This window comes from Trichosurus vulpecula, chromosome 7, assembly GCF_011100635.1.
Source record: "Trichosurus vulpecula isolate mTriVul1 chromosome 7, mTriVul1.pri, whole genome shotgun sequence".
In the NCBI taxonomy this organism is placed as follows: domain Eukaryota; kingdom Metazoa; phylum Chordata; class Mammalia; order Diprotodontia; family Phalangeridae; genus Trichosurus; species Trichosurus vulpecula.
In genome coordinates this window covers 164,516,171-164,588,259 of record NC_050579.1, presented here as the reverse complement: position 1 = coordinate 164,588,259, position 72,089 = coordinate 164,516,171, and the positions used below count along the sequence as shown (strand labels likewise).

General features: G+C 35.9%; 1 pseudogene; it reads right to left on the bottom strand.

The window, feature by feature from the left end:
* Positions 1 to 58,671: 58,671 nt before the first annotated feature.
* LOC118857699 lies at positions 58,672 to 71,125 on the bottom strand (annotated as a pseudogene).
* Between the last annotated feature and the right edge of the window lie 964 nt (positions 71,126 to 72,089).

Here is a 72,089-nt window from a genome sequence, read left to right as displayed (position 1 = left end):
ATGACAGCAATAATGTAAAGAAGAAAAAAATTCAGAATTCTGATCACTTCAGTGACCTATTATGACTTGAGAAGACTGATGATGAAAAGCGTTTCCTTTCTCTTAATTGGGTGGTATTCGTCTGTAGGTGTAGAAAGAAGTAAACATTTTTAGTTGTGGTCAAAGTATTGCTTTGATTTTATAAGTGAAATTTGTTTATTACAAAGGTTAGTTCTATTAAGGGTGGAAAATAATCATTGGGAAGTTGCACTCATATTTAAAAGGAAAATATCATAAAATTATAGATGTAGAGCTGAAAGGAATCCTAGAGGCCCTTGAGCCCAACTTTCTCCTTTGACAAAATAAGCAACTGAGGCACAGAAAAGATAAGTTGCTTGTCTAGGATCACACAGCTAATAAATTTTTACGATGGAACTTATTAAAAAAGAAATAAGATTTTTCTTATTCTGTGTCTAGTGACAAAAAAAGGGAAATGGAAAAATGGATGGATGCAGCAGAAAGATAACAATTGAAGTCATCACTGAATAGAGAAAACTGGACTTGCTAAAGGAAAAAGTGGGGCTACAGAGACAGCAAGTTCCCTGACATTTCATATACTTAACTTATTTCTCTTTCTATTCTAATAAAATAACTACACAATTAGTTCCAAAACTAATTGGTATTTAACAGGTTTATATCCAAATAAAAAAATGTGAAAATATTAATAACTCATTTGTACTGTATTTTAAGTTTTACAAAATTATTTCCTCAAAACAACTGTGAAAGGTAGGAAGTTGAAATACTTTTAATCCTTTTTGAAAAGAAGAAACTAATGTTTACAGAGATGGAAATTACTTGCCAGAGTCATAGGAATAATGAGTGTCAGAGCCATCAAAGTGAACTCAGTCATCTAACAGACTCTGAGTATAGTTTTATTTCCACTACTCCAAACTCCTCTGAAAAAACCAACTGCATAAGTCCACAAAAAGATTTTTTTGGCTATGTGAAATTTCTTTTCAAAAGGGCAAAGTATGAAAAAAAAATTACACAGATTTATTAAAAAAGAAGAGCCATTTCTGAACTGATAAATAGTGAAATTTTCAATGGCAATTTTCAGAAGTAAAGCAATATCTAGTCACATGGGAAAATAGTTTTAAATCACTATTGATTTGAAAAATGCAAATTATAGAACTCCAAGATACCACCTCACATCTATCAAAAATGACAAATACTGGAATGAACTGAAGAAAATAGATATACTAATGAACTGTTGGTGGAGATGTTAACTGATCCAACCATTCTGGAGAACGATTTTAAACCATGTCCAAAAGGACATAAAACTGTGCCTACTTTTTGACCCAGCAATACCACTACTAGGTCTATACCTCAAATTTGTCAAAGAAAAATGGAAAAGAAGAAGCAGAGCCAAGATGGCAGAGTAAAGCCAGGGACTCACCTGAACTCTCTCCCAAACTCCTCTAAATACTTTTAAATAGTGACTCTAAACAAATCCTAGAGTGGCAAAATCCACAAAAAGACGGAATGAAACAAATTTCCAGTCCAAGACAATTTAGAAGGTCAGAAGGAAAGGTCTGCTACACCATGATGAGAAAGGAGCACAGTCCAGTGCAGGCCACACCATCCCAGACCAGTTCCCAGTAAACCCAGGGCAGGAATCAGGGTAAATGAATTAGTGGCAGCACTGCTGGTTTCCAGATGTCTCAGCCCACTATAATGTCAAGTAAAGTGAGACTTTTTGTTGTCTTTGGTTTTGGAATGCTTCTCAGCACTAAGGTAATCAAGTGCCTTTGAGTCTCACCTTTGTTTTGATCAAGAGTCTTTGATTGAATCGGGAGTCTTTGATGAACCACTTAAGTCACAGGAAGGCTTAGGTCACATGGGTTTGAGTCTCATGGTTGTGATGCCCTCTGACCCTGAAGAAGTATATATATACTCTGAGGTTAGCATTTTTCTTGGGGCTCACTCACTGGAAGAGCATCATGTGATTTGACCAGATGAGACTCTGGGTAGCTTTTAAGGACCCACCCCCACCCCCTAGGCTTTGAAAAACCCAGATGTAGGTGCATCTCTCTCTGGTAACTATGTATGTAATGTCTTAGTAAAACAGATAGAAGCCTGTCTGTTGATTGGTGTTTATTTGCTCTGTTTGTATAATTTCTGCTTCTAATTCCTGTTTGTATTTTCTCTGAAATTTGTGGTGCTGACTTTTTTCCACTTACTAAGTGAATGATATAGGTATGTTTAATTAAAGTGAGACTGTTAACCCCTTAAAGTTGCTTTCCTTAGAAAAGGAGATCAAAGAAACTGTGCTAACAGCCCTCCTCTATGCTAGTGTTGTTGGCCTTGCACAGCCACAGTAGCTGCAAGTAACACTATTGTTATACCCACAAACACCAAAGACAACTTAGAAGGTGGGAAAGAAAGATCTGTCACACCTGGGTGAGAATGGAGCACAGTCCAGCACAGGCTGCACCAGCACAGCCCTGGCCCCAGCGAACCAAGAGCAGGCCTTGAGGGTGACTGAATCACAGTGGTAGCAGCTGCTTCCAGAGAGCTCAGGCAACAGATGGTAAGTAGGTAGAAGATCACAGGGGTATCCTTGCTAGCACTATGAGGAGGACTCTGTTGTTTTGCCCATGCCCAGATCCAGGTCACAGTCCTGGGTAGCACTCCCAGGGCAAGGAGAAGCACTAACACACCAGAACTTGGGATGACAGTGAAGCAAGGACCCTCATCACAGTTCCGGGGCAGAAAAGAGTGGTTGTGGTCACTGACAGATCAGAGCACAGACAAGGACAGGAGTAAACATACCTCTCCTTAGATCATACCAACTTGGAATAACTGAAAACTTACAAGTCCCTAGACGTATCTCTGAAAACAGTTGCACAAAACCCCTGAAGCTTGGAACAAGGTGCCCTCCACCCTGGAAGTGGAGCTGTACTTTAAAAAAGACTTAAAAGTCAAATAATAGGCTGAGGAAATGAGCAAACAACAGAAAAAAAATTCTGACTGTAGGAAGTTACTATGGTGAAAAGGAAAAGTCAAAACACACTCAGAGGAAGATAAAAAAGTCAAACCTCTGAAATCCAAAGCCTCCAAGAAAAATATGAATTGGTCTCAGGTCATGGAAGAGATTGAAAATGATTTTGAAAATCAAGTGAGAGAGGTAGAGGAAAAATTGGGAAGAGAAATTAGACTGATGCAAGAAAAATATGAAAAACACATCAATAGCTTAGTAAAGGAGACACTAAAAAACACTGAAGAAAATAACATCTTAACAAAACAGACCAAATGGTAAAAGAGGACCAAAAAGCAAATGAGGAAAAGAATGCTTTAAAAAGTAGAATTGGCCAAATGGAAAAGGAGGCCCCAAAGCTCACTGAAGAAAATAATTACTTAAAAAGTAGAATGGTGCAAATGGAAGCAAATGACTTTATGAGAAATCAATAAACAAAACAAAAACAAAAGAATGAAAAATAGAAAACAATGTGAAACAACTCATTGACCCAGAAAACAGATGCAGGAAAGATAATTTAAAAATTATTGGACTACCTGAAAGGCACAATGAAAAAAAGAGCCTAGACATCATCTTTCAAGAAATTATCAAGGAAAGCTGCCCTGATATTCTAGAACCATGCAGTAAAAAAGAAATGAAAAGAAGAATCCACCAATCACCTCCTGAAAGAGATACCCGGAATATTGTAGCCAAATTCCAGAGGTCCCAGGTCAAGGAGAAATTACTGCAAGCAGCCAGAAAGAAACAATTCAAATACAGTGGAACCACAATCAGGATAACACAAGATTTAGCAGCTTCTACATTAAAGAATCAGAGGGCTAGAAATATGATATTCCAGAGGGCAATGAAACTAGGATTACAATCAAGAATCACCTAGACAACAAAACTGAAAATATTCCTTTAGGGGAAAAAATGGATATTCAATGAAATAGAGGACTTTCAAGCATTCTTGATGGAAAGAACAGAGCTGAATAGAAAATTTAACTTTCAAATATAAGACTCAAGAGAAGCATAAAAAGGTAAACAGTAAATGAAAATTATGTGAGACTTAGTAAGGTTAAACAGTTTGTATTTCTACGTGAGAAGATAATACTTTTATCTCATAAGATCTTGTTGTTGTTGTTTGTACTTTATTCTTGAAGAGGACCATTACATCAGGGAGGTGATGCCATGACATGCAAGTAAATTGGATTTAAGTGAGGGAGAGGCTGTGTAAAATCACCAGCGGCACTTTCTCCACTGGAGCCATTTGGGTCCAGTGGCCAGATACATATCAGGACTGACTGACCAGCAATAGGTCCCAGGCCAAACCCTACTTGGTCATTTTATCAGCCCTGATTCACTCAGAGTGAATATAAATAGGAATTGTTTCTGTTTGGGCCAGAAACCCTGGGGGTCTTCCCCTCCCAGTTAATTTTTTTTTTTGGACAAGGTTAGAAAAGCGTCACACGATTATTAAGTGTCTGAGACCAGATTTGAAGTCAGGTAGATGGACCTTCCTGACTCCAGGCCTGATAATCTCTATCCACTGTGCCACATAGGTTCCTGGAATAAATAAACAACTAAATGAATGAATGAATAAGTAAATAAATAAGTAATTTTAGTGAATAAAAATAAATAAAATGATTAAATAAATTAATTGTAAATAAATTTTATGGATAAATAAATGATGATTTTTTTTTAACTAGCATCTGTACCAAGAATATTTTTTGCCCCTGCATATAGGACTAAAGTATTTAGATAGTTTGTATCCCCTCATTTTATGTTTTATATTTTCCATCCTGCACCTGCTTTGCGTTTGTTCTCTAGGACTTTTCCTGTATTTCCTCATTTTGTTGCTTTAGAATTTCTCTCTATAATTTCTCTGGGACCTCAACCACTCTTATGAGTTTAATTACCATCTCTGTGCACATAAGATATATATAGACATATAGGTATATATACACATATAAAATGCTATATCACACATGTACACACACATATACGTGCACGTATATAATATATACTATATATGTACATATGTGTATATATCTAGATCTAAATATCTCACAATTCTCCAATGTGTTAGTGAAGTTTTAAGCCATTAAAGACTATAATCTGCACTAAAAATTTATATACACACATGCATGCATACACACATATTTTTGTTTATGTGTATACGTAATACATAACAAAACACGCACATGTGTGGATTTTGTACACATACATGTTAGTATAATTTGCATGCATATGTGCATCTTACATATATAATACATATATTTTCCTTAAGTATGTATGAATGTACTTGAATATATGCTGTGTATTGTACACATATTCATTTATGTGTACATATATGTACAGAAACACAAGAATGCAATATACATATACATGTTTGTGTATGAATATATAATATTCGTTATATGTATATGCATGTATCTCCCTTGAAGTGTTGGGGCTATTCACAGGCTCAATCCTGTTATTAAGTATATGGGAATTTTGGCCTGCTTTGTTTCCTACTTGGACAGGATTATAGGTATGTGCCACCACTCCAGGCAAAACAGACTGATTTGTCATTTTCTATATCCTATAATCAGATCATGGAGCATGATGAGCTGTATATTATAAAAATATTTTTGTGGCATATTGCACTATATACATACATACATACACACATACATATATGTAATCAAAGTTCAAATCTTGCCTTTGTTGTTATGTGATTCTGAGAGAGCCCCTTAAAATGTCTAGGCCTCAGACTTCCATTCTATTAAATGAGGAGGTTTGACTCAATGGCCTCTAAGCATCCTTGTAGTTCCAAATTCACTATCCTATGAACTAGTGAGAGTTCATTAATAATCACCATAATTTTCTTTTTGGCAGACATTATTGCCATCAGCTTCGGGACCTATTTCCTCTATTCTGCTTTATTATTTTGTAGTTATTTAAGACGATACTACTCATGGTCATACAGATTTATTAGTTCAAACATATTAATGAGGCTGTTTTTTCATCATCCTTGTGAAAGAATGTGCTAGGTCAATCAAAATGATAGTTGACGTGTTTCTTCTGGTGATTCTTTCTTTTAAATAAAGACAAGTCACCTACTCTGTACATTCTTGATTAGGAGGTTTGGAATATTTAGAGAGAGTTGCTCAGAAGGTACCTCATTGGCCAGCGTGTGCTAGTTCAGGTTCATTATCAATTAGATAAGCTAAGTAGCACTCTTGGAGCATGCTTCTAAGGCAAATAAGAGTAATGAAAGAATAATTATATTGAGTAACCCCTATGAACTGACACCAGTAGCGTGTCTCTGAATCATCTCTGAGCAGCCTACTCCAATTTAATTTTCAATTACAGAGCTACTGGAAAGAGAAACGGAAATTTCAGTGTACGTTATTATATTATTTATGAGCCTTGGAGTACCTGGAAGACATGAGGACATCTACTGTCGTCTAAAAACAGCTCCCCCATATGCAAGCCTGTCAACAAGCAAGCAAAAACGCAAACATGTCTTTCCAAACTTCCTTGAAGAAATAGCAAGACTTTGTCACTGGCAATAAAAGTTTCAAAATATATTTTCTCCATCCTGTTCAACATATATCTTCATGGAGATAGTAGAAAATATCTTCACTTATTTGATAATATAGCAACCAATCATCTCATTCCAAATCTCCAGTACTAGCTTGGGCCACTTGAAGCTAGAGTAGACTATACAGAGCAGTGCTGAATATATATTGGGACTACATGGCTTGATTGAGCATGCTGTCAAAACAAGGGTTTTTAATAGATTTTCAGCAGATTTTTCTTTCTTTGGTAGAGAATATTTTAGCAGTCAAGTTAACAGCCAGAAAGAAAAATCATGGCTGACTTTCAGATCAATAGTTAGATTGATTTTCATCTATTTGCTTGTCAATGTAAGGTAATGACAAAAGATCCCCTTTCTGAATGTCAGTAGACATGTATTTTATAGAAAAATCATAGTAAAGATGTACAATCTATGGGCTATTTTTTAAAAATGATATTATGGACTGAACAGTCTCTGTGACAGATTATTTACATCAATGATAATTATTATATTAATTATTTTATTTATAATTATATTATTTATATCTGTGGACAGATTATTTATATTAATCATTAATCTAACATTCAACATCTCCCTCTAGGTGGCAGAATTAATAAGGTTATAGTCCTGGAGTGAGGAAGACCTGAATTCAAAGGGAACCTCAGACACTTACTAGCTGGGCTACCCTGGGCAAGTCACTTAACTTCTGTTTTGCTGTTTCCTTGACATGCATAATGACAGCATCTACCTCCACTTTGCAATGTGACTTTAAGTAAGTTAACTGAACTTCTCTGTGCTTCTGTTGTTCAGTTATGTCACAAAGGAATGTAACCAATGCCCACCAGTGACTAGCACAACCTTGAACCAATAAAGTGAAATCCCTACCTGTAGCAGAAGAGGCAGGATCTAAATGGAGAGAGAAAAATGTAAACAAATCACATGGGCACTAGACCCTTGCAGTAACTGAAAACTTAATATCCTAATTTGAACAGAATAACTGAGATTGATTTTTAGGGAAGCAGCAGTATTTACTGGAAAGAGCACTAGATTTGGAATAGGGATTCAAATCTTGATCTAGTTTCAAATATCTAGTTTCTACACCTTTACTAATATTGCAATCTGTGTCTCAGTTTGCTTTATTAGATGTAGCTAAGGTGCACAGTGGAGAATGCGCTGCACTTGGAATCAGGAAGACTGAGTTCAAACCTGTTTCATATACTTAGTAGGTGTGTGACCATGAGAAAGTCACTTAACCAGTCTCAGCCTAGATTTCTTTATTTGCAGAATGGGGATAACAAAGCAATTACCTCCTCAGTACTAATGAGGAGCAAATGAAGTAACATGAAAAGTGCTGTGTAAACATTAGTTACTATCATCTGTAAAATGAGGAAGTGTAAAGTACTAAAATGCTGTGGTTCCTATCTCAGGGTTGAATCAGAAAATTGAACACTCAGGACAACTAGTGACTTGAATTTTGTTTATTTGTTTGATTTTTTAAACAAATTCTCCAAAGTTAGTTTTCTTATAGAGTCTGCTTGAATTCCTAAAGCCCAATCAAAGTTAACAAGCCAGTTTTGGAAAAGAGGAGTAAGAAGGCCTTCTCTACCAGAACAACTTCCCAAGGGAAACCCCTGCTCTTGGTTTCAAAAGAGTGCTATTATCAGTGAAGTAGGAGGTGGACCTGCAGAGCAGGCAGTTTACTCATTAAGCCAGCCACTGGGAAGGAAATCTAGCCCTAATCTATGTAAATTTCCAAGAACGAACATCCCTGTGTATCTTCCACTCCTATGGAGAGCCCTGGGAGGTCCTCAACCCATTTAGTCAAATATTTAATTGGTCTAGGTATTATCTAGGGGCAGAGCTGCTGCCTTTAATCACTGCCTAAGGCAGGAGTTTATATTCCTTAGAGCTGCAAATTTGCTTGAGTCCTTTGGGAGGGGTATATAATTTAGCCAGCAGCTTTGCCATCTGAGGCTACAAAATGACTGAAGAGGGAGAGCATTCTAGACTAAGAAATATATGGAGTGGGGATTTGGAAGATTATGTCTGAGGAATAGCATGTAAACCAGTGTAGTTAGATCATAAAATGCATTGAGGGAAATAAAGTGTAAGATTTGGAAGTAAGGAAAAATCCCAATTGTGAAAGGCTTTAAAAGCCAGACATAGTATTTTATATTGGATCAGACAGAGTATTTTATAGTGGATCCTGGAGTTAAGAAGGAAACAATCAAGATTATTGTGTATGTGCTGGGAAGGGTGATAAGATAAATAATAGATTTTTATAAGAGGGAGGTAGCTGGGCCATCTCAAGAGCTGACAGCTTCTTTTGTCCAAAAGACACAGGCAGATTAATAGTTGCTGCTGATTCTTCATTTTTGAAGAGAACCAATGACATCACAAATGATGTCTTGACTTTCAAGAGAATTAGATTTAAATGAAGGGGAGTTGCATAAATTCCTTAGTTTTACTCTTTCTTCCAGTCATCAAAGTTCAGTGGCAGGACAAAAGTAAAGACACCTGGCAATGGTCCATGATGCAGTGGATGACCTTGGTGTCTTTGATGCCTGATCAAATTCTAAGGGTTCCACTGAGCTTGCTTCAATAACCTTCACGGCCTTTGGAACAGAATCCCTATCTGTATCTTGCCAATGGACCCAGATGGCTCTGGAAGAGAGAGTAAGGCTGCATAGCCCTGCCTTACCTAAATCCAATTCACTTGCAAATCAAGACATTACCTTCCTGACAAGGACAAACTAGAAGATCAACAACAATCTCATTTGTCCATTCTGCAGGGGAAAGTGTCTACATGTTTAAGGTAGATATCCCTCTTAAAGATCAGAGGAAAGAAAAATGAGCTATCATGATTGGTGATTCCTTTCTGGAGTGTTCCAGGGTGGCTATTCATCTATCTAACATGTTTTCCCAAGACAACATATCTAGAAGATAAAGGAAAACTTTCTGAGATTTGTCAAACCTGAAGAACACTAACTACTTCATGAGCTTCATATGGGACCAAATGGTATGAGCAGAAGAAAACATTGTTCAGTTATATGAAGTCAGGGGTAAAGAAACTCAAGATTTTAGGAGCACAAGGGGTCTTCTTGTAGCTATTACTAAATGAAAGCAAGGGATTCAGAAAACAAGGCCAAGTTTGGACAGTAACAACTGTCAAGGACAATTACGAGTTTAAACAGGATTTAGATTTCTAGACTATTATTTATAAGAATAATAATATCATCTTAGCCCAAGATATAAAAGAGCTAATGAGAGCCTACAAAAGCAAAATTGCCTGGAGGCTTGGGAATCAAGGTAAGAAAGCATTACACTTTAAATCAAATTAACCAAAGCTTTATCTATTTTTTTCATAAAACCAGCTCTTAGTTTTATGTATTAGTTCAATAATTTTCTTAATTTCAATTTCATTAATCTCTCCTTTGGTTTTCAGTATTTCTAATTTGGTATTTAATTGGGGATTTTTTTTTGTTCTTTTTCTAGCTTTTTTAGTTGCATGCCTAATTCATTGATCTCTTTTTCCATCTTCTTCATGTAAGCACTCAGAGATATAAAACTTCTCCTAAGAACTACTTTCGCTGCATCCGATAAGTTTTGGTATGTTGTCTCATTATCATCTTTCTCTTGAATGAAGTTATTAATTGTTTCTATGATTTATTGTTTGATCCACTTACTCTTTAGAATTAGATTATTTAGTTTCCAATTAATTTTCAGTCTATCATTCCATGGGCCTTTATTACTTATAATTTTTATTGCGTCATGATCTGAAAAGGATGCATTTAATATTTCTGCCTTTCTTCGTTGGATTGTGAGGTTTTTGTGCCCTAGTATATTGTCAGTTTTTGTAAGGTACCATGTGCCACTGAGAAGAGGTATATTTCTTTCTATCCCCACTCAATCTTCTGCAGAGGTCCACCATATCTAATTTTTCTAAAATTCTATTCACCTGCTTTCTTTCTTGTTTATTTTGTGGTTAGATTTAAACAGTTCAGAGAGATGGAGGTGGAGGTTCCCCATTTCTTCCTATAAATCCCTTAACTTCTTCTCCAAGAATTTGGATGTTATACCACTTGGTGCATATATGTTTAGTAATGATATTACTTTATTGTCTATTGTGCCTTTTAGCAGGATATAGTTTCCTTCCTTATTTCTTTTATTTAGATCTATTTTTGCTTTCATTTTGTCTGAGATTAGGATTGCTACCTTTGCCCTTTTTTTTAACTTCAGCTGAAGCATAACATATTCTACTCCAGCCTTTTATGTGTGTCTCCCTGTTTCAAGTATGTTTCTTGTAAACAGCATATTGTAGGATTATGGTTTTTAATCCATTCTGCTATCCACTTCCGTTTTATGGGAGAGTTGATACCATTGACACTCAGAGTTATGATTACCATCTGTGTCTTTTTCTCAATTCTACCCCCCGCTTTATGCTTTTATTTCTCCCATCTCTCATTCCCTCCTCAAAAGAGTTTTGCTTTTGACTACCACCTCCCTCAATCTTCCATCCCTTCTATCAGCCCTCTCTCTCTTTTCTTTTCCTTTTCCCTTACTATTTCTTCCCTCCCTTCTAACCACTCCCACCTTTTTCTTTCCCCTTTCCCCTTTCCCCTCCTACAGCCTGTAGGGCAAGTTAGATTTCTAAACATAACTGAAGATGTTATTCCCTCCTTGAACCAAATCTGATGAGAGTAAAGTTCAATTTTCATCTCCCTCACTTCTTTTCCTTTACTGTAATATGCTTTTGTGCCTCTTCATGTGATGTAATTTACCCTTTTCTGCCTCCTCCTTTCCTCTTCTCCCATTACAGTCCCTTTTCACCCCTTAATTAGGCTTTTTTATCATCACATCAGTTCATTTATACCCACACTCCCTGTCTATGTATATCCCTTCTAAATGTAGTAACAAGATACAGTGCTCAAATTGCAAGTATCATCTTCCTTTGTAGAGATATAAACAGTTTGCCCTTATTAATAACACATTTGATATTTTTTCCTGTTTACCTTTCTATGCCTCTCTTGAGTCTTGTATTTGAAGACCAAATTTTCTGTTGAGCTTTGGTCTTTTCATCAGGAAGGTCTGGAAGTCCCCTATTTCATTGAATATCCATCTCCTTGCCTGAAAGATTATGCTCAGTTTTGCTGGGTAGTTGTAGGTAGTTGTTGGTTTTAATCAAAGCTCCTTTAACTTACAGAATATCAAATGCCAAGCTCTCCAATCTTTTAATGTAGAACCTACAAGGTCCTGCATGATCCTCACTGTGATTCCATGGTATTTGAATTGTGTCTTTCTGGCTACTTGTTATATTCTCTCCTTAACTTGATAATTCTGGAATTTGGATATAATATTCCTTGGCATTTTCAATTTGGGATGTCTTTCAGGAGGTGATTGATGGATTCTTTTGATGACTGGTTCTAGGATCTCAGGACCCTTTGCCTTGAAGATGTGGTCCAGGCTCTTTTTCTCATCATGGCTTTCAGGTAGACCAGTAATTCTTAAATTTTCTCTCCAGAGTCTATTTTTCAGTTCAGTTGTTTTTCCAATGAGGTATTATATGTTTTCTTCAATTTTTTCATTCTTTTGATTTTGTTTTACTGATTCTTGATGTCTCTCAAGGTCATTAACTTCCACTTGCCCAATTCTAATTTTTAGTGAATTGTTTCCTTCAGTTAGCTTTTGTGCTGCTTCTTCCATTTGGCCAGTTCTCCTTTTTAAAGGGGTTGTTCTATTCAGTGTACTTTTTTTTTCCATTTTGTCAACAGTATTTTTAAAGGAATTGTTTGATTTTTCTTCTACCCCTTTAATTTGACTTTTAAAATAATTCTTGAGGTCTTCCAAAGTGTTTTGGGCTTCAGGTCAGTTCATATTCCATTTTGAGGTTTCAGATGTGGGTATCATGACAATGCTGTCCTCTTCTGACTTTGTGTTTTGATCTTCCCTGTCCCCATAGTAAGAATCTATGATCTTTGTTTTTCTGTATTGCTTTTTGCTCATGATGATTGCCCTTTTTTCTGGCTTTTAAAGTTGATCTCTGCTTCTGGGGCACAGGGGGCACTGTCCATACTTGTTGTGCTGAGGTCTCAGGTTCTGGCAGCTAGAGGCTATAGAGGCAGTAGCTTACTCGGTGCTGAGCTGGATCTGGTGATGGTGGCTGGTGTTTACCCATGCCAGGTGGGGTTTTACTGTGTTTCCCCAGGGTTTCACTGTATCTCAAAGGATGAGATGTGGGGGTGGAGGTAGTCTAGCTTCTGGAGGTTGCTTCCTCCCAGGGGCTACACTAGAGAACAGGTAAGCTCAGCCACTGATTTTCACCCATCTGCCATGCAGGTGGTGGTTCTCTGAACTGGTGTCTGCTGGTTTCCATCTGTGTGAAGGCATGCAGGGGATTGTAGTGTTGATGCTTGCCTTCTCCACTGCCCTGGGGCTTATTTTTGTTGGTTTGCTGAGGTGGGGCTTGCTGATAACTTGCCAGGACACCTCCATCCTGTACTGGTCCCTTTCAGCCCCAGCAAGAGAGATCTTTCCTATTAATCCCCCTAGCCTCACAAGCTAAAAATCTGCTGTACCACATCTTTCTGCTGTCTCTGCAGTTCCAGGATTTTTCCTGGGGCAGTATTTTTTTTTGTTTTTTTCAAGGTCAGCAAGGGAGATTGAGAGTGACTTACTTCTTATGCAGCCATCTTGATTTCTGGAAGTCCAGAAAGCATTAAATTGAAAAAAGTAAGGCTAGGAGAGTATTGTACCCATATATTTCTACAATGCCCAATTCCACAGAATTTAGAAGTAGTATAGGAAGAATGGAGCAAAAGGGAGGGTCACTAATTCATGAGAGGCAATAATCTTAGAAGGGCTCTAGCAAGAGAATCCCTGGACAAATATGTTTATAAACACACATAGAAAGTATGGGTAATAAATTGGTTGCTATAGAGATGTTAAGTCTAGGAAGCAAATTTGAAATCAGCAGATGTATTGGAGGACATTCATTACCAGAATATGTCTATAGAGTGGTTAAATCTTATTTAAAAGAAATGGAATAAATCAATGGGGTGGAGGAGTATCACAGGATATTAAGAAATTATGCTTATGTGAAAAAATCCAGAAATAAAATTATGGACAAAGTGTGGAGAACTTTGGAATAAAAGGTCAAGAAAAGAATTAACAAAACAGCTATTGTCATAGGAGCCACTAAAAATCTCCCAGATAGGAAAAGGAATTAGTTGAAAACACCTTTTAGAATTGTGATACTGCAAAAATGGGAATACAGCTTTTCAGATATTTCCTGAATCTCTTTCATCCAAATGGAAAGTAGTTGACAAATTTGCCTTAATCTTTCTTTTGTCCTTCAAAAGGTAAAGAGTATAATGAAGAGAATTACAATTTTGAATCTGATTCTGAACAACAAAGAGGGACAGAGTGCTGAAATAAAATGTAGGGGAACCATAGGGAAAATAGCCATTTTATCATATCTTGGATAGAAAAGTTAAAGCTCAGTACATGTACTTCCTCCTATAAGAAACTTTTCCAAAAACCAAGACAGTGGAGTAAAGGCAGGGATTAGCCTGAGCTCTCCCCCAAACCCCTCCAAATAACTTTTAAAATGACTCTGAAGAACATCTAGAGCAGCCAAAACCACAAAACGACAAGGTGAAACAAATTTACAGACCCCCAGAATTTGGAAGGTCAGCAGGAAAGGTCCTTTGCACCAGGTGAGAGAGAAGTGCAGTCCAGCACAAAATTTATAGGAATCTATAAATTCTAGAGTAGTAGTCATTTTAGTCAGGAGGGTGAGGAAGAGGATGAGGAAGAAAAGGAGGAGGAAGAAGAAAAGGAGGAGGAGAAGGGGGAGTAAGACAACAGACTACAGTGGAAAGAAAGATGTCTTTACCTTAAATTTTGTTTACAGCGAGCCTAAACCACAGATGAGTAGAGAAATAATAAGAGAAACTCTAACTGCCTTTGATGAGTTTAATTCCCCTGAAAAAGACAAAATATCAACAACAGAAGACAATGATGATCTGCTCTCAATAACTGGTAAAAGATAATGGAGAAATTGCAAAATGTTTTAGGACTGGAAAAGGACATACACACACAAACGTGTATATATGTATATACATGTGTGTATATACATGTGTGTATGTTTCTATATGTATAAATGCATGTGTGTATGTATATATGTATGTATAGACACAACATACATATTATATATGTGTGTGTGTATATATATGTGTATATATATGTATGTGTGTGTGTATATATATATTTGAAAAAGGAAGGGGAAGAAAATAGATTTTGCAAAGTCAAGGCCAGTCAACTTGACCTTGGAACTTTGGACAATTCTAAAATTCTTTATTAAAGGGATTTTTGTTTGTTTGCTTTTCAAATTGAGAATGTGAGTACAAAAATCCAGTATGACTTCACCAAGAACAGATATCATGGTTTACATAAAGGTGGAGAAGATACTCTTGTTTAAAATACATATTACATGAAGCTGGTAGAGGTGTCTAACATAAAGTGACAGAATCATGGTTTAAAAAAATCAGCTAGAAATATTAGCTGAACCTAATAAGATGACATTATGTTAGGAAGGCAGAATTTATGATTTCAAAGAGAATCTCATATGTGCCTAAAAGGTCCGGAACCGCAGGATATAAGGAATTCTCTAGGCAGAAGGCAGGAGAACTAAAGCATGTATTTACACTCCACAGTAACAATCCCACAAACCAGCATCCCCATTTTGATATTTTCATCAAAAGCTTCCAGGCCCAATAAGTCCGCCTTACAAGGGTAAATAGGAGGCCACAGAGAAGCGAGATGGTATAAGGCAAAATTGTATACATGCTTCCCCTCTACGGTAAGAAGATTACCCACTAGCCTCTAGTCAGCTCTGCTACCGGCAGCTCAGCTTCAGCTGTAGGCGTCTCTGGCTCCAACCGGAAAAGGAAAAGAGGATCTTCAAGCTGTCCTCTCCCCTCTTATAGAGTTTTTGACATCATCAAGTACCGCCTGAACGACCAGGGCCGATTGGTTCTTGACTTGGCCCCTCCCCCAGCGTAGACCACGTTAACACACCTCCCCTCAGCCAGCGCCACGACTCATCACACAGGAAGCTCTGGTCCTGCCCCGGAAGAGCAAGCCCCAGCGTCCAGGGAAGCTCAACGAGGCGAGCTGAGTCATTCAAAGAAAACAAAGTCCATTCTGGCTACATACATTTAATTTAATTAGTTGAGTTTAAAAATACATTTTCCAAATACAACATGGTAAAGGTGGCTTTAGATAATTAGTTCTACAAAAAAAAAAATCTGAATATTTTAGTGGCTCTTATTTTAGTGGTCCCCTGCTTATTCAATATGCGATTGCTATCCCAGGGATTTCAACAGAAAGTGCACATTCTCTGGTCCTCTGGAGTTCACAAGGCCTTCCTCTCTTTGGTCAAAGGGAGGTGAGGCAGAGGCTAAGACTGAGGCATGGCCTCTTTTCCTCCTACTCAAATTACTCCTTCTCAGGTATTGGGCTGGACATTCCTACCACTAAACTGCCAGTTTTCCAATGTCTTCAATTTTCAGATCCCAACTTGACTTGATCTTTTTTAACATAACCCAAAAGATGTGAAGAAATTTCCTCAGTCAATATAAATGTATTTCTTGTGTAGTATCACCCCTTTCATTGAGTGGTCTTGAATGGTCACCTAAATTGATGGATAATGTTTGCAACTAAGTATATCTCCTTTGATTAATTCAATAGAGATCTTATCCAAACCTATTTATTCATTGACAAAAGGTATCAATTCATAACATCTTGTCACTTTAAGTGTGGTGGATAATTGATTGACAGATTCAATCAACCCCACGTATCATGTATTTATGCTTAACTTGGTACACTTCAAATACTTCTTCACTCAGAAAAAAGAGAAGTGGTTGTGGTGGTAGTAGTCATTTTTGTCAGAAGGAATAGGAAGAGGAGGAGGAAGAAAAGAGGGAGGAAGAAGAAAAAGAAGAGGAGAAGGGGAGAGTAAGACAACAGACTACAGTGGAAAGAAAGATGTCTTTACCTTAAATCTTGTTTACAGAAAGCCTAAACTGCAGATGAGTAAAAATAGTAAGAGAAACTCTAACTGACCTCAATGAGTTTAATTCATCTGAAAAGACAAAATATCAACAACTCTTTCCACTAATCAAGAGATCCATGTCACCAACCCCCTTCAGAACATCTCTGCATTGATGGTCCACTGGCAGTATGACTAAGACATTAAAAATGACATGCATCATCTCCTCTCCCAAACTGTCTCCTCTCAACTTCCCCGTGTAAAACTTAAAGTTACATATAAATGCATCATTATCATTTCTTTTAGTGGCATCTTCATCCTCTCAGTTATTCAGGCTTAAAGCCATGGAATCATCTTTGACTTTTCCCTTTTTCTCATGTACCACAAGTTACTAGCCATGTCCTATCAATTCAACTTTAGTGATATCTCTCATATCCATCCCTTACTTTTCATTCACTCTACGATCATCATAGCCAAAGTCATAGAATCTCAAGGAAAGAGGTGAACTCAAAAGCCATTTATCCAAACCCATTCTTGAATTAAGCATAACTTTTAAAGCATTCTTCAAGAAACATATAACCTCTGAATAGAGTATAGAGGAATCATCACCTACTAAAATATTGTTTCATCTGTGACTACCATCAGAGGCAGAAGGAGGAGGATGACTTACAGACCATTGCATAGTCAGTCAAGAGTTTTATGCAGTCACAAGCTGTGAGCATTATCTACCTGACATAAGTTTAACATTGGTCAGAACACTGAAAAAGTACAACCCTGTCTTTGTCTCTATGTTTCACAGAAATTAGGACCACTTAATCTAATTGACTCTATATCAAAGTCCTATCATTATGAATATATCAACTATTTCAGTAGCCTGCTGGTTGGTGTCCTTGCCACAAGCCTCTCCCTATTCCATTCTTCACTCAATTATCAAAGTGATCTTCCTAAAGCCTTAAGTCTGACCTTACCAGCTCCCCACCCTCCAGGCAAACACACCACTCAATAAACTCCAATGGCTCCAATTACCTCCAGGACAAAATATAAAGTTCTCTGGTAATCAAAGTCTTTAAAAACGTGCCTTGTTCCACTTTAATAGTTTTCTTATACCTTAAGGTTGCCCCCCCACCTACTTTTGAATCCAAATAAAGACTCTCCATCTTTTGATTTCATGTATTTTCCATAACTGTCAGCCATGCCTAGAATAATCTCTCTTCTAATCTCTCCCTCCTTCTTGAATTCCTTTGACTCCTAGCTAAAATCTGACCTTCTACAAGAAGCCTTTCCTGATTCCCCTTAATTCTGGCACCTTTCCTCTGTTGATTATTTCCAACTTATTATCCATATATCTTGCTTTTACATAGCTGTTTGCATGTAATCTCATCATTAAATTGTGAGCTTCTTAAAAGTAAAGACTTTGCCATTCTTTGTATAACCAACTCTTAGTACATAAGAGGTACTTAATAATTGTTTACTGACTGACTGAAGATTCCTAAAATGTGACTCCAAGATAAGAGCATAGAAATTCACATATGGAATTACTGAAATGAAATAGAAGGTGATTACCAGTTCGTACATTCTAGATATTCTGGACTCCTCATTCTGGATAATCAGCATTCCTCCCTTATATGATCTACTCTAACATTTTTTTTTTCATATGGCCTACTTTTTGCTCAAATCTATTTCTTTTTCTCCATACTATAAAATATTCTTTGAAATGAGATTTCTGTGATTTCATGTATTTTTAATTAAAATTTATTGAATTCAGACTGTGATTTGAAACTGTGTAGATCTTTTTGGAACCTTGCCCTTTTCTAATATATGTATTATTCCATCCCCTGTGTCAATTACTTCTTCATTCAAGTGATGGATAAAACTATAAGCAAATGATATGCTTTAAAAATTAGGAGCACTTTATACTCCTTCATTTCAAATATGAGGGAACTGAGGCTCAGAGAGCTTGTGTCTTTTCCATTCATACATGTATAGCATGTAGGAGATCTGGAATTTGGATCTGTATCTTCTCATTTCAATTTTAATATATATTTGTCCTATGCTACACAAACAGCCTTGGTAAGTGTAACTCAATATACAAGTTAATTGCTCTTTTATCATGTGTTTTTAATTTCTGTTCAACACTGTTGGGTTATACTTTCAAACCCAAATATCTCCTTGGTATCAAAAGCAGAAGCAAAATAGCATCTGGATAATTCTGATTTATGTTTTAATCCACAAATATTGTTCCATTAGCTGTCTCATTTTTTCATGGCCCCATACATTATTAATTCCAGGTGATTTGGAGCTTTTCCGTTATAGACACTATACTTATAGGACCACAACTTTATAGTTTAACATTTTGCAGATAGAGGTTCTTATACCACTTTTTTTTTCTTCAAATTTATACTTTTCAATGTCTTTCTATATATGTATCAGTCTATCTATACCTCTCTCTCTTTTTCTCATCAGAATGATTTGTGCTTGAGAGTTTTAAGTGCATTCATACTGCAATATGGACTCAAGCAATGAAACTAGATGTGTGTATGTATGTATGTATATATGTATACACATGTGTGTGTAAAATGTGTGTACGTATACACACATTTTTGCATATTTCTGTGAAAACATCTGTCTATACACAAACATATACGTATATAGTCTTTCACTATTATATATGCATGTATGTATGCATGTGCATTTATACCTATATGTAGAGAGAGAAATTTAGCTAATGCTAGAATAATATACATGCTTATAAATCCACTCTAACACAAATAAGCCTAATACACATACACATATGCACAAATTAATGGTTCTGAATGGGACAAAAAATAGTACAGAGAGATTAATATGGGCATAGTGTGGCTTTGAAAAATATACATATATGTTAATGCATACATGAGGGGTTTTAGGTAGATGTGGTGGCAAGCGGGGTGGGACTTTTTTGATGTTTTTTCTTTTGGAATGGTTCTCAGCACTGGGGTGATCGAGTGCCTTTGATTGAGTCTTGCCTTTGTTTGATTCTACTCTTTGAATCAAGAGTCTTTGGCGCAGCTAGGTGGTGCAGTGAGTAGAGCACCAGCCCTGGAGTCAGGAGGACATGACTTCAAATCTGGCCTCAGAGACTTGACACACTTACTAGCTGTGTGACCTTGGGCAAGTCACTTAACCCCAATTGCCTTGCCCTCACCCATGCAAAAAATAGAAGAAATAATTTTTTTTTAAACTGTTGCTGCTTGGCAGCCTTTCTAACAAAAAAAGTCTTTGATAACCTATTCAAGTCACAAGAAAGCCTAAATCACATGAGTTTCAGTCACATGGTTGTGACGCCCTCTGTGGGTTGACCTTGAAGAAGCATGTATGTATATATAATATATATATTACACACAAACACACACCATATATACACACATATATTCAAATATATACATATATATATATTCTGAGGTCTGCATTTTGCTTTGGGAGCTCTCTCACTGGAAGAGTGTTTGTGTGGAGACTCTGGGTAGCTTTTAAGGAGCCCCCTGACTTTGAAAACCCAAATGTTGGTGCTTCTCTCTCTGGTAACTATGTATGTATTGTTATGGACAGATAGAAGCCCTATCTGCTGATTTCTGTTATTTGTTCTGTTTATATAATTTCTGCTTGTAATTTCTGTTTGTGTTTTCTCTGAAGTTCCAGTTGCTGACTTTTTCTCCTGAACTAAGTGAATGATGTATGTATGTTTAATTAAAGTGAGATTGTAAACTCCTTAGAGTTGCTTTCCTTAGAAAAGCAGATCAAAGAATCTGTGCTAGCAGCCCTCCTGTGTGCTGGTGTTATTAGCCTTACACCTTCACAGCAGCTGCAAGCAGCATTGTTGTTAGTAGGTAAGTATGCATATGTATATATGTATGTTATGAGTGTATATGTGTGCACATGCGCAGTATGTTTATGTTTCTATTACAAATTCTGGGCTTCCTTTCCAAAATTATACTTCAAAGAAAAATATGGATCCAACTACTCTCTCAGATTTCTAGGGGTAACCCTTAGATATCTGGGTTTCTGATATTATCATTCTTGAGCCGTCATTTTGTGTGCACTCTTCTAGTATCATCTGACCAGCCAATAGCTCCTCATTATCAATTGAGCAGTTAATAATTACCTTTTACTACACTAATATTTATGAAGAAATTGTAGTAATGAATAAAGTATAAAAACATCTCCACAGTCTTGAGGAAGAATACTCCTGGCCTTAGCATCCTTTTCCCTCTCACTGTGTTTCCATTATGGTTACGTCTAGATATATCTAGAAGAAATGGATAAATTGTTCCTTTTCTCAGCTGAGCTGGCCCTTTATTTCACTGGATTAAGCAGGTCACTTGTCTGTTTTGTGCTCTTTTCCCAGATGCCTCACTAGGCTGCAGTTTCTGGCATACTTGTTATCTATTCCAGTTGCTAGACTACTCATGGCTTCTCTATCCATTCTTTATAGTTCATAAGTTCTTGACCTGGTCAATTCTACTCCCAGTATTCATTCATTGAAATCAGGAAGGCTGGACAAATACCAGAAAAAAAGAAAAGATGTGCCATTAATTCACAGCCGCATGGGGACCAGGTAGGAAAGGCTTACCCTTACCATACTATTTCATACTATTTAATCTTCCATTCTCAAAGCTTCCAGGAAAGATCATCTTCTCAAAACCTCTCAGCATCTAATTAAGAAGGCTTTTTATCACCATGCAGTAAATCAATACAAAAGAGTCAGAGGATACCTATCAGTGTTCTGAAGTGGGTAGGGAAACATTCCTACCTCATGCATTTCTGGATACTAAACCAGGAATATTGTACATGCTCTAAATGAGTCAACTATGTCTAGTGTCACGATATCTGTAATTTATCTATCTGTCAATCTATCTATCTATCTATCTATCTATCTACCTATCTATCTAATCTATCACATATCTATTCATCTCCTTATATTTATATCTATGTCAATGTCTTTTTTATATTTAGCATCTACATCTAATTTTCAGCCAAATGTTTCTTTCTACTTATTCTTTTAGAATTCTTTGAAATCTCTAATTCTAGAGAATATATCAAACTATACTTCTCTTTCTTCTCTAGACATATCAAGAACTAGGAGTTTGAGTAACCACTTCTTCCCAATGTTCCCATCATTTCTGCTCTAAAAACAAGTTTTTTCCTTCATAATTAGAGTCAAGATCTTATGGGATTGAAAATTGACTGATTATTAGTATTGATTGACCAATAGCATATGGTAAGCTGATTCTCTTAAGAAGGTTTCCACTGTGTTTCATTGGACTTGATTGATCTACTATATATTTGTTAGGCCCCCTCATTGTGTTGAATTAGACCCCCCTTAAGCCTATAAATTCAGTTGCCTACTCCACACTTGTAGCTTGCCACCCATATCCTGCAAGCTGACAACATTCAAAACAGAGTAAAGGAACTCTAAATGCCTTGTTTCTGTTTCTCATTTTCTTGGTGCTTTCTAGACACAAAGGTTCTAAAGCCATCCCTAAGTACTAGCATCCAAAGGACAAGCCTCCTATCCCACCCTAAAAATTGCCAATTATGGGATTTTACAAGGAATATAATCATGGTTATAGGATGTTTGTTTATTCTAGGACTTTCTAGAGGATGTTACTAAGGAGACATTAGACCACCTGGTGAGGAACTGATATAGGATGGCACCAACCAATCAGAAGTGTGATATGTCTATATTTAAAAATAGTAACCGTGCAAATGCTAGAAAAGAGTTGCTCAGCCTGTCAGTTTTGCCCTTGGCTGCTAAGGAGTTTTGGATCTCTTTTGTTGGCTATTATAAGCCTTGCTCATAAATTGATCGTGCTCAGAACTCCATGTCTCAATTTCTCTTTATCACAAATTTTTTATTGCAACAATCTAACGAGTGCTTTTTCATATGGCAAGATGGATCACTTGGAGTAGGGATGATCCAGTTTCAAATCCTGCATTAATATTGACAAACTATAGGTAAATTGGTGATGGTGGTGGTGGTAGTAGTTATATTTATAAAAATAATACTAATAGCATTTACCTCAGGTTTGAGGATCAAAGATAATATATAGAATGCATTTTCAAACTTGACAACATTAAATAAATATCTATTATTATTATTATTATAACATTTGGTTCACCCTAGTTGATGTAATGACAGAAATTAAGAGGTACATAAGAGAGGTCTCTGCATTATTAAACTTTAAATGCAAAGACATGATATCACCCTCTAATCCCTTTATGAAGTACGAAGGAGTTTTCTTTGATAAATTGGAAAGGGTAACACCAATATACTGGACAAGAATTGGCCATGCTCATTCAAGTCCTTAAGCAAGATTTGTTCACTAGCTATTCAGTCAGTCCAGGCAGTCAAGCAAGAACAAAGCCCCTGAGAATGATTTTTCACCTATTGGGAAACAGGAAAATGTCATCATCGTTGTTGTTTTCCCCTCTTCCCGTTTCCATAGGCCATCATGCTTTGAATCAGAGCTATTAAACAAATATATTCCACTATCTTGATCAGGGAGGAGACACACTCTTCAGATAGACACAGATAGAGAGAGTCAAGAGTAATAGAAAGAAGGAATCAGTTGAAGTAGCTTGACCCATTCCATTGGTAGCAAAGAAGTGAGCCAAGACTGAATTCAAATGAGAATTAGTCCTAGGCAATCTAAAGTTGAGCTGAGGAGAAGAACATAACCTGGAGTCCCAGGTGAGTATTCCACTCAATAGAGGCACTTGTCCCACGGGAGAGCTCTGATAAGTAAAGACTTTGAAAGGAAAAATAAGTCATTGTGGTCTTGCTGTCCTCACAGATACCTGTGTGCTGCAGTGGTTACAGAGAAGGATCTAGATTCAGGAAGGCTTGAATTCAAATCTGGCCAGTTGTAAGACTCTGGACAAGTCTCATAAACTCAGTATTCCTCAGTTTTCTCAATTGCAAAATGGTGATGGTAACAGCACCTACCTCCTTGGGATGTTGGGAGTATCAAATAAGATATTTGTAAAGCAATTATTACAGTGCCTGGCCCATAGTAAGTACTTAATCAATACTTAATTCTTTTCTTCTGAGGCAAGAATTACCTTTTAAATATATGTTTCCTACTTGTGAACCTCACTACCATATTGATCTGTGCTTGTGCCCATATTTCCCATAGTTACTACTTTTGGATACTTTTGGATAAGTATGACCCAAGTTTATTGAAGTAATGTGCCATTTTACTGTACCATTTTCATAAATGACTTTGTCAAGAACAAATTGTGCTAATTGGTTAACTGTAAATGAGAAGTCTGCTTGTGTGTGATGGAATCCTAATAAAGCTGCCCCCAGTCCCAATATTCTAATTTCCTTATAGGCCTCACTGAACAATAGGCATGCCCTGGTTTAACAACACAATCTCATTTTATCCATACCTCAGGCCCCCAGACTCAATATGGCCACAGCTCCTAGGTAGCCACTGCCCCCAGATCCAATTCACACATTTAAACAGATGTGTCCTTTGCACTAGACCACAATCACATCATCCATTTTAGCCCAAGACAGGACCACAGTACCTATCTATCTTTACCAGACAGGACCACAATAGTTAGCCAATAAGAACAGCACGACTGGGATGTTTGACCACTGAACTATGGAAGGGACCCTTCCTCCATTATCTAATCCCTAAACAAATCTCTCCTATCTTTTTAACATTCATAATTTTTGTTGTGTAGTCAGCATCATTACACTATAAAATTGCCTGTCTTGTCTTACTAGTTTGCTGGTTCCTCTTGGAACCTAGCCTGCTTCTTAGGGGCATCAATCCTCAGTAAATGCCTATGCTTGGATTAGAGGTGGTCTGACTCTGAATTCTTCGAAATAACCCCCAAAATACATCATGAAACCACAACATGTGGACTCATTAACTATAGCAATGGGAGTATAGGCATACAAGGTATCCTATGAGTTGTCTTCCCGAAAAATCCATCTGCAATCTGTGTCAACCTAGAGAGGTAGCCAGAGGGCATACTAAAAGTATTATTGTTATTATTATTATTGTTGTGATGGTTAACAATATTGTCATTGTCCCCTTTCCTGCTGTTTCAGAAAGGAATTGTTGTCAAAGTAAGTAGAAATGAGACTATTAGTATACTTCTGGGCATTTTAGTTTATCAGCTGTTCTGCTTCTAGTAGTAAAATTTAAAAAATATATACTTTGTTATTAGGGAGGCTCAAGTCGTTGAATTTTAGTTTTCTATATAAATTCTGTTTGCATACTCTGCTTCCACCAAATAGAATGTAAGTTCCTTGAGGTCAGGTATTATTTTTGCCTTTGTATAACAGCTGCCAAGTACTTAATAGAAGATTTAAAAAATACTTATTGAAATGAATTTATTGTTTCTGCTCTTCTTGGATAAAATCTCTTGATTATTAATGGTCTTCTTCCCATTGATATTCTTCATACTTTTAATTACCATGTGTTTGAATTGTCATGGCCTCCCAAGTAGTTTTTTTTTCAAAAAAATTATACAACTATCAAATTTATATTCCTAATTTTTAAGTCTGACTATGTTATTCCTCTCTTACAATAATTTCAGTGGCTATATATCACCTACAGTATAAAAAGCATGCTGCCTATAATTTAAGGTCTTTTAAAATCTGTCTTAAGTATGATTTTCCATCTTAATTTCACAACATTCCCCTTCATATTGTTTACATCCCATCCAGACTGAATTATGAAATATTATTTTAATTCTCCCTGCCCTGCTGTAAACACATTCATTCGGGATCCCTACTCCCATGTTTGAAGCATAATCCCTCAACATCTACATATACTACCACTTTCTCTTAGAATATGAGTACAGGAGGAACATTCTTTCTTTTTCTGTCTATATCCTCAGTGATATGCATAAATATTCAAATATATGATTTTTCATTATTTCACTCATTCTTTTATTTATTCATTCATTTTAGCCTATAGAATATTCAAGACTTTACTTAAGCAATCACAGTATTCTTGAAGTCTTTCATGTTACTCATGGTTGAAAATAATCTCATGTGTTCTTATATCACTTTGACTATATCTCTTCTTACATAACATCATATCAAACTAAGGATCATAGGACCACAATTCTAAAGCTGAGAGGGAATTCAGAAGTCAACCACATTCACTACCTTTTTTAAATGCATTGAACTCCATTATTTTGAAAGTTCTTTTGGGATGTGGAATGAATTATTTTTCATATTTGCAAACCTAATATTAACACACTGATGGTCAAAAGTTAAAAAAAACTATTTGATAAATTAAATTAAAAGGAAATTAAGTATACTCTAGTTGAACCTTTCAGTGCTGCTCTGGCTCCTCCACTGGCGTACCCAATTCACTTTGATAGAAAACAGTTAACCATTAAAGAGAAGATTGACTTGTGTTCCTAGTTTGAAAACAAGGCTGCCCATTGCCCTAATTTCTGTACTCTGAAGGGCTATTAAAGGAAGAAACAGATAGGAATAAAAAGGGAAAAAGGAAATGAGGCAAACATGCTTCAAACTTTCCCTTGGGACTATTTGCAAGTTCATTTCACTCTCTGTAGCTCTAGTCATTCTTCTCTTTCTACTCTCTTAACTAATTCCCCATGTATATCAGAAAGTTTCAATCATTCTTTTCAAACTCTTGGTGGAGACTACCAAGGACTCCTAAAAAGTACTTGAATAGCAAGAAAAATAAACTGGTACCATCCATGTGTCTGCTTTTTCACTCCATTTTGTTTTAAACGCAATATAGAAATATGATAGGAAGAATTGTGTTGGGGTGGAGAGGAACAATTTAGTAAAGGGCTAATAAGGAGGTCACTTGAATACAAATGCCTAATTTAAATCAAGGTAAAATGCTAAGACTCTAAGTAAGTCAAGACTAGGTATTCTACTTCTGAGGCAGCTAGATGGTTCAGCAGACAGAACACTTGGCCTGGAGTCAGCAAGGCCTGAATTTATATCTAGCCTCAAACACTTACTAACTCTGTGACTCTTGGCAAGTTCCTTAGCCTTTCTTTACCTTAATCCACTGGAGAAGAAAATGGCAAACTAATCTAGTATTTTTACCAAGAAAGCCTCGTGGACATTATGTAGTCCATGGGGTCATGAAAAGTTGGACATGACTGAACAAAAACAATTTTATTTCTATCATGGAAAATGTTGGATACTAAGGTACACTTTGAAAGTAATTATATACATATGTAATAACTGGTGCAGAAGATAAAATATTTAAAATAATGACTATATTTAAACCTTTTAATTAAAAAAAATACTCCTTGTATCCTGACTTCGAAGTTCTAGTTTGTATTTGTAACAAAGGAGAGAAACCGAGGTCACTATAGAGTACTGGACAAAGAAATGTTTATACCCAGGAAGAGTGGAGCATGGTTTGGATCATAATATAAGAAGTATAAAGTGATTCCTTAGCCCACATTTCTCTAAGTTTCCTTCAGCTGAGCCTATCTTGCTAGTTTAATAGAGAGCATTTCTTTGCTGACTCATGGTTCAGGACTGGAAAAGCTTAGGTATTTCAAGTGCCAGAAATGAAATAGATGAGCAATGAGAAGGTTGAGCACCAATAGCACATGCCAGAGTTGGCTGAGAGTCAGCAGAGCAGTAGAAAGAAGCACATTATGAAAGCAGGCAGAGCATGCACAAGTTAATGAGATGGAAAAATAATTGTCTAATGTTTAAGATAAATTCATAGAGGCTAAGGAGTCTATAAAAGTGGAGTAAAGAAACAGCAAGTGAAAATACATATCACTATGCTTGAGGCATTTGCCATCCTTCCAATAGGACTTTTCTGTAAGTGCTATGTAGTGGGGGCCAGCACCAAAGTACTTGGTCTGCTCTAAGCCATGCAACCAAGATCAGGCAGTAGATGGTCCCTAACTGAAGTAGGGACTATGCTGGTATAAAGTAGCCATAACTCCAGTTCACGACACCATAACACTTTCAGTTTCTACATGATGAATCCTTTTGAATGTGAGCAGCAGAAGAGCTGAGAAGGGAAAAAATTAAGTGCTTTTTAATTGGGGAAAATATTTCCTTTGCAAACTGAAAAAAAAATAGGGTGAAGAAGAAATCACACTAGCTACTCTTTAAGACTTACCTACCCCAAACCCATCATCTTATGACATAAATATACAGATATCCCACCCAGTTCAAATTATATGCTATTGCCAAGTTTAGAAGAAAAACGATCAAAAATATTGATTTAAATGTAGACTAAATGATGTTTTCCTAAACAATGAGTATATCAAAGTACAAATTGTGGAAACAAATAATTATGCTAAAAAATTTAAATATGTGTCAGCACAGTAAAATTTGTGGGATAAAAGTGAAGCAGTCCTTAGAATAGTGATTTTATCATTAAAAATTTTATGAAAAGAGGAGAAGTAGAAGGCTAGCAAGGAGAAAGAGCTAGAACCTGTTGCCAAACTCTGCTTTGCCTTGCCCTTGAGAGAAGATAGCACAAGATTCACATGTGGTCTTTTTCTTCTCTGACCTTGACACTGGAAAGGGAAGAGGAGACTAGATTATCTTCCTTATTTTTGGTGTTGGTATTGACCTGAAATGACAAAAATTCTCTATCATTTTACTGATGAAGATAGGATAGAGGGAGGATAGATGGCTTTATCAAGTTTCAAAAACAATAACAACCAGTGTCATAATTCTAGTTACTTTGGTCGCCACCCATAATTTGTGCATTTGAGCATAGAGAGAGAAGAAGACCCTCATTGACGAATAGGATTTTTTAAAGACGGTAAGGGGCTAGCTGAAGTGGAGAAAGCACAAGAATTAGAGAATCCATTTTAATCAGGGTGCCTAGGAGAATAGAGATATGACAAACAGAAATTTGAATGTTGCAAAGCAGTGTATTTTCTAATTACAAAGAATGGTAGATAAATATAGTAAATTTATGGCTGCTAGGCTTCACCACCACTTCCAGCTGCCCACCCATGACAATTTATCTCTAAAGTTAAAAAAAAAAACAGCTTCATTGGCAGCTCTAGAGTTGTCTGTTGAACAGTTCTAATGAATTTACTGTAGGAATCATGAGGCAGTTAGTGAAACTAGCCATATTATCAAACAGGCACCCTCATATTTGGACTGCTGCCAAAACATATTTTATTTCTATTTTAATTTTCTTCTGGGATTTTCCAAAAACAAAGAACAGTTATTTCTTTTTCCTAAGCAAAAGAGTTCTGACTCATTTGCTAATCCTACTTCATTGTTTACTTTAAAAGCAGATTTTATTCTTCCCCTAAGTACTCTCTCTACACCTCAGTTTTCTCATTTGTGAAACATGGGGTTTGAGTCGGTGGCCTCTAAGGTCCCTTCAAGCTCCAATTCCATAATGTTATGATAACAAGATGGTACATTTACAGAATAGTCAAAGGTGGCCCCACATAGTGTCATAACCAGTGACATGAATTATTTATAGGCATACAGTATTTAGGTCAATTTAGATATTACTCAACAATACTAAGAGTTATCTAAATGAATTACATTTCCTCCTCTTCCCTAGCACAGGCATCTATGGAACAGGGTGTTAGCTCTAAAATGAGAGGGCCTTGGATTTGAATTCTGGATGTGTCAGATAGATAGATAGATAGATAGATAGATAGATAGATAGATAGATATAGATATATAGATACATATATAGATATAGATAGATAGATACAGATATAGGAATATACATAAAGATACATAGATATTTCTTCAGGTAAGTTGCTTAACCTCACTGGGGTAGTTTCTTCATCTCGTGTTTTTTCTGTTTTTTTTTTAATTGAATTTATTTTTAGTTTTCAATGTTCACTTCCACAAGATCCTGAGTTGCAAATTTTCTCCCTGTCTTTTCTCTCTCCCTCACCCCATGATGGTATCATTCTGATTATCCCTTCCCCAAATCCGCCCTTCCTTCTATCAGCCCCCACTGCTTCCCTTCTATTTTCATGTAGGGCAAGATAGATTTCTATACCCCATTGCCTATGTATCTTACTTCCCAGTTGCATGTAAAAACAATTTTAAATATTCATTTTTAAAACTTTGAGTTCCAAACTCTCTCCCTCCCTCCCTTCCCACCCACCTTCATTGAGAAAGCAAGCAATCCATACAGGTTATAAATGTGTAATCATGCAAATCCATAATAGTCATGTTGTAAAAGAGTAACTATATTTCCATTCATCCTACCCACCCCCCCCATTTATTCTATTCTCCCCTTTGACACTGTCCATCCTCAAAAGTGTTTGCTTCCAATTACCCCTCAACCAATCTGCCTGCAACCTTCTATTATCACCCCCTCTCTTATCCCCTTCCCTCCTATTTTCCTGTAGGATAAGATAGATTTCAATGCCCAGTCAAGTGAGTATGTCATTCCCTCCTTAAGCCAAATCCAATGAGAGTAAGGTTCACTCATTCCCTCTCACCTATATGCTCTTCTCACTCACTGTAAAAGGGTTTTTTGGCCTCTTTTATGTGAGATAATTCACTCCATTACACCTCTTCCTTTCTCATTCTCCCAGTACGTTGCTCTCACCCCTTTTTTTATATCACTGCTTCAAATTCAACTCATCCTTTACCCTCTGTCTATACACACACACATACATATACACACATACATATACATACCTATACCTATATCTATCTATCTATCTATCTATCTATCTATCTATATCTATGTATGTATGTATATATATCTATATCTATATCTATATATATGTATATATATATATATATATGTATATGTATGTATATATATATATATACTCCCTTCAAATCCCCTAATACTGAGAAACGTATCATGAGTTACAAACATCATCTCTCCATGTAGGAATGTAAATAATTCAATTTTAATAAGTCCCTAATGATTTCTCTTTCCTGTTCACCTTTTCAAGTTTCTCTTGAGTATTGTATTTGAAAGTCAAATTTTCTATTCAGCTCTGGTCGTTTCATCAAGAATGCTTGAAAATCTTCTATTTCATTGAATGTCTATTTTTCCCCTGAAGGATTATATTCAGTTATGCTGGGTAGGTGATTCTTGGTTTTAATCTTAGTTTCTTTGACCTCCAGAATATAATATTCCAGGACCTCCAGGATTCCTGATCCCTTAATGTAGAAGCTGCTAAAATCTTGTGCTATCCTGATTGTGGCTCCACTGTATTTAAATTGTTTCTTGCTGGCTGCTTGCAATATTTTCTCCTTGATCTAGGAACTCTGGAATTTGCCTACTTTCCTTTTGGGATCTCCTTCAGGAGGCGATTAGTGGATTCTTTCAATTTCTATTTTACCCTCTGTTTCTAGAATATCAGGGTAGTTTTCCTTGATAATTTCTTGAAAGATGATGTCTAGGATCTTTTTTGATCGTGGCTTTCAGGTAGTCCAATAACTTTTTAATGTTCTCTCCTAGATCTATTTTCCAGGTCAGTTGTTTTTTCTAATGGGATATTTCACATTGTTTTCTATGTTTTGTTTCATTCTTTTGGTTTCGTTTTATACTATCTTGATTTCTCATAGAGTCATGGGTATCCATTTGCTCCATTCTAATTTTTAAGGAATTATTTTCTTCAGTGAGCTTTTGAACCTCCTTTTCCATTTGGCCATTTCTGCTTTTTAAGGTATTCTTCTCCTCATTGACTTTTTGGACATCTTTTGCCATTTGGATTTGTCTATTTTTTAAGGTGTCATTTTCTTCAGTATTTCTGGGTCCCCTTTAGCAAGCTGTTGGCTAGTTTTTCATGATTTTCTTCTATCACTCTCATTTCTTTTCCCAATTTTTCCTCTACTTCTCTTACTTGATTTTCAAAATCCTTTTTGAGCTCTTCCACAGCCTGCAACCAATTCATATTTTTCTTGGAGGCTCTGGATGTAGGAACTTTGACTTTGTTGTCTTCTTCTGGTTTTATGTTTTGATCTTCTTTGTCACCAAAGATTCTATAGTCTGATCTTTTTCCACTGCTTGCTAATTTTACTTTGTTAAGTTAGGACTCTGCTTCTAGTGTGGAGGGTGTACTGTCCCAAGCTTCAAGGGTTTTGTGCATCTGTTTTCAGAGACATTTCTAGGGACCTGTAAATTTTCAGTTCTTCCAAGATGGCATGATCAAAGGAGAGGTGTTTACTGCTCTCCTGGCTTGTGATCTGGTCTGTGAATGACCACAGGCACTCTTTTCTGCCTTGAAACTGTGAGGAGGATTCCTTCTCTCCCACTGTCACATGCTCCACCATGCCAGTGCGCCTCCTCACCCTAGGACTGTGACCCAGATCCAAACACAGAAAAAGCAAGAGAATCCTGCCTCAGTGCCAGCAAAGAGATCCCTGCAAGCCACCTATGACCAGTCACTCAATCTCCTCACTGTCTGTGGGCTGAGAGCTCAGGAAGCAGCCTCTGGTTCCTCTGCCACCTCTACCACCCCACTGGGGCCAGACCACACTCTTCTCACACAGGTCCAATAGACCATTCCTACCGATCTAATCTGTCTTTGGTGTAAGTGTGTTCAGAATTCTGGAATCCTCCACAGCTGCCAGTGATTCAATTCCCTGAGGTGTGCTCCAGGTTTGCTGGGGTCTGTGCTGGCACATTTTGTGCTAGAGTGTGCTCTTCTCTCAGACTGATGTGACAGCCCTTTTCTGTGAACCCTCCAGGTTGTCTTTGGCTGGAAATTTCTTTCACTCTGTCATTTTGTGGATTCTGCATCTCTAGAATTTGCTTAGAGTCATTTTTTACAGGTATTTGGAGGGGTTTTGGGGAGAGAGCTCAAGCAAGTCCTTCCTTTTACTCTGCCATCTTGGCTTCACCCTGCTCTGTTTCTTCATCTCTGAAATGAATATGGTCTCAATTCTTTTTAATAAGAGATAGGTCTAACACACATTTAGATTAGAGTGAGGATATTGCTCTTACCACAAACTGCTACTTACATAAATAATATTTTGAGGTAATAATATTCATGTGCAAGTGAAATACATAGATTATCTCTTTAAGGTAACTGTCGACAACTCTGGTAAATTTTAACCCTGTAGATTATTTTTTTATTTATATTTTTTGTCTTCTGCATTTAATTCACCATCCTTTCTCAATATATCCCCCTTTCCTATCCACCAGAGAGCCATACCTTTTAAAAAAGAATTAAAACAAAAGAACAATAGATCTGAAAAACTAACCAATATATCAACTAATTCTAACTTTATATGTAGTTTTCCACACTTATAATCTTCCAACTCTGCAAAGGGAGGTAGGTACATTTTCTCACCTCTTTTTCAGGAATTAGCCCAGTCATTACATTTACATAGTATTCAGGATATTTTTGTTTGTTGTTTTGTTTGTGTTTACATTTTTGTAGTCATTGTGTATAATCTTGCTGGCTCTGTCTACTTTACTTTTCATCTGTACATTTAAGTCTTCTCATGCTTCTCTGAATTTTTCATATTCATTATTTCTTACAGTATTACAAACTTTTGGGGGGTGATTGGGCTTGAAAGCGCTAGGTGGTGGTCTGGACTTGACTTTTTTTTTTACTCCAATGAGTTTAAGGTATTGAAACTCTCTCCATTGATGCAGATAGAAAAAAATCAACACTCAATTTTTAACTTAAAATCTTAGATATTGGGGGCAATGAGAGTTTAAACGATCTGTTCACAGTCACAAAAATAGTATATATCAGAATTAAGCCTTGACAGAAATGTTCCTAAATTCAAAGCCATCTCTCTATATACTATAAGGCAATGTCTCTGCTAAATTTTTAGCAGAGAAGAATTTAAAAATTCCATCTATTAAAAAAATACACAAGGTCTTTGTCTGTCACATAGAAATGAGATTGGAACTTGGAACTGCAGCTTAGGGACCTATTGCTCAATATTTATTGAGACAAAAGTGTGATTTAAAAGCAAGACAAGTATAGAAAATGTAATTATTATCCTTCTATCTGACATGTCTGTGGAAAGCTATTACATCCCATTTTGTTATACCATCCCATTATTCTCTTTACTATGCTTATTGAAACTCTATGGAATCTTGTGATGTAGAAAAGATACCTTAAGCAGAGCAGGCATCTTGTACTAGGATACTCATTTAGATTATATATTTCAATATTCATATTGATGATATAATATTTTCAGGTGCAGAATTATCCACGAGGACTCAAGCAATAACTAGTAATCACATTTGTACTGTTTTAGGAAACAGGAAAAGATTTCTTGTATACTACTAAGCCAGAATTGACTGAAAAAGCCAGGTACTGCCCTGTAATGCATAGGGGACTGACCTTGGATTTAGGAACACCTATGTCAGATGCTAATTTGGATACATGAATCCCTAGTTGAGTAAGAGGAAATATTGTTAACTAAGTACTTTGAAAAAGATTCAGCAGACATATTTACTCAGTATGTACTATGGTTCAGTGGACAAGGCCCTGAGCTAGAACACCAGATATACAAAAATAAAATGAAAAATTATTTTTGCCCTCAAGAAGTTTATATTCTAGAAGAATGATACAACACGTACACAGATAAGTAAGTAAAAGATAATATGATCAGAGAAACATTGCTAAAATACAGGGGGATAGCCCCCTTTATTCAACTAAAGTACTACATGATAGATGAAGGCCTGAAGTGATCTGTTGATTCATCAATTCCCCAAGCAGAATCCAAATAATACTGAATAAATTTAGCTAAGGCCAATATTATATGTTGGTCAAGTAGGCCACTGACTTTGTAAGTTAATTCTGGACTGATGAAAGGTTACCTTCAACCCGCTCTCACAACCTCTTCTTTACTCCTCCCCTCAAAACAATTACCTCCTATATTTATTTGCTGACCTATTCCAAATCAACATAGCAAGAGACAATATCTTTCATTCCACAATTGTTGATGAAAGCTTTAAAAAGTTAATACCTCTTGGAGGTCACATGGACACTAAGGTGTAAAGACTAGTGATTCTTTTCAGAGACAAAGTTTGGCAGAATAGGTATGAAGAGAGCAGAAGAGCATCAAATACCTAGAAGTTTAGGGAAAGGGGAAGAAAAGATACAGAGAGCAGAAGCTGTAGCCTCTTAATTAAATTTTGACATTGTTCATGCTCTCATTTATGTTTGTCCATGAACAGAAAAAGTCATCTTCTCCTTAACTTCCATTTGTGCTTGTTGGAATGTATCCTTTCCTTCAATGTCAAGCTTAGGTGTCACTGCCTCCATGAAGTCTCCTCTGTTATCATCCCAGTCAAAAGATTTATTTTCCTCCTCTGATGACCAATTGGCAGGAAATTTGTATCAAAGATGGGTACTCAGACATAGATTGGACGAATTGACACTTTAGGTCTCTTGTAACACTAAGATTCCATAAAAAGCAATAAATGCCATGAGATTTTAAACAAAAAAATGTTAGGGAGTAAAACTTAGGAAAAAATCTTCATATATTATTTAAAGGGGTGATGAAAAATGTTTAGATAAACAACTACCTAGATTGCATACAAATGATGCTAATAAAAATATATTTGTTTTAAATTTAAATATTAAGGCAATGAATTTTTTGATAGGTAACTAATTTTTTTTGACAAGCCTGAAATCTCTGGAAATGTTCCCAGATTCATTGCAACAGAAAGATTTTGCATGAATCTTTGGATCCAGACAGTTATAAACATTTGGAAACTGTCATGTTGCACTTTTCTGTCTAATATTTTTAGAAGAGGTCAGCATTTTTACAAAAGGTAGATCAAGAACTTTTGGAACTTAAACTTGCCATTTTTGATAGAACATGTCAGGTACAATTTATGATTTTATTTCTTGTCGAATGATCTTTGATGTTATATAGCATATATTTCTCATTTAAAAATCTCTGCAGTAGGATACTTCTGTAGTTGTCTCACAGTGCATTAGCTAAAATCTAATATCATAATAATTACACACTGGAGATTGTAGGTGTTTTGCCGTTTAAAAAGGTAATTTAATTTCCATAAGAAAGCTAATTCATGTCAGTCACCAATAAAACACTTGCCAATAGAGTTTAATGGTGCATATCTTATTAACATTTCATAACTCTTTAATGGATATTTAACAGCTGTTTAGGTTGCATTTTAAAATTTAAACTGGGTGACATATTTGAGAGTTATTTCACATAAGAGGGAAATAAACATTCAACTGTCAATTTTGAAAACATGCTATATTGGATAATGTTAATGACATAAAATAAAATAGCTATCAGACCTTTAAATATCATTTTAGAAAAATTACACTATTTCCATTCAGCAGCCTCTCCAGGAAAGCAAATTTCCATTTTTTTCATAAACAATTTCAAAGTATTGTTCATTCCTTTAATAAAGAATGTCAAGTCAATAACCGTTTATTATGACATTATATTCTAGGCACTCTGCTGCTTACTGAGAATGGAAACAAAATCAAAAGGCAAGTTCTTGCCCTCAAGGAGCTAAGATTCTAATAGATGAAGAAAACGTATAAAACAGAGGTGGTGGGGTGGAGAAATCCATATGGCACCATGATGATGAAAGAAGTATGGAAATTCAGGAGCAGATTACAGATAGGGTTGATGGAATGAACTTGGCTGATCTGAGCATTTTCTTTAAAGTGGGGGGTATAGCAATAAATGTCCAAACAGAAAGAGGATCTGCAAGAGTGGAGTGATCTTCCAGGATAAGAAAGAAAGGAAATAAGAAAAGTAGAAAGGAAGAAAAGAATGAAGTAAAGAAGAAATAGAGAGGGAGAGAGAAAGGAAGAAAGAAGGAAAGAAGGTAAGAAAGATAGAAAGAAAGAAAGAAAGAAAGAAAGAAAGAAAGAAAGAAAGAAAGAAAGAAAGAAAGAAAGAAGGAAAGAAAGAAGGAGGGAGGCAGGGAGGGAAGGAAGGAAGGAAGGCCTAGCTGACAAAATATTCTGTAGTATAATTCCTGCGCAAGAGTTGTATGTAGATGTAACTGGTTAAATTAACTTAATTCTTGTAAATGCTGACAGTAAGTAATTCTCAGAAGTGGTATTTGTACTAGATTCATTTTCATTTCAAACACTTCCAAGATACTGAATTCTGTCCCTTAAATCATGCCATGAGACCATCTTACACACACACACACACACACACACACGCTCCTTCTGATATGTGTTAGACTATTTAGCCACTGAGATCCCTTCCAGTTCTGAAATACTACATATCAATATTTTTGGCACAAACATATTGACTGTATTCTTAGACCCAGAAGAATTAAGACAAATCCAGCTAGGCACAGCTTATTGAATGAATGGATGGATGGATGAATGAATGAATGGCAATGTCCTAGCAAATTTATATGTACCTAGGTAAAGATGCATAAATGTATATGTATATTTTGTGTATTTACATATTATATATGTATATTTGCACACATTATGAAACAATCTAGTATATATACATATGCACTGGTGTATATACATACATGTATATACATGTATACATACATGCATTATGTGTATATATACACATACAGACTTATATACATACAATACATAGTACTAATAGTGAATTTAGATTAGTTGGAATTCTTGCTGTGTTTGGTCTGTATGAATTCCCTGTGTTTATCTATGTGCTTCATGGCAATATAGACAAAGGAACACATAACTCATAGAAGACATCTGTTTAACTTTCTTTTAATAATGTGTTCTGTTCCAGTGGAAAATACCATAACCAACAAAGTTGAGCATAATCCTGAATGAAAAACATGTACATTTGATCAACTGTCAGGTTCCAGGACTTTATTAAAAAAAACCTGAACTTAATAGAAGATTTGACATAAAAGAGCCACGAGAAACATAAAGTACATACCAAAAACTGATTACAAGGGATTCAATAAGCACAGACCATTTACCTTTTATATATGCAAAATGTACTACATCTAAGATGGTCATTAGTAATTGGGTAGTTTGTAGGAAAGAGTGGGGTAGACCTGAGTATGATATGACTTTAAAAAGTAAAACCGGGGCAGCTAAGTGGCACAGTGAGTAGAACATGGGCCCTGGAGTCAGGAGGACTTGAGTCAAATCCAGCCTCAGACACCTGACACACTAACTGTGTGACCTTGGGTAAGTCACTTAACCCCAATTTCCCTGCCTTCCCCCCTCCAAAAAAAAGAAAAAAGTAAAACCATTTAGGAAAAGCTAAAAAGGGTAATTATTTTATACAAACGGGGTGCAAGAGAAAGAATTAAAAAGGAATTAGGGGAAGAGGGCTGGTAGTTCTGGTAACCTACTTTCATCAGGAATGGCTTTAAGAGGCAACAATGCATATATACCTAGAAGAGTATAAGAATCTTTTAAATTCAGAAGAGAAAAAATTAAGTGGATAAGGAGGAGGGAGAGGATAAGGGAGGGATCTGTAGAGGGGAGGGTGAGGGAATAGGTTATAGGGGGTTATAGAAGGGTGTTTAAATTTCTTAAAAGGGAGGATAGGAGAGGAATCCTCTGGGGTAGGCTAAGTAGTAGGAGGGCAAGGCAGCTGGTAGAAGTAAATTAGAGGAGTCGGGAGGGATAAGAAATAAGAGACAGCACAAACATAAAAACAAAGATCAGCAGAAGAATTTGTTAGGGAAAGTATAAATCTATATATGTACATAGGTATGTATATATGTGTGTACACACACACACACACACACACACACACACACACACACACACACACTTAATTGGAACCTTGAGAGGGGATGGAGAGAACAAAGTAAAAACTGCAGAGCAGAGAACAAAGAAAACTCACAAGAAAGCAAAGATGGACAGTTCTCAACACATGTAGTATTTATCATACAGGTTTTCTTGAAATGGAAATGTATCACTACATATTTTGAATCTTCTCATTCTGCTATGCATATGACATGCTTTTTTTTTTCTTTTCTCACTTTGTATTTGTTTCAATATTTCAGCTTATGTTGTGTGTTTTTTTTCTTTTCTCTATTCTGTGTTAGTGTTCTTGTGTTTGACTCTGAAATTTAAAAAAATAAAAATAGTGTGTTCTAAAGCCAGGCTATATAAGTATTATCCAAAGTTAAGAATATGAATTAAATGAGAGTTTTATTGCATCTTAGCTCCTTTATTTGGCTTTGTCCTACTTCCTATGAGAAGGATGATTTAATTATAAATTTGGGGATTTTATTTAGTTTTTTTTTTAAATAACATATTTTTCAAATGTGTGATTTAGGTGAAGCAAAGGTTAGAGAGAAATATAGCCAAATTACATCAAAACTCATGATAATGCTTGTTAATAAAATGCTTCACTTTTCAAAGGATTCCAAAATTTCAGCAAACAATAATGTTTCTCTATGTGGACCTAAGACTAATAATACTATCACGAATTTAAGAAGTAAGTTTCTTTTAACAATGTTTGATACTTCAAAATGTATTTGAATATATTTCAAAATGAATACTTTCACACAGAACGTGAACATTCATTCTTACATACTCTAAAATAGGTCACTCTAAGTGTTATTCCCAATTTACTCTGTAAATGATGCAGATTAGAATTTTTCTCAGAGGTTATTCAGCATCTTCAGTGTCAGTTGCATATAGTGGTGGAGACAGAAGGAATTATTGGGAAAAACTGGATCTCCTAGTTCTAAGTTAAAACAAAATTTTGGCCCTTAGTTACGATGCATGTCACCCTCAAAAAACCAAATCTTAAGATTACCCAAAGCTCCTGCCTGTCTGTTTACTTTATCATTTTAATATTTATTTGACAAACAGTAGTGTCTGCTCAGGCTCTTTTGCTTACAGGACAATGTTTGGAGGCTATAAAGAATTGGGTTGCCCAAAATATAAGGGTAGTGTAAAAAATCTTCTTCTTTGTCATTTAGATTTCAGTTACATTAGCTGAAGAAGACCCCCTCCTACAGTATAAAGGACTGCATCTATTTCTATGAAATCGTGTACCCTTGAAATATTGAGAAATGAAGCATTATCACATGGAAACCTGCTGTTGCCTTTATACAGAAATATACCTTAGCCTAATATTCTGAGGACAGTTAGTTATAGTAACTTATTGTAACTTTTCTTTGCCTTGACAATCAATTTTCCATGCCATCCTTTGATCTTCTCATATACTGACTCCTTTTATCTACTCTGTGACATTTGCATTTATGATTCTTCATGAGAAACCAGAAAGCGTAATTCTTCAAGGATAATCAAAGCTGAGAGAGCGAGAGCTGTATGTCTTGAGGTCATCCCCCACATTTGGGAGGTTCATTGATGATGAATGTATGGAGAGTGCAAAATTTTTCTTATTCAAATCTGTGTAGTAATTAATGCTTTGAAAATAACCCATGAGGGCTATTCAAAAAATTCAAAATAGTTACTTCAAGCTAGTGAAAAATTAAAGGAAAAATATGTTATGTTGAGGAGAGAAATGTTATTTAGTAAATATTCCAGAATTCAGAAGAGGTCATGGCACAAAGTAGGTGCTTAATTAATGCTCGTTGACTTGACTCAGTGAAGATCATTATAGAAATCCCTCCTTCCCATTTTTTTCCATTAAAGTTACCAGCATGGTTAGTTTTGGAGGCTCTATTCTGGTGACTGAAGATTAGCCTTGCAAAGTATTGAGACTTTTTCCAGATCAGCAGCAGTGTGACAGTATTTTCTCCCATTATATAACCTGCTGAAGACCTACCAAGTCATTTAGGGGTAGAAATTTGTGTCAAGAATGAAATACCCACACTAATGAAAACATGGATCTTTGACCTCTGTACATCAATTCCTTGGGGCAAAGCTCCCTTCATCCTATTCTTACTGTGTCTCTAATAATCACTTCTGTTCAAGTTTTAAACTTACATTTAACTCTACAAAGAAGTATGGGAATAGTGAAAGAGGCTTGGCTCTGCTGAGAAGAAGACCATCAAGTGACAGTCTCCTGGGATGGCCTCTTCCTACCATCAAGGGGTTAGAGAGAAGTTCTTCCTGATAGCAGTACATCAGAAAAAATTTCATTCCGTTGCATGCAGATCCCTAGGCTGGCCTCTTCTCAGTTGGAAGGCCTAGAGGGGTCCTTCCTACAGGGGACAGAGAGATAGTATTCCTTCATGTTCCCTCCACTTATCCCCTGGCTAGACTTACCTATGTAAGAGTAGGAGAGAAATGCTATTCCATCAGCCTTCCACACTTGTCCTTTCGCCTGAGCTTAGTGAGTCAATTCAATGCTACAATTTCCTCTCCTTTTGAGTCACTTGCCACTTTATTATTTTTTTAATCTTTTTAGGCTTGTTCTGCTAAACCTAACCCTTGGATTATTCCCATAATTAACTGTTCCTAGTTATGTGCTGTTGAATAACACTGGAGAAACCATGAAACTGTCCTCACTGGATCTATGTTATATAATGTCAACTGGACACTCACTGCAATAAGACAAACCTTTCATACTTCCCTAATTAAGTCACTTTCTCACTCAACACAGCAGCTTTTTCTTACTTTTACATCCCTACTAAAACCTCCCACAGCTCCCTCTCTTCCCATCCTTTCAACTGAGAACTTAGTGTCGTATTTCACTGAAAAGGGGGCTATTTAGCAAGAGTTTCCTCTGCTCTCTTCTTTTGCATCTCACATCACCCAGATGCCTTGAGTCATTGACTCTGCCTTTACTCTTATTTCACATAATGAAATAGCACTTCTACTTGCAAGTCAAATCTACCTACACAAGTTGTACCATTACAACTTCTCTTCTCAACAATTTTTTTATTCTTTGATTGAGAAATGATGTCTCCTGAGTTCGTGCATTGTCAGTGGATGTCCCTCTTGCCTGTAGTTCTGTGTCTTGTTTGTACATAGTTGTCTGCAGGTGGTCCATATGTCACATCCCCCTGCTCCTTGAGAGCAAATACTGTATTTTAGCTTTCTCTGTATCCTCAGCTCAGCACAATACCTGGTACACAGTGCCTAATAAATGTTTATTGACTGACTGACTGACTTGCTGCGTCCCACCAGTAGTACCATACCCATGAAGGTATGGGCAAGTTAGCTATTTTTGCCCATGTTCCTTGAGCCATGTTTATTCATTTGTAACATTTCTTGATGTTTATTCATCTTGTAACATTCAGGGCAAATAGGTGGCTCAATTCTCTAGATTGCCAAGCCTGGAATCAAGAAAACTGAGTTCAGATCTTGCCTTGGATACTTACTAGCTATGTGACTGTGGACAAGTTACTTAACCTTGTTTGCCTCAGTTTCTTCATCTGTAAAATGAACTGAAGAAGGAAATAGCAAACCATTCCATTAACTTTGCAAAGAAAACCTGAAGTGGGGTCATGAAAAGTTGGATGTGAATGAAAATCACTGAAAAAAACATTCCTGAACCTCACTTTACTCATCCTTAAAATGAGGGAGTTGATTTCTGAAATCCCTTCCAGCTCAACATCTATTAACTTTCAAATATATTTATCTTCAGTGCAACTTTTAAAAATATACATATAGTTATCAGAGAAATCTCTTCTCCATGGAGAGTTTAGAGAAAAAAAAAGATCTTCTAGATTTCTGCAGACAACAATGAAATCACTGGACTTAGTTTCAAATCTAGCTTTGTTACATATTCATTGAGTTAACTTGACACATCACATCTACTCTTTGGTTCCAGTTTTCTATCTAAAATGAAGTTGGACAAAATTATTTCCAAAATCTCTTCCAAATATAAATGTTGTGATCCTATGATATCTATCTTCGAATTTATTTTTTTCCTTTAGCATCACTGGATAAACCATATTTCCTCTCCTCGCAAACTCTAATATATAAAGACTTTGTTTACTTCTTTTTTAGCCTAAGACATCCCATTTTAAAAATTCACACATTTTCTTCTACATTTTTCAGCATTTTTTGTATGTATTTAATCTTATGGTGCTTCCCTATGCTTAACTTCTCCCAGAGTGCTCTCTTTGTTCTTAATTCTGTTTTTAATTCTTTATTTTTTATTCATCTCTAGAAGTAATTTGGCCATGTACTTACAACCAACTGAGTGGGGAAGTTACCAGAAGGATAGAATCAAAAAGTACTCAGTGGTTCTTGGATATCCTACTTCTGTGTTGGTAGTTCTTAGTCTTAGAGATTTAATGTGTGACTTATTAAAGTTATGAGGAAAAAAAAGTCAAAGAGCACGGTTCCTTACTTTTAGCAGGCTTTTAAATGTTTTTTGAATTGAAGGAGTAACTACTGAGACAATCCATTGTAGATACCTCTACATGTCAGCTTCGAGTCATTAATGGATATCTAAGATATTCTGGTTTATTCAGAAACAGCCACAACTTCTCCAAAGTTATGTGATAACCCCAAATAAAGAAATAAGTCACCCATATGTAGGCATTACAGAACTGAAATCTCAGAGGGATTCAGTGAAATAACCACAAGTTGGAATGGATACTTAGTTTATAACATTTTCCCTTTCCAAACTCACCTTGTTCTAGCAGTACAAAATACCATCAAGCAGTACAAAATATCACCGTAAGGAGCCAAACTATCATTCTTGATGAAACATTTGGTCAAAGGGTGAAAATCATCTTCCCTCAGCACTTTTCTCATTTTCTATCACTGATAGTCTAAAGCCTCATTACTACTTATGCAATCACTGCAAAATACTTAAGGAAGATATCTTAATGTAAGGTTATCCTTACCTTTATAGAAGAAGAGACTGAGCCTTCTTTTGAGAAATTGTACAATTAGTCCAGGGTCATAAATTAGGTGTGATACTGAATTTAGAATCAAGGTCTCCCAACATCCAGCAGAGCTTATCATGCTACATTTTTCATAATCATAAAGAAATGATATAGTGGTACCATAACATTTTTTCTCATTAGGACAGTTAGTTGTTCTATACCTATTCTTTTGGGAGTCACTTCAGAAGGAGAGTCAACTCTGCAATTTTTCTTCATTAAAGTGGAGAAAATATAAGTATATAAAAATCACATTGTCCTTATACTGTCAGCTAACTAGATGGGGGCTTTAATATAAACAAAAACTTTATAGCATTGTCCAGGATGTATCATATTACACAATCTGGGCCATTACTACAAATCAATTCATGTCATATCCCGCTGCTATAATATAATATTTCATTCAATAACGAATTAATTATCAAGCATTTGTTAACTACTACGTGCCAAACTAAATTTTCTAAAAAACTGGGGATATAAAAAGATAAAAAAAGCAAACAATCCAGTTCCTGTCCTCAAAACGGTCACAGTCTAAACATTAAAACAACTATGTGATTTATATATATATATATATATATATATATATATATATATATATGTATTTGTATATATATGAGAGAGAGAGAGAGAGATTTACACGGGATAAATTGAAGGCAATCTCAAAAGGAGGGAGCTAAGAGTAAGAAATAATGTGAAAAGCTTCTTGCAGTAGTGTGACTTTTTGATGACATCTGGAGGAAGCCAGAAGTCAAGAGGTAGAGATGAGGAAGTAGGGCATTTCAGTTATTGGGTCCTTCATCTTTCTTTATCTTTTTTCCCCTAATATACTTTGTAGGTATTTAATAAATGTTTGTTAACTTGAATTATTCTCAGAGTCACTTAGGCTGAATCACCTTTGCAGAGTCACCTGCCTGGGCTAAATCCCATTTCAGATATTGGTCTCTAGCCAACAGATGTGAATGGGCAAAAGCAAATGTATTTTGGTGCTTTTAAAATCCATTTACTAGAATCACAGAGACTCAAAATTGGAAGTGCCCAGGTGTCATCTATCATAATCCATGTCTAAACCAGAATCATGTCAACAACATCCATACCAAGTTGTCATTTAATCTCAGTTGAAGACTTCCGCTGAAGGGAAATCCACTACTCCTAAAGTAGCTCATTAAATTTTTAGATACTTCTTTTTACTAGGCATGTTTCTCCTTACCTCAGGCTTAAATCTTCCTCTTCCCAGCTTCCATTATTTTTATCCTCTGTGGCCTAAAAGAAAAAGTCTAATCTTGCTTCCATGAAATAACCAATTAGTTGAAAGAATACTAGATTATGAAGCAAAAAGATATGGTTCAAGTCCGGATTCTATTATTATTATATTTACCACTGTAATTCATGACAAGTCACTTAACTTCTCTGGGCTCATTATAACCAAACATTTCACTTGAACAAAAGTGGGCTATGTCTATGCGTGCAGCATTGTGTCAAGTATTGGGAATACAAAAAATGAGGTGATGCCCTAGACTCACACATTTAGAGCTGCAAGGCACTTCAGAGAACATTGAATCATTCCCCAGTTTAGAGGTGAATAAACTGAGGTAAGCAAATGTTAAATAAGTTGTCTAGGCTCATGCAGTGACCATGGTGGGATTTGGTCTCCATTCTTAACTCCAAGTCATAGAAGATTCTGAAGTTGTGAACCTTGATTAATGGAAGCATTCTGATAATATCACCAAGAAAGTGGGAAAATTTACCTGAAGATTGCATTTGGGGGAGAATAACAGTAGGTGAATGTACTCAGAGTTCATTGGAAAATGACCCAGATCATTAATGGGAGAAATTCAACTCAGGGTAGGTGTCTAGCATGGAGTTCTACAGTTTTTTTTGTGCTATTTAGGGTTTCTTAGCAACAATTTGAATGAAGTCACAGCTGACATGCTCATCATATTTACAAATGATACAAAGCTTGGAGCAAATACTAAGACATTGGATGGAAGTCAGGATAAAAAAAATATTGACAGTCAAGAAAAAGAAGTAATTTAGTAGCATGTTGTTGAATAAGGAGATTGTACCTGGCTTCAAAAAATTAAAACACAACATGTAAAGAATGGCTGGACAACAGTTCATGAAAAAAGTCATTGAAATTTTCATGGGATGCACTATGTTAAAAATATGGCATGAAAATTCCAAAGATGATCCAAATATTAGTTCTTAAGCAACACATTACGCACAGCTTAAAACAGAGAAAAGGTGATATTGTAGGTAGAATTTAAGACCTAGGCTCAGGAAAGCCTGAGTTCAAATGTTATCTCTGACCTTCTGTAGCTATGTGACCATAATAAGGTTACTTCAACTTTCCAAGTCTTGGTTCTCTAATCTGCAAATATGGTAATCATTTTGTCCTAGGTTTGTCCTAAAGTCTAAATAAGATATTTTAGGTGATTAAAGTACTCATCTTCTTTTTGAAGTAATTATTAGTCATGGGTTTCGGAAGATGTGGATTCAAATTAGGCCTCTGACTCTACTGTCAGCAGAGGAAAAGAGAGGCTACTCAATTTATAAAGGTTTTCTTACAATCAATTTTCCTGGTATTTGGTTCTATGATAACTAATGTTATCTTGAATTACATAAAGCTTTGTGGCTACACATTTTTTCCGTCATCTCATCCTTACAGCAATTTTGTAAGATAGCTATCCCTGATTTCACCAAAGAGGAAACTGAGGTTCAGAGAAACTGAGTCTCAAAATGAGCTGTTGACTGCCAGTTTTATGTTGTCTACCCCTTTCTTTATTATCTAAGTGCACAGAGAACATCTATTTAACACACTATTCCATAATTATGTCAAGTTACAAAATGAATGACTTAGGATTTACTGGTCTGTAATTTAGATCATCTCTTCCTTCCTCCCACTTATTCTGGCCCATTTAGACCATATCTGCCTAGCTCTAGTCACTTGATTTCTTAAACATTAATGCATTGCTTCTTTTATCATATTAGTAAGTTCTTCAGGATATTGGAATATAGTTCATCTGGATCTAGAAATTTAAAGTCATCTAAAGAAGCTAAGTAGTTCATTAGTACCTTTATACCAATTTTGGATGCTACTTTCCTCTTAATCATATCTGTTCTCTTTTTGGAAAATATAGGATCAGAATAACTTAGTTGTTCAACATTTTTCTCTCCACTACGTCATCTAACCTAATATTTCCCATTACCACCACCACCACCACCACCACTACCATTATACTACCACTACTCCTGAAAAACAACAGCTACTAATCATAGGGCATGTCATTTCTTTTTTTTCCTTGATCCATCATAACTACAAAAGTCCCTTTTGTTATCCTTTCTTTAAATGTTTGCAGAAGTTTGACTAATTTGGATCATTAGCCTCCCTGGTATTATTCATACACAATCACACCATTCATATCCATAGCTTTGAAGCATCTTGTCCACTCTCCAAGTTGTGGATTTACATACAGCCCTGTAACTTCCTAACATACAACACTACACCCTGATAGGCACTGTGCTAACATCTGGGTAAGGGGTGGGGAGGAGTGGGTTGAGGATGGAGGGAAGCACAAACAAGATTTCTGCCTTCAGGGGACTGACAATCTAATGAGTAGAAAAACAAGAAAATAACTAAGAATATTAAAAATATATGTAGTGTAGTTGGAAAACAATTTCAGAGAGAACACACCTTTATTCTTTTTCTTCCAGGACACCTATTGTCCTCCATAATAGCTAGGATTTTATAAGTTTATTTAAGCTATTTTTTTCCATCTCTGCTATGGCTTTCAAATTTCAGGCCCTAAACCTCTTCATCAAATAAAGTTTCCTGTGAATAAACATATTCTTCTCAGGCTTCTCAAGACATGATCTATTCCTTGCCAGAAGCTCACTAGCTTTTTATCTTAAACCAGAGATGCTAGCACTATGACCACATCCCAATTAGAGACTCTCAAAACACACATAATATTGATAATACATATTCCAAAATATTTAGATAATTTTTTTGCTTATATTGAGTGTCCTAGTCTATGAAAAATTCCTAATTAAAATGAATTAAATTTAATTTCAGGAACTCTGAGACTATTGCCATAACCCAAGAGATGACTAGAGATATCCTCAGAAGACAAAAACTCATCCAGGACCAGATATTCTGACTGCAGAACTACATAGGTATAGTGGCTTTTGTAGCAACAGCTCTATTTCATAGTCACAAATTTTATTTTTGCATGAACACATATATGAATATATAAAAATACATATATTCATATATGTATACATACATTTATGTAGGACTTGTACTTTCTCAAAATGCCTAGTATATTAAGTGTAAGTTCTGACCATTCTCAGCAATGCAAGAATTTAGGCTTATTTGAGATTCTGGAAACATTAAAACAGCTTTTTGCTGATAACACTTCAAGGTAATGAGCTGTCAGCAGCTCAAGATCAGGTATTTGGCAATATGGAATCCTAGGCTCTTAGAAGGACTTTAGAGCTTATCCAAGTCAACCTCCCATTCATTTTAACAATTCTCATGACAGTGCTTCTGACTAAAGATACTCATTTATCCAACCTCATATTAAAAAGTTCCCATCACAGCCAACCCATTGACACCTAAAATATCCTGAATTTTTTTTAAAGTGTTTATTTGTGTATTTTTAATTTTAAACATTCACTTTTATAAGATTTTGAGTACTAAAATTTCCCCCTCCCCAAGATGGCATGCAATCTGATATAGGCTATACATGTACAATCATATTAAACGTATTTCCACATTAGTCATGTTGTGAAAGAAGAATCAAAACAAAAGGAAAATCCATGAGAAAAAAAGAAAGAAAATAGTATGCTTCAATGTGCATTCAGACTCCATAGTACTTTCTTTGTATCTGGATAGCATTTTCCATCATGAGACCTTTGGATTTGTCTTGGATCAATGCATTGCTGAGAAGAGCTAAATAATCAACACTGGTCATTGCACAATGTTGCTATTACTGTGTACAATGTTTTCCTGGTTCTGCTCACTTCACTTAGCATCAATTCAAGTAAATCTTTCCAGGTTGTTTTTTTTTTTTTCTGAAATTCACCTGCTCATCATTTCTTATGGTATAATAGTATTCCATTATATTTATATATCATAATTTTTTCAGCCATTCCCCAACTTATGGGCATCCCCTCAATTTCCAATTCTTTGTCACCTCAAAAATAGCTGATATAATTATTTTTGTACATACTCTATTTCCCCATGTATAAGATGCACCTCAATTTTGGGGCCCAAAATTTGAAAAAAAATGTATTACATAAAGTTATTGAACTCAAGTTTTGTTCATCTGCTTATAGCTTTCAGGCATCTTTTGGGCAAGTCTGGTCCATGTACACATGCTTAGTCCATTCTGTTTCATGAACCTGAAGTACCAACTGTGTCCTCCTTTGAAATTAGTAACTACTTTTTCATCAGCAATTCTTCTTGCCTCATGCTGAACCATCTTTGTGGACACAGTAATTACAATTGCCCTTTGCTCTTCAATCCATATCTTCAATTCCCTCTTTAAATCAGGCTATTTTGATGACTTGCCTCTCGTGGACTTCTTCTGCCATGGTGTCTTCAATAGGGTTTCTTCTTCCCATAGCCAGTCTCAGATTGCTTTCTCAGTTGGAGGAGGACCAAACTTACATTCAGCAGCATGATTGCCATTCAATTTTGCAAACTGGATCACTTTTAACTTGAATTCGGCATTGTACAAAAATCTTTTCTGAGCCATTTCTGGGCAGAACCTGGCAAAACATAACCTAATATACCGGTAACAAATGTGAAACAATGAGCACAAAGACAACAAGTGTGAAAAAGTGGAAAATTCAAGTAAAAAAATCTACAATGACTGTATGAGATGCACCCAGTTTTTAGACCCCAAATTTTCCGAAGAAGGGTGCATCTTATACATCGGAAAATATGGTATAGGTCCTTTTCCTTTTTTTGTGATCTCTTTGTGGTATGGACCTAGAAGTGGTATTGGTGGATCAAAGGGTATGCATGGTTTTATAGCCCTTCAGGCATAGTTCCAAATTGTGCTCCAAAATGGTTGGATCAGTTCACAACTCCACCAACAATGCATGTGTTCTAATATTGCCACATCTTCTCCAACATCTATCATTTTCTTTTTGGGTCATATTAGCCAATCTGATAAGTGTGAGATGGTACCTCAGAGTGATTTAAATTTACATTTCTCTAATCAATAGTGATTTAGAGTATTTTTTCATATGACTCTATACAGCTTTAATTTCTTCATTTGAAAATTGCCTGTTATCCTTTGACCATCTATCAATTGGGGAATGATTTGTATTCTTTAACTTAGTTCTCTATAGGTTTTAGAAATGGTTGCACTGGCTTTGTTTGTACAAAAACTCTTATTCAATGTAAGCAAAATTATCCATTTGGCATTTCATAATGTTCTTGTTTGGTCATCAATTCTTCCATTGTTCATAGATCTTACAGGCAAACTATTCCTTGCTCTCCTAATTTGCTTATAGTATCACTTTTTATGTCTAAATACTGTACTCATTTTGCCCCTATCTTAGCATACAGTGTAAGATGTGGGTGTATGCCTAGTTTCTGCCATACTATTTTCTAAATAATAATACAATTCACACAGAAGAAAAGATCCAGAATATCAGGGGAATTAATGAAAAGAAATGCAAGGGAAGGTGATCTAGCCATACCAGATCTAAAATTGTATTATAAAGCAGCAATCATCAAAACTACTTGGTACTGGCTAAGAAATAGAGTGGTGGATCAGTGGAATAGGTTAGGTACATGAGACACTGACTATAGTAATCTACTGTTTGATAAACCCAAAGACTCCAGATTGTGGGACAAGAACTCACCAGCAATCATCAGGCTATTGCTGGTCTTACAAATATGAACTCATAAAGTGACAGCACAAACCACAGTTATTTGACAAAAATTTCAGATTCTTTTCCAGTTTTCTCAGCAGTTTTTGTCAAATAGTGAGTTCTTGTCCCAACAGTGAATTTTGCACCAACAAAAGAGATGAAGACAATTTTAAAAAAGTATTTATTTATTTTTAGTTTTCAACATTCACTTTTATTAGATTATGAGTTCTAAATTTTTCCCTCTTCCTTCACCTCTCCTCAAGATAGTATGCGATCTGACATAGGCTATACATGTACAATCATATTTAACATACTTCCACATTAATCATGTTGTGAAAAAAAGAATCAGAACAAAAGGGAAAAACCACAAGAAAAAAAAAGGAGTAAATAGTATGCTTCTTTTTGCATTCCAACTCCATATTTCTTTCTCTGCATGTGGATTGAAGTTTTCATCTTTTGTTGGTGCAAAATAGTATTCCATTACGTTCATATACCACAACTTGTTCAGCCATTCCCCAACTGATGGGCATTCCCTCAATTTTGAATTCTTTGTCACCACAAAAAGATCTGCATTAAATATTTTTGTACATGTGGGTCCTTTTCCTTTTTTTCTTTGATCTCTTTGGGATACAGACCTGGTAGTAGTATTGCTAGATCAAAGGGTATGCATTTATCATACTAGCCAATATGATAGGTACCTCAGAATTGTTTTAATTTGCATTTCTCTAATCAATAGTGACTTATAGCATTTTTCCTATGATTATAGATAGATTTAATTTCTTCATCTGACAATTGCCTGTTCATATCCTTTGATGAATTATCAATTGGAGAAAGACTTGTATCCGTATAAATTTGACTTAGTTCTCTATATGTTTTAGAGATGAGGCCTTTATCAGAGACTCTGTCTGTAAAAATTGTTTCCCAGCTTTCTGCTTCCTTTCTAATCTTGGATGCTTTGGTTTTGTTTGTGCAAAAATTCACTGCATCTAATGTCATATTACAGATGAATATACGGAGTCTCATCGAATTTAAATGACTTGCCCAGACTCTCACAGATAATAATAATGTGATATGAGATTTGCATCCAGGCCTTCAAGAGTCTATGTGCACCATGTTATGCCTTCACATTGAAAGGCACAGTACAATGTGTTATGAAAAATCTTAGTAGGAAGAGATTAAGTCTATCTGGTCAGAACCAAGAAAGTCTTTATTGTTAACATGTAACTTAAGTTGAACCTAAAATAAAAGGGGTCATTACAAAAGTTAGAAAGTGAGGTAGGGCTGAGGAGGGTCTAAACACCACCATGAAAAAAAAATGTATAGGAGTGGAAGGAGTGAAGGATAAGATTGGATTTGATGAATGATCTTGTTTGGTGTGAACATAAAGTATGTGAAAGGAAATAATGTGAAATAAAGTTGGAAGAAAATGTTGGAGGCAGATTATGAAGAGCCTTGAATGTTAAACTAAGATTATTATTTTAGTTGCTGAATCAGAGTGAGCACAGAAATCTGAAAAGGGAAATGCTGTTATCTAATTAGTGTGCAGAAAAGAATATGGAGGTAGTAGTGAGCAGAATAGATCAGAAAGGAAAGGAGGCATATCAGTAAGGCAAGATTCATGACCTTGAGCCTGACCATGAACATGCCTGAATGGTTCAGAATCGAAGTATAAGAAGTTCTCCAGGTAGAAAGCAGAGTAAGTATAACATTTATTTAGACACAAGAGAATCCAATCCCAGGACCAGTAATTCCAATTCCATATAGTAGCAATTATATTCCAAAACCAGTAAGCCCACCTCAATGTAGCAACAAGGAAATTATAACAAAGTATTATAGCAAGGAGCCAAGTCATCCTGCAACCTCCCCCTCCCCCATAAGTCCTTCCTGTAAACAATCATTCACAAATCCTAACTTTCAGCTCATCATTCCCTCCTTCAGCCCTGCTGACTCCGAGTTCCTTGATTTCTGCAACTCTCTCTTGCTCTGAAGTCTCTCTCAATGCTGGCTCTCTCCCTCAATGTGTGTTGCCTCAACGTCCTCTCAGTGTCTGCTTCTGAATCTTGCCACTCTCTGTTCTGCTGCTCTCAGTTCTGGGTTCTCTTTTTATACAGTCCTAGCTGGCATCTGATTGACTAGAACTCAGTTCACATACCATTGGCTCTGGTCTTAGCAACTCTCCTTAGAGCCCGGAGGGCTTCAGGCCTCTTGAGGCCTTACTAACAAAAGGGTGTGGTCATGGGGCCTCACACCTGGTTAGTGAAAGGGTGTGGGCCTGCCTCTAATCCAGCCTCCCTTTGTTGGCCCCACCTGAGGCCAATTCAATGGGTGAGAAAGATCTTTCATTTACTGATTGGCTTTACAAGAGAAGGATTAGAGGTGAGACTATCTATTAAGAGTTTAATAAAATAATCCAGATGATAGGTTGTGAAGGCCAAGACTAGGATGCTATCAGTGAAAGTAGAAACATATTACAGGTGCCATATCAATCAAAGTTGGTAATAGATTGAATCTGGGAGGTGGAGGTAAAGTGTATACACTTAAAGATGAGGTTTCATCTTTTTTTCTCCAAAATTTATATATTTCTTAATTAGAAAAAAATAAAATGAGAAAAATTGAAAATTCCATATTGACTAATAGCATTTATGAAAATAATCATTTTACCAATCAAATGTAGATTTTCCCAAGATAATCTATATCATATTATACACTTACACCTCTGTCATGCCAGACTATCCTCATGGATTAGATTGTTGCATGTACATTAGGAAAGAAAAGGGGCTGGCAAGAGAAAGTTGTGCTATTAATATGTGCTGAATATTTAAGGAATTATTTTTATAATCTAAATCTAAATTGAAGTGCTCCATTTTCTTAAGGAGGACAGTGATCCTGAGATAAATGTTAAATATTAGAATAGGAGCGATGCTTCAAGTTGGTAGTTAAAAATAGGTACAGCTATACTTTGTAAAGAGACTCCAGGGGATATATCTTCTTGGATCATTCAATTTAAAAACAAAAATACTGAGTTGGGCCTCAGAGAGCAGAGGAGATCTTCATTCTCTAGGAATGGATCTACAATCTGGGAAGGAATCCCATGCTGGAAACAGAATGGGAAGAAGGGAAGGATAATGGTGGTATAACCATATGGTATTTATTGTAATACCTACTGTCAGACTATTAAGTACACTGATCTTGCAGGGTATTTGGGGCTTAATTCAACTTTCAATCCTAGGCAACAGCTTCCAGAATCTTTAGCATTTGGGTGAGGAAGCTTTATGTGGGAACAAACTTTGATATAAAAAGAACTTTTCTAAATAGAGACAGGATTATTTTTTTAAAAATAGCAAACACATGGATTGTTGCTCTGGAAAATGTTTAGCTCCAGGTAAATATGTGAATCTAACAAAAGGAAAGTATTATTTAAATAGCAAAAACATTTTTAATAATACTCAAAATACAGGTATATATGCACTTATGAAAATTGGGTGCAAGTAGATTGCAAAGTACTTCCTAGACTCTCAGTCTTATATGATACAAGGTGATATGGGATATTACTTGAAACCTCAAACCAAAGGCAAAGAAATAGGAGAGAAGAAGAAAAAAGAAAGTCCTATGTTTCGTGACAGCAAGAGGCATTAATGGTCTGGACAGGGAGAGAAAATGAGGGAAATAGAGACAAAGAAAAACAAAGAGAGGGGTAGAGAGAAACAGACAGACACACAGAAAGAGACTGTGAGATGAAGTGAAAGGGAATTGTGTTTTAGTCTAGTTAATGACCAGGCAGAATGGAAGCTATATCATAAATTAAGATGTGACCAAGTAACTTTCAAAAAAAGTTTTAAAATATCATCATTTGAGTATTAGAAAAATAAAATGATAGAGGAATGTAGTGCCAGGCCACAAGTAGTAGGTGGTAAAGACCAGTCTTATCACTAATTTCCATATAACTTTCCCACTTGTTCTAGTCTTGTTAGGTCATGTGCAAAATCAGAAGGAAAAAAAAAAAAAACAAACATACAGACTTTCATTTCCTCTCACTGATGTATCTATGGAATACTGCTACACAGGTTCCCCCTGAAGTCAAAACAAAATCTTACCATCTACATTCCAAGTTTCATGCCAAATAAGAGTACCAGTGATTTCACAGTAAAAGCAAAGGTTTGGATCCCCAATACAAATATACATATATCCATACACATATGCATGCATATGTGTATGTATGTACACATGAATTTACATATGTGTATATCATTGACTTCATAAGTGTTCTTTGTTTGGTGGATGACTTTTCTTTAAAGGAGGATCCAGAACATAATTGTGGGATTCATACCATGCCAGGTGCTGAAAATTACCTTCTCATCCTAGTCACCTGGGCCAACATTGATGTTCCACATTCCAAAGCTTATTGATTTGGTGGAATCTGGAGAAGTGATCCATTATTATATACCCACTTCCAAATATCTAAAATGAAGTAAGTTAAGAAGAAATAATTATTAGAATTTCCAACATTAGGGCAGTAGGTAGAAAAGGAAATCAATCAACTATTAGTGCTCATAGTCTTACAATGGAGACTAGATTAGGAGGCAGATACAACTGACTTTTCATGCTGCCACCTTGGCATAGTAGTGGGAGTGGAGGGAGGGAATATATGCTACAAGATATCAATCATTTAAAAAAAACTTGTTTAATGTTATAAACATTCATGTCTCTGTAATATTGTGTGTCCAGTCTCTTGATCTTGTCTTGATATCTCAGACTGAACTAGTCGCAATCATTTTTCTGCATTCAACTGAATCTCTTGAATTTTGATATTTCTTGGTATTGACTCTGCCTGGTTTTTAGGTTACTAATTACTTGAACCCTGCTTCTGCCCCCAGGAGATTTCCATCATTATCAGGCCAAACTTTTGTTCTAATTGCTGACTTTTATTGAGATCCTTCCCTAAATCAAATGAGGTACAGAGTACAGAGGTAGACACTAGCCAGGGTATTTAACTCAATTCAACAAACTAGAACCAGAGAGAAGAAATCAGGGAGAGACAAACCATCAGGGAAAAGTATTGAGTCCTCTAGAATTGCATAAAGTATACAACCTAAGGAGAAAGACAGCTTGGGAGATCATATTTCTCTGGAACAAAAAAAGAAAAAGATCTTTTCATTCCTATGTTCAGTAAATTGAGGCTGTCTTGAATTCCAAGAAGTCAAGCTGGAATTAGTGGGGCAAGAGAAAAGGCAGGGAGGGAGTCTAAAACCTATAAATACAATGTTCTTTTATTAAATACTTTCACCTTGTATCTACTTAGATATGAATATGTTGATTCTTTCATTAGAAAGTAAGCTCTTTGAGGTCAGGTGAAGCACTTAGCACAGTACGCAGAAAACAGTAGATACTTAATAAGTGCTTGTTGATTTATTAAATGCCTATTTTATATAGAACTCTGGGCTAGGGACTGGAAATAATGCAAAGTTTAGAATATATGATATATACAGCCCCAGCCCTCAAGGAGCTTATATTTTAATTGCCTTAATCTCCATTCCCCTGTTCCTAAACATGCATACGTGTGCGCGCGCGCAAGCGCACACACACACACACACTTTGAGATGATAAACTAGGGGGAAAAGATCTGAAAATTTAGAAGCCTTGGTATAAACGATTCACCAAATGGAGAAATACAACCAATCTAATGTCGGAAGATAGGATCTGGGAGAAGGTCAACAATAAGTAAGAGAGAGCCATGAAGAGTGAGACCTAGTTTTCGTAACTGTTCCAGAGCAATCACTTATGATCATTGCATGCTGTTGAACTTCCACTTTACTTTTGCATTACCTTCTCCCTACATGCCATTCCTTGCAATGTTTAGTAGTTAAACCTTAAAATAAAAGTAAAGAAGGGTAGAATATCATTTTCAGAGATGATGACAAGGACATAAGGAAAATTGATGGGTCTTTGCTCACAGCATAAGTTGGTAGGGATCCCAGGAAACAGATAAGAGAAGAGAAGGGAAGAAGAGAGAAAAAGAGAGAGAAGAGAAGAGAAAAGAGAAGAGAGGACACAAGGGACAAACCCATGAAGTAAAGAAAAGAGTGGAATCCCAAGATATCAAAGTTTATCTTGAGATTCATGTTGGCATGCCCTCATTATTTTTAATCATATTATCAAGTAATTGATATGTTAAGTGAATCTTGAAAAAATCATCATCGACTATTCCTGAAATTCTTTAAATTTGTTTCAAGACAGAGAGAGAAACAACTGAATAAAGAATCAACTCTTAAGCCAGGAAACCCTGGATTCAAATCCTACCCCTAACATATTGATTGGCTCAACCTGAATAAGAAATTTGGTGTGCTAGGCAACTCTCTCAGACTCTAAGATTCAGAAAAAGTATTTATCTGCTTTCAAAGAAAGTGTTTCTTTACCCAGGAGAACCTAATAGAAATCACAGGTCCTGCTACACTCCTTTTCTTAATGAGAAGAGAAAGGGATCCTCTCTATAGCATGAAGGATGTGAGGGTTAGACATCATTGTTTAATGTGAATACATAATTAAAGATAGATATTGAGGCTATAACTTCAAGATTATTCACACCCATCCTGTAGTGATATTAAAATATTACTTTTTTTAAGGTGACTGAAAGCTTTTCTGACATTTCAAATTGTAGATGGACGCTGCTAAGCTGTACCCTTAAATCCTTGCCCTTGTGAGCTCAGAGATATTTGAACTTGTTTCTCATAGTCAGGGCTTCCAGCTGAATACTGATCAACATCCCTACACTTATTAACATACATGCCTTCTCTTACTTTCACCTTCATTTGCATAAGTTTCAAACAGCTCCTTCTCTCGCTTTGTTCAAACAGCCACTGACCTTTGTAATCAAGGAGAAAATTAGAAGCAGGTGGGAGTATATTTTTAATGATGTTGAGACCAAATTCCTTAACTTAAAAGTTGATCTCTCTCCCCTCCTTCAAATTCCTTTAAAAGCCTGACAAATATTAATTATTTACACTTAGACCAAGACTTTGACTTCTATACTCTCTCTGAGCAAGCTCTGAAAGTAACCTTTTGCTTATTGAGCCAATTAACAGGGTAAAAACATCTCCTCTAGGTCTTTTCTTTCCCCTAGAGCTTCAATATAAACATGATATCATTGGGATTCAGCTAATAGCCTGGCAGTCTTTTCATACTTACCTAGATGATGGTAAGTGAAATGGATGGAGGATATTTCCTTCAGGATTAAGTTATTATTTGTTTTAATGAGTGCATATTAGTGAATCAGAAAATAGTTTCATAGTCAGTGACAGATTTTTTTTTAATTTTGTCTCTTTTGCTTTAGAGTGTTCTTTATCATATTTATTTTTAAACAGTCCCTTTGCCCTGAGGTTGCTAAGATGGTGTGGAAAATAAAACTCAGCCAATATTAGATTTTGCAAGAGCACAGAATCAAACACCAACACAATAGAGGATACTGAGTCACTTCTGAGTTAACGGGGCATGGAATCTTCCCTTTGTAAATTTTCCATGGTGGTTTTAATCCCGGTTCAATCCCACAATATGTAGAATTCAATAGCTTTGTTGTGCAATTTGGGCTGGGGGAATGTCCACTAATTATGAACCTAACCTAAACCAAACAACTTGAAAGGTAAATTCATCTTACTTAGGCAGAACTGATTAGTCTGATCACCCAAATTGGAATTATTGCTCTAGATCTGACTGTTTGATTTTCAGTTAATCACAAATGCTTTGGCTCCCAGTTTTCTTACATAATTAGAGGGGTTGAAGTACATTTTATTCTGGCCTTATAATTTGGTGACTTTATGAATCAGTAAGAAATTTACCGTTCTTAGAGTTAAGAATGCTTGGGTTGAAATCCAATCTCTGGATAAGTATCTTCAAATCTCAGTGCCGCAGCCAATTCTCTAATACTGCATTTGATGTAAATTTCTTCAAAATTATAAGCATCCATCTTCATCAGTGGATGAAATTCTTCACAGTTGGAATTCCAACACATGAATGACAACACAAGTCTAGATCACTCCACCCCCCACCAACTCAAAAAAAAAAAAGTGGCTCAAAGGATGCACAATTTATTCCAAAGTAAAATTGAAATAGGTTTTATATTAGCCATTGTCTATGAGTATCTGCAACAGTAATAAATTTCAGTCTGTGTCAAGTACCATACCTAGAGTGTTTGAATGAAAGCAATAGCATTAGTTCCATATTTCATAACATATTTTTTTAATTTGAATCCTATAACAACTATTTTCTTTTAAAATTATTCCTATTTTAAGTTGTGAGTAGTAAGCAACATTAAACCATTGAGAGCAACAAAAATATTGTATATGACATTGCAAACATTTCATTTATAATTTGTTTTTAAATTCATATTTAATGTTAATATGATAGTAATTATCTGATTTTTTCTTTCGAATTCCTAATGTTTTTCTCTATGGTTAGAGATAGATTACATTTTTTCCCCCACATTTTAATACAGGTGGAACATCGAATGATTCCTTCACTTCAGCTCCTTCACAGCCAAACCAGGAAGCAGGAACTAAGATTCTCTGCCTTCTCTTTGCCTGTGATGACCAATGTGTACAGCTGCCTGCTGCAGCGAACCTTAAGCTTCACATTGTCCTTGTTTTTCTTGATACTGACAGATTTTGCATCCTTTCACTTGGCTTTAAGGAGGAAGTCTTTTATTTCCTGGCAGCAGAGGGATGAGGGGGCAGCATGTGGCCTGAGAGGTCACACCTACAAGAGAGGAGGGGAATATAGCGTCAGTGTTCTAAGTCCCATCCCCGCCCTGCTCTGGGAATGAGGTACCTGGTTATTTCCTAGTTCCCTCCACCACCATCCCCTGGAGAAGCCCTGAGCAGCGGCCTGGAGGATGGCACTCTAATGTTAATATTGTTGTGTTATTATAACTATTTGCATAGTTGTTACTTTCCCCAAGCAAACATACTGTTTTGTTCTGTTTCAAAATCTTGACTTTCTAAGTCACATAACTCCAAACTAACTGACTTGGAATCATAGAATTAAAGGGCTGGCAGATAACCCCCAAAATCATTTAATGTGACAATCTTTATTTCTAGGATGAAGATATTAAAGTCCAAAGCTGTCACATGACTGTCTTAAGGTCACAAATTAATTAGTAACAGTGACACAACCAGAATCCAGGTCTCCTAATTACTTCATCCAGGTCTCTCAACTATTTCTTTCCACCATGTATATGTGTATACATATATGTGCATACATATGTATATATGTATATGTATGCATACACATATGTATGTATATACACACATGCATACATACATGTGTGTATATGTATATACATGAATTTGGCATACATCATTTTTGTTTTATGAAGCAGGGAAATAATTTTTCAGCCCTACCCACAATTGGTAAAAATAGCTTCATCTTTCAATATAAATTAATTATTAATATGTACACATACATTTTGTTTATATCATGTAAAATAATAAGTTTTTATTGTGATAATGCCTTAAAATCTGCTAATGCACTGCCTCACTCTTAAGGAAATTATAAGCAGAAGGGCCATTAGAGTCAGTCTATTAAGAACTCAGCAGGCTTAAAAGAAACTGGGAGAATTATTTTTTTTTCTAACATATTTTGCTGTGAAGGTCCTTCAGAAAAGTCCAGGTTGATGCACCCTTCATGAAGAGTGTATTACTGTACAAACCACAAATGAACGATGGTTAAATTTTACCCCATAACTAGATGTCTATAGCACACTCATATGGTAGGGGAACTTCTAACAGCTAAACATCCAAAGTGATAAGCAAAGACTTACTATTAGTGTTGAATTGCTAATTGAAAGATAAGAAACTGAATGTTTTGCTTGACTATAAAGCCAGAGTACTTCATGAATCAACTCTGGCAAATTAGAGAGATGAGGCCTACTTTTTCCTTCAGACATTCTGATGATGCAACACTGGCTTTGGAGTTAGGAAAGACCTTAATTTAGAATATGTCTCCAATACTATGTCTGTAACCATGGGCCAGTTATTTAATATCTCTCAGGCTCATTTTCCTCACCTGTAAAATAAGGAAAATAATACATTCCTTACAGGATTGAATGTTTTAATAGATGCAAAGAATGTTGCAAAACTGAAAATGTCATATAAAAGTTAGTTATCATCATCATTGTGTGTGTGTGTGTGTGTGTGTGTGTGTATGTGTGTGTAGTATATGGTAAAATAAGGCAATTATCAGGAAGAAACTACAAACTGGGAGAATCAAGAAAGATTATACACAAAGCAGCATTTGAGATTAATTTCGAAAAAAAGTAGAGCTTCTAAGACACAAAAGTGGGAAGGGAGGGCAATTCAGGTATGGGGTTCTGCCTGAGCAAAAAGGCCAGTTTGGCTGGTTTGTAGAAGGCATGAAGGAGTATAATGGATGGTAAGTCTGGAAGAGTCAATTGGAGTCAGGTCATAGAGGGCTTTACATGTAAAACAAAGTAATTTTTATTTTATTCTAGGGATCATAGGGATACAATAGAGTTTGTTGAGCAGAATGGAGATTGGATAAGACATTTGAGGTAAAATGCTATTATAGCTGTGTGGAAAATGAATGGGAGATGGGAAAGACTTGAGACAGGGAAATCAATTGGGAAATTGTTTTCCCAGGTGATTACCTCAGAGATGGGAGTGGGGTTTTATTAAGATTTTTTTTTCTTCTCAAGTTCTTAGCTTGCTTACTTTCTTTTTTTAAAATTTTTTTATTTGTTTTCTGGGGGGGGGGGCGGGGCAAGTGACTTTCCCAAGGTCACACAGCTAGTAAGTGTGTCAAGTGTCTGGGGTCATATATGAACTCAGTTCCTCTTGACTCCAGGGCTGGTGCTCTACTCACTGCACCACGTAGCTGCCCCAGCTTGCTTACTTTCAAAACAATTTCACATGCTAGTAATAGCCTCTGGCCCTGGGATATGTTTTTGGTAGAGCCTGAGGATGTTATCCAATGAGAGAAAGGGAGCTTGATTGTGGTTTCTTGTATTATGGTGTTTGGAGAGTTCCTTAAGTGAACAAAATATAAAGAAGCTTCTAGAGACAGAGAATGGAGCATGGATAAGTTTGAATATGTGTAGAGTCAAAGTGAGGTCGTGATTTCTATGGAATTTAGTGACTTGCGAGCCCCTAAAGTAGTATTTGTGAAGATGTTAAAAAAAATAGTCCGTAAAGCTGGGGCTACTTATGCCTTGTCTTTAGAAACTTTATAGCATTGAGAAATAGTGCCCTCCAACACGGAATTGCTAATGTGCAGACAGTGATGAGACTATACAAATAATAATAACATTAATAATAATATTTTACAAAGCATCATATACATATATAATCTTATTTTATCCCCACAGCAATACTGTGATTTAAATGTTATTATTATTATCATCCCCATTTTATAGAAGAAGAAACTGAGATTAAGCAATTTACTTAGGAGCAGAGGCGGGGAACTTGCAGCCTCCAGGCCACATGTGCCCACTAGATCTTCAAATGCAGCCCTTTGACTGTATCCAAACTTCACAGAACAAATCCCTTTATTGAGGGCATTTGTTTTGTGAAGTTCAGGTTCAGTCAAAGGGCTGCACTTGAGGACCAAGAGGGCTAAATGTGGCCTGGAGGCTGCAGGTTCTCCACCCCTGGTTAGGGTCACATGTCTTAGGTAGGATTCAAATCTATACCTATATCTCTCTGCCTCTATATCTAGCACTCACTGATTGACACATTTTTGAAACAGTAGTAGTTGAAGAGAATGTTCTTCCAGAGAAATCAATGAACCCAGATTTTGGACACGAACAGAATTATTTGCAAATAGTAAAGTGCTTGTGAATGTGTTGGTATCGGTGCCTGCCACTAGTCACACAGCCAGTTTCATGAGAGCTTCATCTAATAAGAGCATGACACATTGATATAATAGAATCATCCAGTATAGGTTCCAGATTAGAAGAGGCCTTGGATAATACCTAAGTCATTTTATAGTTGAGGAAGCTAAGGTCTAGAGAGGTCAAGTGATTTGCCCAAAGCTACATAGCTAGGAAATGATAGGCTGGTATTCAAACATGAATCCCTCTTCCTACGGCCACCTTATTCATTTACACTTTATTTATCATCAATTTTATTGTGATCCAGTGACAATGGCTTCCTTTCTCTTATTCACACAGGGCACTCTGTCTTGCCATTAGCATTATTTTTACTGGCTTTCCCCCATGCCTCCTCACCTCTGCCTCTTCATTTCCCTGGTTTCTTCTAAGGCCACTCTAAATTCCCTACTTTCTATGTGCAGTCCAGACTGCTTATATTTATGTCTTGATTAACTAATGCGCCTTCAAACTTGAAGAGCCTGGACATATGGTAAGATTACCACAGAATAAGTTGATGGACCATTTTTGAAGGTAGAGGTTGCCCTACTCTCTTCTCCTGAATTAGACTCTACAGTTGTTTTCCCCAGTCTCTAACTTGCTCTATCCACCTATTTTGACCCCTCCTACATTACCCTATTGTTAATCAGTCAATCAACAAAGATTTATTAAGTGCCTAATATATGTCAGGCACTGTGCTAGGTACTAAGGATTTAAATACCAAAAAAAATGTGATGATCCCTACTCTTAAGGAATTTAGAACAGTGCAATAGATAGATTAGCTAGTGATCTAGATACATGTTTATGTGGGTACTTGTGTATATATACACACATACATATATATGTATATATATAGATGCATTATACACACAAAACACATTATATACATATACACATACACATATAGGTGTGTTTATGTAATATAGACACATAATATATATTATATGTGTATGTATGTGTATATGTGTGTATACATATATGTGTGTGTGTGTGTGTGTATATATATATGTGTGTGTGTATATATATATGTGTGTGTGTGTGTGTGTGTGTGTATATATATATATAAAATTAGAGCACATTTGATACTTTATAAAATATAGTCTGCCCCTACCCCTCAAATTGGGAAGTAGGCCATGGGTAAGTGGTTGATAGCCATGGGACACTTAAGCCAGGTGAAAGTGGGGCCAGTTAGATGGATTCACCTTTAGGAAAGTAGGGGAAGAAGCAAAAAAAAAAATGAAAGAGAATGAAAACATAATCACTAGACGATAGTCGTTGGGAGCCTGGGGAAAGCCTCACTCAACATGTCTTAGTTCACAGTTCGCTGCTTTGGATAGTTGTACAAATAGAATGAGAATATAATCTGGCTCTTCTTTACCCTGCTTTCTAAAAATATCAGATGTTAACTCCTTTTAACAGAATCAATAATATTTCTTAATATAAAGAAGCTTAATAACCGTGTTAAAATTGACTATTCTTCTGAATTCAGAATTTTGAACCTTGACTCAACATCCGACTCAACATGGATCTGATTTATTGCATTCTGATCAGTTTCAAATAGGTTCTATTAAATATAATTTGGCCTCTATTTTAAGTTAGTCATTCTGGGTACCCTTTTAAAAAAAAAGAAAATCCTGCCAACACAAATCTGAATACATGCATCGCAAGAATTATTAACAAATAAATAGACAACCCAACAAGACAGGCTTAAAATACTTTTTATTTCTACGGAGATTACTATAATATTCAGAGAATACCACTTTAGAAAAATGCAGGTGAGTCTTTTTCTACCACCTCCTGCTAAATGTCTCATGGAAGTTTGAGCTATTTGCCAACTCCTCCATACTGCTTTGTTTGGGGTCCCTTTAAAAGGGGAAACAGTGTAGGGAACAGCTGGTAGAAATATCAACTATTATTCTTGTTAAACAACATGAAGCGAGAAAGCAACTTTTCAAATGTTGTTTTCTAAGCCCTAATTGCACACCTCATGCTGACAAATTAAGAAGCAAACAAGTCTATTCACATTCAAATAATAGGTTTTGAAACAGTAAATGTCAAGCACTTCCCTATGAAACACTGTTTAGTTTGCATTTGGGAGCAACTATTCACAGTGTGTTCACGATGAAATATAATGGGAAAATATGTTGGGTACTCAGCGCACAAATGTTTGGATATGGCTTTTCCAACACTTTTGTGATCTGTGATCATTGTCCTATGCATACAGGAGGAAGATTTGTTTTCTAAAGAAATTTTTAATTGTGAAAACTATGATAAAGTACCATAAATCTATGAATGGTTGTGACTAGTTTTTTAAGGATCAGTGTTTTCCTTTCTGTGTGTAAACCCTCTACTGATACAGATTATTACCCATTTATGACTTGGTAGATATTGTTGTGTCCAGGCTAGGTGCAAGCCTCTTTATATTTACCTATACCTTCTTCTTGGCAGGTTTATGTTCAATTAGAGGGTTTGTTGGCATCTGAGATCTGTGTTCTCCTCACTTACCCTTTCTTTTGGATTGAATTTAATCTCTCTCCTTGTACTCACATCCTCAGCAACATGATGCTCCAACTACTCATTTTTCCAGGGGAAATGTAAGTGAGACCTGAGGTAAAGTATTTTTTGGGAGGGGTAGCAGGGGAGGTGTAGGATCAATCACAGAAGTAAAAAGTAATTGATGACTTTTTAGTACCTAGGAGGTCTTAACTTCTTAGGATGAAATTGCAGGGTCCTCACATAAATACACTGTGAAACAAAAAATCTCTACCGGCTAGCCCTCTCTATATATATTCCTTTCTCAAGGAATTGACATACTCACAGACTATAGAAAGTTACTATTTCATAAAAAAGATGAGAAATGCAGATTACCATCATAAGGGATGAATAGCAAAATAGCACATGGTCAGATTTTTTTTTTCCAATTACTTCCTAAATATAAAGAGAGACAGCAAAAGGAAGGAGAAAGAAGATATTCCTAAGTCATTGTGTTTCCCAGACTACAAGGTATAATCTACTAATTATTAAGGTCTTGCTCTGCAAAATGTTATTGACTGTTCCATGGGAAACCTGATTGTTTTTGCTCCAATAAAAACAGTCTTTGCTCTGTTTCCCTGTCTTCTCTGCTGATGCTGATCGTGCTACCTCCTGCTATCACTCCTCTTCTGCTCTTTCATGGTTTTTATTCTATGACTGAGCACTAGGGCAGCATACTGCCATGCCAGGCAAAGTAAACTTCCTCTTTCTTTTCCCTCCCTTCCCAATCAAGGGGCTTAGGCAAGGTTGAGGTCTGCTACTTATTGCCACAAAATGAAGGAGTGAGGGCAGGGACAGGTGTTGTTGTCAGAGACTGCACCAGTATCAAGGAAATCCTAAGAATATCCTGGAGCACAAGCCAGTGGATCATCTTATGCCAAAATGCTTTAGTGTTGGAGCTATAGGGATAGAAGTTGTTGGCTGAATGAGTTAGGGGACAGTGATTAATGCCTTCCCTGACATTGTCATCAAGTTTTACTTCACTTGGACTATTGGTGTTTTAAGCTAAAGAAAAGTTACAACTGCTTTACCTCCAATGCTTAATTCCTTTTTATGGGAAAACTTGAGGTTATGAGAGGACTATATAAAATGACTAGTCCTCTTACTTATAAAAAGACCCAAAAGTCTCACTATGGAAGCTTTCCCTATTGTTCTCCCTGACATTTCTTTTGGTCATATATCTTTCCTTTTCATGTTGGGCAATACCTGAAATTTTATTTTGGAGTCTTCTGTGATACATTTCTTTATTCTTTTTGTCAATTTATTTTTAGTTTTCAACATTCACTTCCATAAGATTTTGAATTTTAAATTTTCTCCTCCCTTTCTTACCTTTCCCACCCCCCCTCCCCAAGATGGCAGGCAATCTGATATAGGCTCTGCTTATACATTCATATTAACGTACTTTCACATTGGTCATGATCTAAAGAAGAATTAGAAATAATGGGAAGAACCACAAGAAAGAACAAAACAAAACAACAAAAGAAAAGGAATACAAATAGTACGCACCCATCTGCATTCAGACTCCAAAGTTCTTTCTCTGTATGTGGATGACATTTTCCATCATGAGTCTTTTGGAGTTGTCTTAAATACTTGCATTGCTGAGAAGAGCTAAGTCTCTCAAAGACAATCATCTCAAAATGTGGCTGTTACTGTGTACAGTGTTCTTCTGGTTCTGCTCATTTCACTCAGCATCAATTCATATAAATCTTTCCAGATTTTTCTGAAGTTGGCTTGCTCATCATTTCTTAAAGCACGATAGTATTCCATTACATTCATATACAACAACTTGTTCAGCCATTCCCCAATTGATGGACATCCCTTCAATTTCCAATTCTTTGCCACCACCAAAAAAGCTGCTTTAATATTTTTTACATGTGGGTCCTTTTGTCGTTTTGTATGTTCTTTTTGCGATACAGACCTAGAAGTGGTATTGCTGGGTTAAAGGGTATGCACAATTGTATAGCCTTTTGGGCGTAGTGCCAATCACTCTCCAAACAATACATTAGTGTTAACTTCTTAGGATAAAATTTCATTTTCCCCACATCTTCTCCAACATTTATCATTTTCTTCTTTTGTCATGTTAGCCAGTCTGTTAGGTGTGATGTGGTTATCTCAGAGTCATCCTGATTTGCATTTCTCTAATCAAAAGTGATTTAGAATTTTTTCATATAACTATAGATAGCTTTAATTTCTTCCTCTGAAAACTGCCTGTTCATATCTTTTAACCATATATCAATTGAGGAATGACTTGTATTCTTATAAATTTGACTCAGTTCTCTACATATTTTGGATATGAGGCCTTCATCAGAGACACTAGCTATAAAAATTGTTTCCCAGCTTTCTGCTTCCCTTCTAATCTTGGTTGTGTTGGCTTTGTTTGTGCAAAGACTTTTCAATGTAATGTAATCAAAAATCATCCATTTTTTTTATTTCATAATGTTCTCTAGCTATTGTTTGGTTATAAATTCTTCCTTTCTCCAGAGACCAGACAGGTAAACTATTCCTTGCTTTCCTAGTTTGCTCATAGTATCAGTCTTTATATCTAAATCATGTACCCATTTTGACTTTATCTTGATATAGGGTACAAGATGCTGGCCTGTGCCTAATTTCTGCCCTGCTGTTCTCCAGTTTTCTCAACAGTTTTTGTTAAATAGTGAGTGCTTATCCAAGAAGCTGGAGTCTTTGGATTTATCAAAGAGTAAATTACTATAATCGTTGACTATTGTGCCTTGCTTACTTAACCTATTTCACTGATCTACCACTCTATTTCTTAGCCAGTACCAAGTAGTTTTGATGATTGTTGCTTTATAATACAGTGTAATCTCTGGTACAGCTAGGCCACCTTCTCTTGCATTTCTTTTCATTAATTCCCTTCGTATTCTGGGCTTTTTGTTCTTCCAGATGAATTTTTTTTCTAGCTCTATAAAATATTTTTTTGCTAGTTTGGTATGGCACTGAATAAGCAATTTAATTTAGGTGGAATGGTCATTTTTATCACATTAGCTCAGCTTACCCATGAGCAACTGATATCTTTCTAGTTATTTAGATTTGGCTTAGTGTGAAAAGTGTTTTGTAATTGTCTTCATATAGTTTTTGGGTGTGATACATTTCTTTAAAAAAATAATATGCAGAAATAGATCACAGGCAAGTTGTCATTGTTATGGTCATTGTTTTCTGGAGGGGAGAAGAGAAAAAATTTGCAACTATCTCAAGACATGGGATTGAAGTAATCTTGTCACAAAACGACACAAAGTCTTCTGTTTTATGTGAGCAAAATCTTTCAGATACAGTGTAGATTTGGGTCACTGGGATTAAAAGTTACATCTAGCAGAGAAAATTTTGCCTATTGCAGACTGAAAATGTATAGAGGATAATAAACCAATGGACATGTAACTATGGGAGGTAGAACAGTTGTTGCTATTTATGCTATCAATGGGTATCATAACAAGGCTAAGATTTATTAAACTGTTAGTTCTCACCAGTAAGTTAGTGAATATACATGGTATATTAAATATAAGTCCAAGAATTTGTGTGGAAAGAGCTTTTGCAAATGTTTTGAGATAGAGATAGAACAGTAGAATCTATGCACATAAACAAGATTGAGGTATGGTGGAGATAACAAAATATATGTTTAACTGGAAAAAAATATAATGTAGAACACATTATCTTCTTGATATTTGCCAGAATGAGTAAACACTTGTTAGAAAACTTTAAGGAACTAGGAGTTCATTATCCCAGAATACCAATTCAGAAGACACTTCAGAAGACAGTACTTCTACATATTCTGTTAATAAAAGAATTAAGTCAACAACAAATTATTGAAGACTTACTATATCCACTTCAATAATTATGGCATTAAAAGGCAAAAGAATGCCATATTTTTGCAATATGTGTCTTACTGGTTTATGAGGTGGGTTGCGTATATACCAAACAGAAAACAATTACACAACAACATGTAAGGAAGTTTCTTAGGATTCAGAGTCTAAAGACAACTTGGAGAGCTCCTCTAGAATCTAAATTTACTAATTTAGTGAATGAGACTTAGAGAGGAAAGTGATTTGCACAAATTACTTAGTATACCAGGTGTATATCAAATGCAATATGTCTAAAAACTTACTCAACAGTAGCTTCTCTTTATGCCTTACGTGTTTTAGAATTTTAAAGTCTAGATTTTACTTGCCAGCAATCAATCAGTGAATAAACACTAGATGACCCCTGAGGTCCCTTCCTGCTTTCAATCTATAGTCCTGTGATTAAACTATGTGATAAACTCTGTACTAAACACAACAGATACACATTTGGAGGGGATGGAGATCCATGAAAAACAATCCACTAATTAAGCAACTGACTAGTTATGATTCTTATGTAGAGTCAGTTATGGAACAAATTGCTCTATGAGGCAATATGGTATAGTGAAATATACACAGTACTTGAATTTAGGGAATCTAAAATATCTTCTCTAATATTTACTAGCTGTGTGAGCTAAGACAAATAACTTCAACTCTTGGCTTCAGTAACCTCATATGCAAATTAAAATATTAAAATCCATACTAAGTACGGTTCAGTTTTACAGAAGGCACTTGTTTGTGGAATTGCCATAAAAATATCTGGATTATACTTTGGAGTGCTATCACAGTTATTTGCTTCAAGTCCAAATCTAGAAACCTGGGAAATATACCATACTATTGTCACCACAAGAGGGAGAGAACCACATTGCTAACTCCTAAAGAGAACTATTATGTGGAGAATTCTATTAATACTTTCAACTCAGTGGGGGCTGCAATCAGGGAGCATGCTTAATAGTTATAAGCTGTAGTTCATTCCTGATATTTCCTTTAAACCAGAACTCAGAATTCTGAAGATATGGAGGGAATATGGATTAAGAGGGCAGATGTTTGAGATAGAATGACTTAATTATGAAGTTATTGCAATAGAGTAGACGAAAAATTATAAGGACTTGTATTAAGGTAAAGGTCATGTGAGCAGAGGTAAAGGAAAGAGAAAGCTGCTCTGTAGATGGAATGTACAAGATTTGCATTGCTATAAGATTAAGCACAGTGGGAAATGTAAGTATGAAGGGGAGCCACTTTATTTAAGAAGTAGTAACTTCAGAAGATCTTAAGATACCTGAGCTCATGCACATGGATGGCATGGTGGAATGGTTTTTTCCAGAAGGAAAAAAGTGCAAAAGTGTTGCAAAATGGCAACACCTTAAAAAGAAATTAAAAAAAAAAACTTTCTAAAGGCTTAAAAGTGTGAGAGGTTGCCTTTCTGTTCTCACATAGTCACGACTTTGTTCTTTAAGCAACAAGACTACCATTATTACTCAAGTGAATTCTAAAAATTACTGGACAATAGTGTCTCTAAGTCATTGTGTTAGGAGTGGACAATGATTACCACACATACACATGATATATACACAATGATTAACACACATACACAGATATATAGACATAAACACACGCAAGTACACACATACGTACACACACGAAGCCCTTGGCCTTGAAGAGATAATAGCCTTATAAAAGGAAAGGGAAAGATGACATGTACTAAAATAAGCATAATAATAAATGAAAAAAACAGGGTATGGGTTTTTCGTATGTACACAGTGCTAGGTAAATTTAAAACAGGGGAGTTTTGCTTCCTTAGTTTTTTCCCATGGGACCTATTTGCATATTATGCAAATTAAGCATATAGGTGCATGAACAACTACCATCACCATGGGTAATAAAGAGAATGTTTAAAGTATCATGGCTAGGAGACAAATTTATCTTCCTTTGACAGTTCAAAATCAGCAGACTCCAAGTACATTTATCATTCAGAAATCATTCACATTATATCTATCCAAGGAAATGATAAGTAGTTTTCAAAATGTGGCAGTCCTCCCTGTCACTATCTTCTTACATGTGCTGTAATAAAGGAAAAACAATATCCATTAATGTTAAGACTGCATTCAAAAAAGTTGGGCATCACAAAATCGACAGCCCCAGTTCTTGACTGAGCTTTGTATCTGTATACGAGATGCTAACTATTATATATTAAAAAAATTCAATCACCTTGGGAAAAAAGTTAAAAGATCTCTTTTGTACCCTATTTAAAACAATGTTCTGATAATTAGATCACATTTGTACTAAAATGTTTAGATGTTTTGGCATCATGTAGGACAGGGCTGTCCAAAGTACAGCCCACAGGCCACATGCGGTCTGCAGTGCGATTTTATGCAGCCTGCCTGTGGGCTTTAATTTTCATGAGCAAAAGAAAAACAAAACAATAATTGTTTTTAATTCCATCACAAATAATCTTGTTGATGTTAATTTTCTTTGCTGTTTTTAAGCAATATTATGGACGAACGTATCGCATGGAATTTTTGATCGATCTATGGGATGCTTTCTGTCTGTACAATGAAGACTAATCAGTATGCACTTACCTGTATACTGTTGTGTTGTTGTTTTGTTGTTTTGTGTTTGCTTTCGCACTTTGCACCATCGCCTGTTGTATTGATGATGTGCGTTTCCCCACTTTCTATTAGTGTACTATATTTTTTTTCTCGGTGCATCCCTCAAATAATTATTTTGTTTTAATGCAGCCCTAAGATAACCTAAGGCTGGACAGCCCTGATGTAGGAAATCAACATCTAGAATTTACTCAGACATCAAAAAAAATGATTTTTACATAAGTGCATGGGTAAAATCAGGTAAATGTCTTCTAAAGGCATTCTGTGAAGATCAACACCTGAAATCCAATATTTCTCTTTTGATTTAATTAAGAATTTGAAAGACTACTGAAATTAATAGGTGACAGAAAACCTGGAGTATATTCAATTAAGTGGTATATGCTTTGGTGGTATATGGTGTATGAATACTACCCTCTTCTTTTTAATATACCTCTTGAAGAAAAAAAAAACCCTTGCCTTTCAAAACTGGAGATATGTATAAAAATATAATCATAAACCAATATAGGCACAGACTTCAGATTTAATAATGCTCTAGTGAGAGTGATGATTTTCTTTATGTGAAACTCCCCATAAGGTTATTTGATGTATTCATACAGTTTCTCAAATTGCTACTCTTTAGGTTGAAATGTGTCATTTTATTCAAAGGTCAATTTACTCAGGCTGACTCCCACTGCCACCAAGTGGATTACCCATTTTGCCAAAGCATTGAAAAGCAACTTTCTATGACATGAAAAGTTCCATGAGGAGACATATTGGAACTTTTCAAACACCTGCATTTTTACTACAGTTCTTATTTTGAAAGGAATCATCTCAAGGGAAATTCCAGAAGGAAAAAAGTGTTACCCCAATACTATGTTTTGGAGTAAAAGGAAAAAAAAGGACCTGAAACAATTCCTTCCTTCATTAAATTAAATAATACCCCCTCAATCCTTTTCCTAGACCTTTCACAAAGTTGGAATTTGTTGGAGGTATGATGAGGTGAAAGGGAGACATTGGAAATGATGGAGTATAGGCTCTGGGAGCCACACTCCCCTTGAATCTTCCCATTTGATGAGGCATATGCCTG